The 72,089-nt window shown below is 39.9% G+C and overlaps 2 protein-coding genes across 2 annotated transcripts; both read left to right on the top strand.

Annotated features, from left to right (window-relative positions):
* Positions 1 to 15,948: 15,948 nt before the first annotated feature.
* Positions 15,949 to 21,591, top strand: LOC310830473 (vomeronasal type-2 receptor 26-like; the record flags this gene model as incomplete). The annotated part of the gene is made up of 5 exons (XM_083710251.1): positions 15,949 to 16,190; positions 17,126 to 17,417; positions 17,877 to 18,734; positions 18,869 to 19,096; positions 21,574 to 21,591. 5 exons carry the CDS (start codon positions 15,949 to 15,951, stop codon positions 21,589 to 21,591), a joined length of 1,638 nt encoding a protein of 545 aa, XP_083566377.1.
* A 4,730-nt stretch (positions 21,592 to 26,321) lies between these two features.
* Positions 26,322 to 35,232, top strand: LOC310830472 (vomeronasal type-2 receptor 26-like; the record flags this gene model as incomplete). The annotated part of the gene is made up of 4 exons (XM_083710250.1): positions 26,322 to 26,483; positions 27,164 to 28,030; positions 28,658 to 28,727; positions 34,334 to 35,232. 4 exons carry the CDS (start codon positions 26,322 to 26,324, stop codon positions 35,230 to 35,232), a joined length of 1,998 nt encoding a protein of 665 aa, XP_083566376.1.
* Between the last annotated feature and the right edge of the window lie 36,857 nt (positions 35,233 to 72,089).

The raw sequence follows: 72,089 nt of genomic DNA, 5'->3' as shown, positions 1-72,089 counted from the left end.
CCTGATTACAACAGCCAATATCAAAACATCACTATGAGCACAGAGAGTATCGGCTTTGTCTATTGTATGCCTTTTGTGTGGATTGGGTAATTTGGAACAGGAAATTTCTATGATATTGGTGTAAAGTACTAAAGTGGACAAACTTTAAAGTGGACACAATTTGAACATGCACAAAATGCCAATTTATCACCTCCTGCCTTTATGTAGAAGACTTGAGATGGTCTCTCCCAAGGTGAGAGACACTGAGGGTCACAAAGGGTCTGGTCAGCTATTTAAGCTGGATTGATCCACAAACCACCTTCTCAGCTGCAGTGCTCTGCCTCCCTTTACAGCAAGGAGTTTGCTATTTGAGTTGAGTTGGAATTTTGGAGCTAACTGTATCATACATCATGTACTTAACCCCTGTGACAAACCTATTTCCTACCTCAAAACAAAAAAAATTCCTTCCAGTAGCACCTTAAAGACCAACTAAGTCAGTTCTTGGTATGAGCTTTCGTGTGCATGCACACTTCTTCAGATACACTGAAACAGAAGTTTCCAGACCCTTCTATATAGTGAGAAGGTGGGGAGGGGTATTACTCAGAAGGCTGGTGGGAATGGGTGATTGGCAGATAGCTGTGATGAGCCTGTTGACGACTCTTAACGACTGCAATAGGTCTTACAGGAAGAAGCAAGGGGTGAAAAGGTGAAAAATGGCTTTGTCATGTATAATGAGATAAGAATCCAAGGTCTTTGTTCAGGCCAGGTTTCTCCATGGTTTTAAGTTTGGTGATAAGTTGTAATTCAGCAGCTTCTCTTTCCAGTCTATTTCTGAAATTCCTTTGTAGTAAAACAGCTACTTTGAGATCTTGTATAGAATGTCCTGGGAGATTGAAGTGTTCTCCTACTGGTTTCTCTGTCTTGTGATTCCTGATGTCCGATTTATGTCCGTTTATTCTTTGGCGTAAGGTCTGGCCTGTTTGTCCAATATAGAGAGCTGAAGGACACTGTTGGCATTTGATGGCATACACAATGTTAGACGACGAGCAATTAAATAGTCCCGAGATGGTATGTGTGATGTTGTTGGGGCCAGTAATGGTGTTGTCCGGGTGTATGTGGCAGCAAAGTTGGCATCTGGGTTTATTGCCATCGATGGTTTACAAGCTATAAGGAACACCATTTCAGATAAAATCACAGCGGACTTTGCCACCAAACTCTGCCAATTTGTCCTTACCCACAACAACTTCAAATTCGGTGATGACCTGTTCCTTCAGATCAGCGGCACAGCAATGGGCACCCGCATGGCCCCACAGTATGCCAACATCTTCATGGCAGATTTAGAACGTTTCCTAAACTCCTACCCACTCAAACCTCTCTTGTACCTGCGATACATTGACGATATTTTTATCATCTGGACACATGGTCAACAGACCCTGAACACCTTCCACCAGAAATTCAATGATTTTCACCCCACAATCAACCTAACTATGAATCAATCTATGCAAGAAATACATTTTTGGACACTACTATAAAAATACAGGATGGGCACATAGACACCACCTTATACCGTAAACCAACTGACCGACAAACATATCTACATGCCTCTAGCTACCATCCCAAACATACCAAACAGTCCATTGTATATAGCCAGGCACTACGTTACAGCCGCATCTGTTCCAATTCTACAGACAGAGACTCTCACCTAAGAGATCTACAGCAAACCTTTTTAGAACTAAAATACCCAACAGATGAAGATAGACAACAGATCAACAGAGCCAGACTGATACCCAGAGAGAACTTGCTGCAAGACAGACCCAAAAAAGAAAATAACAGAACACCTCTAGTCATCACATACAGCTCCCAAGTTAAAACAGTACAACGCATCATCAGAGATCTACAACCTCTCCTGGACAATGACAGTTCTCTTTCTCAAGCTCTGGGAGGAAGACCTTTCATTGCCTACAGACAGCCACCCAGTCTTAAACAACTCCTAACCCACAATAATACTACAACCAGACCTAACACGGATACTGGCACCAGAGCCTGCAATAAGCCCAGATGCCAACTTTGCTGCCACATACACCCGGACAACACCATTACTGGCCCCAACAACATCACACATACCATCTCGGGACTATTTAATTGCTCGTCGTCTAGCATTGTGTATGCCATCAAATGCCAACAGTGTCCTTCAGCTCTCTATATTGGACAAACAGGCCAGACCTTACGCCAAAGAATAAACGGACATAAATCGGACATCAGGAATCACAAGACAGAGAAACCAGTAGGAGAACACTTCAATCTCCCAGGACATTCTATACAAGATCTCAAAGTAGCTGTTTTACTACAAAGGAATTTCAGAAATAGACTGGAAAGAGAAGCTGCTGAATTACAACTTATCACCAAACTTAAAACCATGGAGAAACCTGGCCTGAACAAAGACCTTGGATTCTTATCTCATTATACATGACAAAGCCATTTTTCACCTTTTCACCCCTTGCTTCTTCCTGTAAGACCTATTGCAGTCGTTAAGAGTCGTCAACAGGCTCATCACAGCTATCTGCCAATCACCCATTCCCACCAGCCTTCTGAGTAATACCCCTCCCCACCTTCTCACTATATAGAAGGGTCTGGAAACTTCTGTTTCAGTGTATCTGAAGAAGTGTGCATGCACACGAAAGCTCATACCAAGAACTGACTTAGTTGGTCTTTAAGGTGCTACTGGAAGGAATTTTTTTTGTTTTGACTATGGCAGACCAACACGGCTACCTATCTGTAACTGGAACTATTTCCTACCTGTTTGGTTAGAAATCTTTCCCTCTGGACACGGAACACAATCATAACAGCAAAATGGCTTCCCTTCTTTCTCTTTTCTTCTGTGACCGGGGTGGCACTTGTCATTACACACAGAAATAGGAAGAACCTATAGAGAAACATTAGGGATTGAGAAAGTGTGTGTCTCTTTCTCTCTTTCTCTCTGTGTGTGCTTGTTCTAAAGCTAGGTACTATGAGATGGAGCAACTGTTGGCAAGTCATGTATACTCTTCCTTCACAATTTCCTTCATCATTCTTCCATTTCTTACACATGGTCCATGAACATTTCATGTATTCTACATTGTTCATTGTTTTTTTTTCTGGTTTTCAACTCCTATTATGTCACATAACTTTATCTTCTTAAGCCTCTTTGAGATTTTGTTTTTGTATAAAGTGGCTCATAAGTGTTAATAATAATAATAATAATAATAATAATAATAATAATAAATGACAAAATGAGATCTCCAGTAACCTCATTCAAGTTAAAGCAACCCAGAGTACATACTGGAAACCTTGAAAACATTAATCAACTGAAGATTGGGGTACTCCAATGATTGTCTCACCTGGTTATACTTGCCATGCCACACAATGCTTTCATCTTGTATGGTTAACTGTTTTCCTGGAGGAGCCCGAAGATCCAGGTTTCCAATTTTGACTCTACCAAAAGATTTATTTGGAAACATTACCCAGTTGGTCACATCAAATCCTGCAACTAACTCCCCATTTTCATCAAATTGTATTGTCTCTCCAGCACTGTTGTTGAATGAGGTACCCCTTAGAAAGAAATGGAGCTATATTCAAAGCAAGAATAAAGAAAGAGAAAAAGAGCAAGATATTAGATGGCTGACATGGTGTCACCAGATACTTTACAAAGATATGAACTTGGAAATAGACAAAATGGGGGTTGCAGTGGGGGAAAAGGGAATAAATTTAAGAGTTAACCCAAATTCATTGTTGAATTGTACTTTCTGATATAAAAAGAGATAGCAGTGAATTCATCTCCAATTTCTTATTTTTCAAAAAGCTTTCCTGCTATTGTAACCAGTAGTACAGTTGCAATGAGCAACCATACAGACTGCAGAACCTTTGGCTTAGCACTATGATCGGCACTGCAGAGCTATGTCACTTGGTGACTTCTGTAACAAAACTTTAACAATTGATTCATGCAGAAGAAAGAAAAAGCCATGAACATAGCAATATTTTTTTTTGTAGGTGCTACTTTTTACAAACATGTGGAAAGCTCTGTTCTTTTAGTCTATGCAAGAAAATTACACTGGTTTGGGTGAAATTACCTCCCATGGGTGCAGATTCTGAGCCACCAGTTTCCTTCCAACTACTTGTCTTCTGTATTTTGATATGGATTTATACATGGCATGCAGAACATGCAGAACTGTGTGGACAGCATTGTACACAGCGTAGCTGTTGCCAGTCATGTCCATTTCAAAGATAGATAATGGCAGACTCTTTAGTTTCTCCTCCACATTGCAGAATTTTTTAATCTTGTCACCCACACTATTCTTTTTCAATGAGCAGTTAAATGTTTTCTCCCAGAAATCCTGCACCAAGTAGTTTTCTTTTGCCTCTGAAGGATTTAGATTCTGGAGAAATGTCTTGAATCCCAGTGGTTCATTTGAATGGACAGATAAGGATAAGGCACCTTGAAAGGACTGCATATTCCAGGGGCTTTTACTGGTGGTTTTGAAATCCCAATGTGATGTCACAAGCAGCACTTTACCTGAAGGAAGATGTGCTGTATGAAGATACCAGATCAAGATATCCATTACTACAGGAGTTCCATATACAACAATTATATTGGCTTTGCTGGTGGTATCTGATATTGTAGAAAATATTGCAGTATTCCATTTCCCTGACATATCAGCAGCATAACCCCATGGTTGTATATTTGTTATAAAAGCAACACAGATGCCATTTAAAGAAAGCTGTGGCACTAGAGCTTGCAAAAATCTTTCTGCACTGAATAATTTCACAGTTAATAGCCCAACCCATGTCCATCCGAAATGCAGAAGTAAGTGGACCATCCCATTGTACTCATAGTTGTTATTTGGCACCATCCGGTATAAGGAAGGGAAGAGTTTTCTTTCTGTAAACCTTGAGTCAAGCGAGCCAATCGTGAACTAAGAATAAAACATAGGTACAATGATACGGTCACAAAAAACTGCATTAAATCACTCACTAGCATGCAGTACATTTGCTTGCATACACTGGTGTGATTTAAATTAATATTTCATTTGTAATACAAAAATGTGTTCATTCAGGAAATGCACATCAGTATATAGTTAGACAAATCTTTCTCAGTGAGGAACAGTGAGATGAATGCATCTAGGGCTATAATAGTGAAATGATATAAAAATGATTGCATTTGGGATTGCATTCCAAGGATAGACAGGAGAATGCTTTGGATCCAGTAGTTCCAAGAAACATTTTTTTGTAGCACACACCTCTAGGATGGGCAAAGAAATCACACTGTCATACTTTCCCCCCTTGCCTTTCACCTTAGCCAATGTGTTATGTTTTAATGTCACATGTTCTTCTTCCCCATCCCCCTTTTAGGTTCACTCTGCCTGATTGGGTCTAAGCCAGTGGCTACATTTATGACCTTATCCCATGGAGAGTGTGTGTGTGTGTGTGTGTGTGTGTGTGTGTGTTCCCTCTAGCACACACAGTAGCTGCCTTCTAGATTGGTGAACGCACTCTCATCTGTTTAATCCACCGGAACCTGTCTTCACCTGCAGGGGAAGTCCCTAGCTCACTGAGAGTTTGAGATTCACCAGCTATCCTCAGCTGGTTTAGCCAGCCAGTCAAAGCTATTCCTGGGATGTAGCCACGGTCACATGCTGACAGTGTCTAGGAGCCATGGGTGAGAACTACCTCAGAAGGAGCATGATGTGTCCCCCACCAGAGCTACCAACCCTTTCCTAACACCTCTTATGCCTCTATTAAACTATTAAGGCATACAACTGGAGGTTGCAGAGTATGGAGAAACTAAAGGGGAAAGTGCGAGATTGGTTACATTATGCTCAGATCAAAGAAGTTTTTAAGTCAGATAAAAAATTAGGATTCCAGGTGGAAAAATCAAAATTAGAAACAGAACTGTTAGAACCCAGCTCTAAGATACTTTCAAGAATGTATAACTAGCTGCTAAAATGGAATACACAGGATGAAACGGTCAAATCAGCTATGATAAATTGGGCACAGGACATTGGGTACAACATCATGTTTGCTGACTGGGAAAAGTTATGGACCACAGGTTTGAGATTTACGGCATGTAATGCCTTGAAAGAAAATATTATGAAAATGATATATAGGTGGTACATGACTCCAGTCAAGCTTGCAAAGATATACCATTTTTCTGACAATAAATGTTGGAAGTGTAAAGAAGCTGAAGGAACATTCTTTAACCTCTGGTGGACTTGCCCTAGGGTGAAGGCTTTCTGGGAAATGATATATAATGAGATGAAAAAGGTATTCAAGTATACCTTCCCTAAGAAACCAGAGGCCTTTCTCTTGGGCATTGTCGGCCAGAGTGTGCAAAAGACGGATCAAATCTTTTTTATGTATGCTACAACAGCAGCAAGGATACTCATTGCTAAATGCTGGAAAACTCAAGATTTGCCCACACTGGAAGAGTGGCAGATGCAACTGATGGACTATATGGAACTCGCTGAGATGACTGGCAGAATCCGAGACCTGGGAGAAGAACTGGTGGAGGAGGACTGGAAGAAATTTAAGGATTATTTACAAAAACATTGTAAATTGTATGAATGCTAAGAAAGATGTAAGATTTGTAATAACATGGCCCCAATAAATTAGTAATAAGGAATACAAATTTGAATGTAATTGAAAGAAAAGACAAATTTTGGATAAACAATATTTTATAATTAAGTCTTAACTATTAATTTGAGATTTTAATAGTGGAAAATTTTATTATATAAACTAAATTAAGTTAATAATTTGCTGTCAAAATTCATGAGTTTAGAAAGCAGGAACAAGAGATGCGAGGAAGTCCAAGGAAGTGTATGAAATGTGGATATTGGAAAATGTTATGTTATTATGTGTTCTTTACTGTTAAACAAAAACCTAATAAACATTATTTTTTAAAAAAAACTATTAAGGCATAATATTTAAACTTTTGCTTGTTTGACGCTGAACCTCAAACTGACCCATTAAACACAATTTCATTTTGAATAACTTATGATGTAGCACCTTAGTACTATCCCCTGTAATAGATACCTGTGGAATCTTGTATGGATTTACAATGTTGGCCAGGTTGAGGGAGAGCTCAGAGTATTTTGACCCAAGAATGGCTATCAAATTGTTCTGGGTATCACAGTTGTAGTTGGGTAAAAGTCTGCGTTGTGTAGAAACAAGATCCAATGAGGCCTTGTAAGTCCTCTGAACACTGTGGTAGCTTTCATAGATGTGGTACCCCACAGTAACATTAGGTAAGATTGTGGGATTATTTTTAATCTCCTCCATAGCAAATACTAAGGCCAGAATCTCCTGGTAGTTCTTTGGCACAACACTGTAATAAAAAGTACATTCCATATAATAAAATGCCAAGAAATATCAAACGACCACAGAGAATACCATTTCTAATTCTCTTGGTTATCTCCAGTAAAGAATACCATATGTTATTCTTAATTCTTTATAGTAGTATCAGCATTTTGCTTTTCATGAAAATGTTACATCACTGTTCTGCTGCTCTTGGAATACTTCCCACAATACACAATGCATGTTAAGGCTTATGTAGCTGCAAAAATATTTGGAGACATTTGCTGTAAGAATTTTCTCATATGGAATCATCTGAATATTTCATACCCCTCACTTTCCATAGTTGTGACATGTTCCTAAGGTGGTGCTACCTATGCTTGCCTTCCTATGGATTAGACACACTGGTTTGTTTGTTTTTTTGTTATATCTGCTATGTTAAGAAATGTGCAAATGAATAATTAGTAGAGACGCAGAGGCACTTCTAGAGTGCAGCACATCTGCTAACCCAGATCAGATGCCCAGACTGAAACTTTGAATCCTGATGCTGCTGGTGGGCTTCAGTGAACTCACCACATGCCAGCTTCTGAATTGCAATACTGCTGTTTCTGCACACACACATACTTGTTAGTTACAAAACTGGATTGGTGCTCAGCCTCTGAAAGTCAAAAACACTGCTGAATTTCCAACAATTTTCAATTCTTCAGCTCCAACTAAGAAAATATCAACTAGCCATCCTGAGCTATGAAGAGAAAGAGACTGTTAGCCAGCAGTCGGAACACCATATGAATAATGCTTCACATACATTGCGTGTTGAGGTCCCTAAGCCACCCCCCAAATAACTCACAATGCACACTTAATTTTTGTTTAAGGTTTTTGGCATAATTTTGGCCACAACTTTATTTAAATACAAAACCGAGAGTGGTTGTTTAGGCATTGGTTAAGACTATCTGTCCCCCTGCCTGGGGACAGAACTGACTTCCAGGCACCACCGAAAGACAGTGCGGGGGGAAGCAAGTCAGGGAGAAATGGAGCTGAGTCACAGACCCTCAATTCTCATCCGCATGCTCCCCAAAGGCTTGCCGGCCCTAGTCCCATTCCAGGGATTAGACGAAAGGATGGCAAGCCCCAGGATTCCTTTAATGGAATTCCCTTTCCGCAGCAACCATAGGGGGGCAGGCCCAGCCTATCCTAACCCCTCCTCCACCAATTTATAACCAATGCCTAACAGCAACCTTACAAGTTGTGACGATTTGCTACGCAGTAGGCAAAAACCAAATAGCCCAGCCAATCAGCCAGATGGACAAAATTCCTACCAGGCCCCTGCCCCAACGGCAGACGACCCCATGACAGGCATAGCAAGGTCAATGCAACAACCCCTTACTCAAGGGCGGGTGGGTGGGTGACCCGTTGCACGAAGCAAAGAGAAAGCTCCAGGCTGCGTGCAGAGTATTTAAACATTTTACCCCTCCCACCAAAATTGCAACATAACTTTTACCCCAGCAACCCAGTGAACCAATCACTGCCCCAGGCCATCTTTAGAGACCCTGCCTGGTAACAGAGGGGTGGCTCAGCAGACCCCACTGCAACACGTGCTCTCCATGAAGGAGAACACGCTTTGTCAAAAAAAAATCCTTGTTGAGTAGGATAGTATGGTTATCTCCACATGGATAATAGGAGAGGGTAGACGGGAAAACAGTCACTGGACAGAGGGTACATTCACATGTCAGGCAAGAATCTAGCAACTCTCATTTCTAACCACATTTAGAGTGAATTCTTTCCAATAATTACCATCAGGAATATTTAAAATTAATGGGAGAGAAGGCAAAAAGTAGATACTAAAGTACACTTTACAACTATTAAGAACATTGGACTAGATGACCCTCATGGTCTCTTCTAACTCTAGAATTCTATGGCTCACTTTAATGTTTGAAATAAACATGGACAAGATTGATGCCACAAACACATGAGAAATATCAGAGAATAATCTGGCACAGAATTGCAAGCCTCAGGGGATGGAATATCCCAATATAGTACTTGAAAAATACTATTAAAATAAATACATTTTGTTTTATTATTTTCAAAACGGCGATTGGGTTCATGAAATAAAGAAGTGCTGCAGAGAAAATAGGAAGAGTTATGAAGTGCTCAAAATGATCGCCTGTCCTAGCAGATGCAAGGAGAATACCAAATGCACACAATTGGGTTACAAAATGTTATGTCTAAATGACCTTAGAATGAAGTGCTGGAAATCTGGACCAAATTCTCAAATACTAAAAAATGTCTTATCCAGATATCATGGCAAGTACAATGTCAGAAGCACCTACATGTGGATTGCATGCCACGTTTGGTTAGGTAAAGAGCTCCCGTTGCTTCATTGTCTTTTCACAGTTTCTATGAGGTAAACAAATGAATGCTTTAGTTAAAAGAATGAAAATGCCTTACATGATGTCCTTGTTTAACACTGAAGAAGGCTGTTTATTGAAAACATGAGTGAAGTTCACCAAATAGAACCGAGAAGCAATTTGTCCAATGAAAAGGTCTCCTGACTGAGAAAACTCCTGTTAAATAAAGAAGTAGTCATTACCTCTGCATTTAGAGGATCAGAAATTCAAGCTGAAAGAACCAGGATCGGTTTTGTTCCCAACACAAGGGAGAAAACCAAGCAGAAACACATTTTTCAAAGAAAATCTCATTTCTAAACATAGTTTTGTTCAACTGCAGTTAGCATATTCAGATCAGTCTGGTTGTGACCTGCTTTCAATGAGACCTCAATGCCACTTTGACCAGTTGGTTTAAGATAATACCTCCATTACTATCAGTTTGGCTGTATTTTACATTTCTTCACCACGCACACACTTCTATTCACCAATGTTGCATAAAATTCTCCCAGCTAAGGAAAATCCTGTGAAATAAAGGAGTTACTTACTCTGCAGCTATTGGAATGAGTCTTCAAGATAGGAGGAATGCAAATGGTCTTGCTCACAATATGTGGGAGAAGACCAAACAGAAACAAAAATAACATCACCATTTGGGGAACGAATCTTCCCTTCCAGAAACACATGCTTCGGTTTTCTTCAGATCACCCAGGTTATGACTTACTTTCAATGAGATTTACTCCATTACTACATTGATAAGTTGGTATTAGAGGATGTCAGCGTCACTGTCCCACTCTTTCTACTTAATAATTCTTAATAGTCTTTCCCTATGCCAGTTATTTTTGTACCTTTCCTGTACCTATGCATAAAGGTTGTATTATTTTTCCATATAAGCAATATATAGAAATGGAGTCTGCCTTGGGGAAATAGCATGAGTTGCAGATTGCTCAAGCTACTCACAAACCATTTTCACTGGTAATAATCACAGGACATCCAATTGTGTACTCTTACTCTAAAACTATCAGAACACAGAATGACAGAACTATATCCAAACCTGACCCTTTGGGCCAGTTCTGAGCCTTGGAGAAACCTTTTATAATCACTTTCTGATACAACAGTTTAGTTTTCTCAAGGCTTTCAAATGTGCCATGGGGTTTGGTGAGCAGGACAATTATTTGGGTATAATTATATGGGGAGGAAGAAGCAGTTCCACATATGGTGACATTTATGTGGTCTCAAACACAGCAAAACACTAGGAGAAGCAGAAGGTGTTAATTGGTGTGGTAAACTCATTATCTTTTGTCCAGAGTAGGATCACTCTGCTGCAATTAATTTAGTAGGGTTTCTGATCTGTTTTACTATGAGTTAAAATATGAATATATGAATGTTGTACTATGCTGAACAATATGTTAAAATATTAATGTTTTTGCTGTTGGATATTATTATTATTATTATTATTATTATTATTATTATTATTATTATTATTATTTGATTTTAATTTCTACCCCACAGCTCCTGCCAATGGAACTTTATTTTACTCACTCTATTTAAATCTCCTGTCTATTTCCTTTTTCTTTACTTCTCTCTCTCTCCCTATCCCCCCTTCTTTTTCTCCTCTTCTATGTTCTCAGTATATTTATATCAATGTTTTGGGTTTGGACAAAAAAATGATATTAAACTTTGTATTTCTCTTTAAAAATCCTAATAAAATTTATTCAAAAAAAAATGAAAAGATAAACAAATAAAAATCAATAATATCTAAGTTGGAAAAGGACCCTGCCACTTTGATTTTCCTCCACTCTGTTTTATCCTCAGATAATGGACTAATCTCTTTTATCAACACATATACAGTGGTACTTCGGGTTAAGTACTTAATTCGTTCCGGAGGTCCGTTCTTAACCTGAAACTGTTCTTAACCTGAGGTACCACTTTAGCTAATGGGGCCTCCCTCTGCTGCTGCGCTGCCGCCACGTGATTTCTGTTCTCATCCTGAAGCAAAGTTCTTAACCCGAGGTACTATTTCTGGGTTAGCGGAGTCTGTAACCTGAAGCGTATGTAACCCGAGGTACCACTGTACAGGTTACATTGATCAGTTGGTATAAGAGGATGTCAGTATCGTTGCCCCTCTACCTCTATGTATTAATTCATATTTCCTCCCTATTTCATTTCTTTTGCTGCCATGCCAGCTTTTTTACCTTTCATAGACCTATAATAATAATAAACTTTTATTTATATCCCACCCTCCCCAGCCGAAGTCGGGCTCAGGGCAGCTAACATCAGATATATAACAATGGTATAAAATCAAACAATAATTAAATTACCACCTAAAAACAGGTCAAAATCAAATTAAAGTCTAATTAAATGGCTTTCCACAGGGTTAGGGTTGGGAACAGTACGTGCTCATTGGCCCAACTGTTTACGCTGATCTTATATGGGCCTGTGAGAAAGCTGGAAGGCCTCTTTCATATTAGTTCTTATACAAAAAGAAAAGGGTAGTCAGGTTGAGCCCCGACCCAAGGCCTGGCAGAACAACTCCATCTTGCAGGCCCTGCAGAAAGATGTCAAATCCTGCAGGGCCCTGATCACTTGTGGCAGAGCGTTCCACCAGGCCGGGTCCAAGGCCGAAAAGGCCCTGGCCTTCGTAGAGGCCAACCTAATCTCTCTAAGGCCTGGGATCTCCAAGGTGTTATTATTTGCAGACCGTATGCATCAAGATTTTTTTTTTCTAATAAAGAAATAAGAAAGTTGGGGAAATAGATTGAGTGAACTGCAGATTGCTCAAGCTCAAGACCATGACCTTGACCTAGTTGATGAGACAAAAAAATCCCTTCCAGTTATTTCCTTCTGAAACTCTGGACATTTGCCAATCAGCTGGGTTTCATTTCTCAGGGGGGCTGAGGCCTGAGGGAATCCATAGGGATTCATAAGCTTAGAGAGCAGATAAGAAGATAGGAAGCCCACTTTATACTGGGTCAGCATATTTACCCATCTATTACAGTTTTGTCTACACTGAGAGGCAGTAACTGGTAAATTCCCAGCCCTATTTGAAGATGCCAGTGATCAGGGGGCTTTTGCATGGAAAGCAGATGCTCTATCTACTGAGCACTTCCACTCAAGTATGGCTGTACATGAACTGACACCTTTATAATAGCAAGATCCTACTTGGAAAAATAGGGGTGTGGGTGGCGCTGTGGTCTAAACCACTGAGCCTAGGTCTTGATGATCAGAAGGTTGGCAGTTTGAATCCCCATGATGGGGTGAGCTCCCGTTCTTCGGTCCCAGCTCCTGCCCACCTAGCAGTTCAAAAGCACATCAAAGATAAATAGGTACCACTCTGGCAGGAAGGTAAACAGTGTTTCTGTGCACTGCTCTGGTTCACCAGAAGTGGCTTAGTCATGCTGGCCAAATAACCCGGAAGCTGTCTGTGGACAAACGTCGGCTCCCTTGGCCTATAGAGCGAGATGAGTGCTGCAACCCCAAAGTCATCCGCAACTGGACCTAATGGTCAGGGGTACCTTTTCCTTTACTTGGAAATATAACAACCTTTCCTGAATCCTGAATTACACAAATTTCTTGAATCACACGAAATCATCTCATAATGTGTGATGCATAGAATTGATGAGAAGATAGGGTGGTTTTGTTTTGTTTTAAGCATCAAGGGGAAGTTCCAAAAAATTTCCTGTGCATCGCAAAAGGATACAGTTAATCACTAAAATCCCATATTTATTACAGTTACTAATATATTAAAATACCAAGCCAAACATTGCAGCAGCTGCCACTTTTACATGGAAGCATAAAGCAGTCCATGAACAGGAACTGAATTTTGTGTATCTCATGTTGTGACATCTCAGGTTTACCTACCCTTCAAGATATCTACCTGTTGAATCTGGTATGTGCTTGTAAAAGTGAGCTCTGTGTTCTTTTACCCCAAAAATTGTTCTGGGTGTCATACTTGTAGGAAGAAAATTCAGTGATGCATTACAAGTTACCTGAATATTGTAGAAGTTGCCATAATAGTGGAACCCAAAGTGAAATTAAGTAGGGTTGTGGGATTTTTCTTGTTCCCCTCTGCAGCAACTACCAAAGCCAGAAGCTCTTGGAAAATTTCAGCACCACACTGCAATACAAGTTGCACCCTCACATATAAATAGAATTTATATAATGTCACCAATTGCTGAAAAAACATTTCTAATGGAGGGATGCATACGGTGGAACTAAAAATTGTGCCCAATACAATCAGTGGAATCAGATTTCTTAAAAGCCTGGAATTAAAATGATCTTCACCTGGTGCCAAAAAACACTTTGAAATATGATTTTTAATTATACTCGTTGTGAATTGTATGAAGTCTCTTTGGAAGGTAGGTGTGTTGTCACTGAGAAGATAATTCCCCCCCCCCCCAATACCCAACCAATGATTTTCACTTAACTGGAGGCACATGAAGCAGGACCTCTGAGCAGGAAATTAAAATTTGGGAACTCACATATGGAATAAAGTGAAATTTCAGCTAACTTGGTCCCAAACCATTAAGGGCTTCACAGGTTGAAAACATCAATTTAAAACGACTGGGAGTCATCATATCTGAAAGAAGTGAAGAAGTATGGCTGAAATCAAGTGGCATGTCCCACCTGTTCATTTTGCTTACTGTGGCGCACAATTCAAATATTTGTTGACCCAATGAATACTTATTTTTGATTTTATTTTCATAGGTCTATTAAAATATCATTTGCATTGTATAAGAGTTGGTGCACCTGCATTTTTCTATTTTTGTTGTGGTTTCCATGTCTTTTACTGATAGTCGGTAGATTGATGTTAGATAGAACTAACTGTTGTTTCTGAAACAGTTTAAAGGCAGCCCTATGTGCAACATATTATAATAGTTCAAAATGTGACTGAACCACTACATGGGTAACTGTGGCCAAGTCATAGCTTAGGACATGGGTACCTGAGTACCTGAATAACAATCTTTTATTTCATACACAAACATATTGCTGCCGAAGTTTCTTCCCCTGTGATTGTGATGCTTCCATGGCAGCAATTCTTTTCTGGAAGACCTATCAACCCTATATAATAAACAAACAAACAAATATAAATAAAACTTATAAAAAAAATTCAAATTGCCAATATAATTTTAATCAGCGACTCCAAACAATAAGCCAGGAGCAAATAGCCAGTTCATAGCCAATGAGAAGAAAATCCTGGTCTCGAATTTGTTTAAGGAATGAAACTGCATTGAGAGAGAAAAAACCCACTGGAATTGATTTAATTTCATATATTAAAAGGCACTGCTTATTATTTCACAGCACTCCCCCAAACACATATTTTGTATATGCAGTCAATTTGCCGGCTGCCAAGAACAAGAAACAGAGGTATGTATTTGCTGTATTACAACTGCCATTCTCAAAATTACATGCTTCCTTCCTTCCCCTCAATGCATTTCCAGGGAGCTCTGACAAGATTAACAATAACAATTGTTTGGAATATATTATATAAACTCCATATACAGTTCAGAATTGAATCAAGAAATAGGCAGGTCTTTGTCAGCATTTCATATGGGAGTATATTATCTCCAGTTAATTTCACAACCTTCTATAGAGTAAAAATATGTATATTTCAACACCCATGCACTTCAGTTCACCACGGTTTTAAGATTTATTAGTGTGAGGAGTGAAAAGATGTACCTCATAAAGGAGGCAGTGGATTGTGCACAGATTGGGAGGGAGGGAGGGAGGGAGGGAGGGAGGGAGGGAAGAAAGAGAGAGCGGGAAGAAGGGGCTGCTACTGCAAAATCCATCTTAGTTAAATATTTCATGATGAAACTCAGATATGCCAGGCTCTTGCTTCTTTCAACATCATAGGCTTCTTCTTTTTCCAGAGAGAAAGGAAAAGTCAAGAGAGAACTCTGAACACTTTCCCACCCTTTCTTCCTTCTTCCATCCCTCCATGTGGAGGTAAAGGTGTCAATATCTGTAGATGAACACCTGTCTTTAATACCAGATAAGTAAATACCTGATTCACCTTGAAATGAAAGCACTGGAATATGAAGTTATATAGACTGGAAAAAAACATACCAGAAGCTTTATGTTGTTCAGACACGTTGCAACAAAAGTAAACTTTTAAAGTGTGACTAAAACAGGGGCACTGGTGCAGATATATCTTTATCAGGCAAGCTGCATATTAGTATTCCAACAGCACCACAGGCCATTCTCCTAAGGCTAACTCAAAACTGATGACAATTGTGAGGACATAAACAAGAGGATCTGAATCTTGATGACTACCTTCAACATTCGGATACTGGTTGGAACTATGTTGCTGCTCACACTGCTGCCTCAGATTACATGCAGGAAACATTTTGTTAACTGCACTATTTATGATGATCCGCTTCCTTTACCACATCAGTTTTATCAGCCAGGCAACGTGATCATTGGGGCAATTGCCTCTCAGGTTTTTTACTTCCACGACAGCCCCACTTTCATAGAGCAGCCTACACAAGCATTGATTGATGAACCCGTGTAAGGACTTCTTTCTTCTCTACATTCCTAAAATAAGTATTAGAACTGGGAGTCGAAAATTCACAATAGATTTCTCAAGTAACAAGGTTTACTTTTCAGTATGAGATATGAGATGTATATTACTTATACATCTTGTGTATATCAAGTTCAGCACCAGGACACTCCATATATTGATGCAATAATTCTGATTTTCACTCTCAGACTATAAAGGTATTTTCGAAGCACATTCATGGAGTTCTGAGGTCAGCAGATGAAGCCACTTCACACTAGTTTGATGTTTATTTATTTTACTGTAGATTTATTGAACTGTAGGAACATTTTCAGTGATAGGCATCAAGTGTGCATAGTGTCAAACAGCAAAAATAATAAATAGAAACAGAGTCTCATGTTCCCTTGCCTGTCTATTTAGACAGCCATTTGTGACCTTGGGGTCCCAGATGTGGTAAACTTCTACAATCATCATTCCCTGAAACCATGGCTAATGCTCAGGGTTGGTGAGAATTGTAGTCTAATAATATCTTGTCAGCTAACAATGGGGACAGCTGTGTTATATATTAGAATTTTTAAAAGGCAAATGACATATCCGTTTTGCATTGCATAATTCCTGCTCCCATATACAATGACTTTAGTGGGTGCAAAATACAGTTTATTGAGCAGAGCAATGACCACAAATGGTTTGAGCATTTAGAGCATTCTCTGGAGGAGGGTATATCTTAGAAATGTTCAGTTTTTTATCTTAGAAGTATTATCTTTCTCTCTCTATTATTCATATAGTCCAGGAGAACCTGATAGCCCACTATTACTTACATTATTTTCAGTCTATGATCCTGCATGATTTATGTTGAACCTCCACTTTAAATGTATGTAGATGGATGATGACAATGAGCAAAGAGGCACGTTCCCTTGTTTTCTTAAGGTGCCATTTCTCATTGCAGCTCCATGCCAAAGATGTATCAGCACATTCTGGCCTTAGCATTTGCTGTAAAGGAGATCAATAAGAATCCCAAACTCTTGCCAAACATAACTCTAGGCTTCCACATTATCAATGGCTATTACATTGCAAAGTTGACCTATAAGGCCACCCTGAACCTGCTTTGTGCGCAGCAAAGGTTTGTCCCCAACTTCATCTGTGATTCTCAGAAAGAATTAATAGCTGTCATTGGAGGATATGTGACTGAAGCTTCTGCCATTATGGCCAACATTGTTGCCATTTACAAGATTCCACAGGTAGGTCATTGTCATAAATATATGAAAACTCCAAGACACATAATTTTATTTTATTTTTATAAAACAGGTTTATTATTTTCATTTTTAACATCACACATAAAACAGCATAATTCACAACACATATACCATTTCGCTTCCATATTTTAATGCTGACATTTTATAATGCACAGATTATATTGTCTTGTCTTATATTTTGTCTTATCTTTTATCTTATCATCTTATCTTATATATCTTATATCTTATATCTTATGTCTTATATCTTATATCTTATATCTTATATCTTATATCATCTATCTTATATCTTATATCTTATATCTTATCTTATCATCATAATTAAATACACCGCCATTCCTCTCAAGGTGGCAAAAAACAAATGATAAGTGATAAAACTAAACAAAAAATCTCTTAAAGACCATTCCAATACAGAGGCAGATTACATAGTGCTCCATTTTATTTCAGCTCACTTACGGATCATTTTCCCCTGCACATGGTGACAAAACAGCATTCCCATTTTTGTATCAGATGGTCCCCAATGAAGATTATCAATTCAGAGGAGTACTCCAATTACTTCATCATTTTGGGTGGGTGTGGGTTGGGCTCCTGGCTGTGGATGATGAATATGGAGACAGATTTTTGAAGGCCATAATGCCATTGCTTACCCAAAATAGCATCTGTTATGCATTCATAATCAGACTACCAAACCGAAGTTATGTGGATGAGTATTTAGACTTTATGATAGATCAGGTAGATAACTATCGAATTCTCATGGAAAGAAAAGCCAATGCATGTTTTGTATATGGAGAGCCTCCATCCTGGCAGGATCTAAGAATGCTGCTGTTTTATGTACCCTTTTTCTCATTGCCACCTGTGGGTAAAGTGTGGATTTCAACATCAGAATGGGATTTTGAATCACTGTCTGTTCAACAATTGTGGGACATCCAGCATTTCCATGGTGCCTTAACTTTCACAGTTCACTCAAATGAGCCACTTGGATTCCAGAAATTTGTTCACAGCATAAAGCCTTCCTGGACAATCAGAGATGGTTTCATTCAAAATTTCTGGGAGCAAGCATTTCTCTGTTCATTGAAAAATTCTAATGTGAATGCGGGGAACACTAAATTCTGCACTGCTGAGGAGAAGTTGGACAGCCTTCCACATACTTTTTTTGAAATGAAAATGGTTGGCCATAGCTACAATATTTACAATGCTGTATATGCTGTGGGGCATGCATTACATGCCATATACAAATCCAAGTTTGGACACAGAAGATTTCAAGAACGAGGAAGAGTGGGATTTCTTATGACTTGGCTGTGGATGGTAATAATATTTCAACACTGTTTAAAAAATGGGCTAGCAAAAGATGCAAATTTAAAATAAATTCTGCTCCCTGCGTCTGTGGAGGGAGATTTTCACCTTTCTTTCCCCTCTGTTTCATTTACTTTTCACTCTAGTTTCATCACTCACTAAAGAACATCTTGTTCAACAACAGTGCTGGAGACAATGTGAGGTTTGATGAAAATCGAGAATTAGTCGCAGGATTTGATCTTACAAACTGGGTGACTTTCTCAAACAACTCTTTTGTTAGAGTGAAGGTTGGAAGACTGGAACCTCAGGCTCCTCCATGTAAACAACTAACCATTAATGATGATCTAATTGAGTGGCATAGAAGCTTTAACCAGGTGAGACATAGCTTCAGATTTTCAAATATTTGCAATCATTAACTTCGACAAGAGAGACAGTACTGAATTAACTTTTCAGGAATCTGGTGCTTGGGATAAATATTGATCTCTGATTCATATGTTTGCTGATGTAGAGCTGTTATTCAAAATATGAAAGTTGTCCAAATAACCCACAGATCCAATGGAAGGTTAGAGATCCATTTCCTATTCTTACTAGAGAATGGGATTTATAGTCTGGGAAAGCCAATTTGAGAGGAAGGAGCAGGAAGTTCTTGAACCATAACTCCAGCCTTTGTCACCTATCCTAACAATATCCATATGTGCTCCAATAAACTTATAAAGTTTATTATTAATAAGCAATAAAGTTCTGACTAAGGCAGATTCCATTAGAGATTCCATCAGAGAATCCATCGAAAATATGATCAAATGTAGACTGGAATACAAGGATCTGCTCAGAAACAAGAAAGCTGAATACATGCAGACCCAGTGGCAGAAATTGGGAGTAACAGTAATGGAACAGAGAAATACAAATTAAGGAAACTGGTGGACTGGGGTTTAAATGAAATGAGAACATCATGCCTGATCGGGTTAAATATTTATCCTGTATATTTGGTGAGCATTCTGGGCAAGCACATGCACCTGTAGTGTGTAAGGAATTCTCAAACCACATCTGAATGCCAACCAGTCTCCTGTAATAAGATAAAGGCCATTATTTCATGCCTGAAATAAAATGAATTTTCTGGAGAAGATATGCTTCCTCCTACGTCCTATAGGGAATACATGGAAGAGTGGATACTTATCCTGATGGGCTCATTTACCACCATAAACAAAACTGGCAAAATTCCCCTCTGGATAGAAAATGAGTATCATTTTCTCAAGTTATAAGAAAAGGGACAGGAAGAATCCACAACAACCTTTGGCCAGTTAGCTTGTTAGATATCTCCTCAAAGCTATATGCACAGCATCTCCTTCAAAAAATATCAGACTGGTTGCACCCCAAGCCCTTCCCCAAGTAAATAACTTCACACTGACATGTAATTTTGGTTTAAGTTAATGGGCAAAATTTAGGCCACAACTTTATTGATTACAGCAAAGTGAGTGGTATTGGCTTAGGCATTGGCAACAGACTATAACGAGGGACCAAACGAGGGAGCAACCTCGATGAAGATCAACCAAAGCTCACCCCTGGATTCCTGTGGTCTTGGCATGGCCCTAGCCCCTCAAGCGGACTTTGGACCAGATCCAGGACCCCCAGATTCCTTTACCGGTGATGGCTGCACTTCCCTTCCCACACACTTCCTTAAGCCACTGCCTAACCACCAAGCCTTACAAAGTTGTGATGATTGCTAAGGGGGTAGGCAAAAACCAAGTGGCCAGTGCCAATTTGCCAAATGGAAACATTCCAACCCGGCCCCTGATTCAAAACAGGTGACCAACCAATATCCGAAGCAAGGCCAAAGCAGCAACACCTACAAATAGGGATGGGTGGGCAGGTGTTTGGCAGCACAAAGCAAGTGCCTGAACCACATCGAGCTGCCGCTTTTATAGGCCCCCACCAATCACGCTACCTGCACTGATTGGCTCAAACAGGCCTGGTGTGATTGTGGGGCCATACAGACAAGGCCTGGGCCACACCCAGCACATTCAAACTGGTGGGGGTTGTCTCAGGCTCGTGCGCAACCAGGACCCTTGTTAAAGAGGATCCCATTTGCAAAGTGACAACATTATTCATGAAGAAGAAGCAGAGTTCAGAGGAGGGCACAGCCCCATTGAACAATGTTTTTCTATAAACCATGTTAAAACAATCATTGATGAAAATGCTTAGTCTGTTTCAAACGAGGAACACACAATAAGCTCAGTGATCTTATCATACAATGTCAAGAGCTGCTCTCTTGCAAACCATTTTTTAAAAATACTAATCTGCTTTCCGTGTTTGTGATCAGGTGCTGCCCCTTTCGGTGTGCAATGACAATTGCTATCCTGGCTTCAGTCGGAAAAAGAAGGAAGGAGAAAAATATTGTTGTTATGATTGTGTTCCATGTCCAGAAGGAATGATATCTGGCCAGAAGGGTATGATAAGTAAAGGAATATAGGTTGTCCAAGTTTCTATGTTTCACTTAATTGAATGCATATAATTCTCCAGTTTACCTTTATATTCATCCTTCTCCCTCCATTTCCTCAACTTTGAGAAGACCGTACAGTGTTATAGGTTATTATTATTATTAGCAGCAGTAGTAACAGCAGTAGCAGTGTTGGGGGGAGGAGCAGAACAGAGGTTGGAAAGTAATGGAACAATTAAGAAAACCTGGCCTTAACTAATTGCTGTGGGAATGCAGTGAGGTATTCACCAATCCCTATATTGGAGCAGGTGGCAATTCAACAGTACTTGTTTCAGATTATGACAGTATGGGATTCCTTTTTATTAGATGATGTATAAAAATTGTGGAATACTTAAACAGCTCTTTCTTTTATTTCAGACATGGATGCCTGCATGAAATGTCCAGCAGACCAATATCCCAACAAAGGTCAAAACCAATGCATTCCTCGAATTCTAAGCTACCTCTCTTATAAAGAACCTTTAGGAATCTTGCTTACTGTGTTGGCCATTTACTTCTCTGTGATCACAGCTTTAATCCTTGGAGCCTTTTGGCAGCACCAGGACACTCCAATTGTCAAAGCCAACAACCGTACTCTCACCTATATCCTCCTCTGCTCACTTCTACTTTGCTTCCTCTGTGCCTTGCTGTTCATTGGGCAGCCTGCACAGCTGACCTGCCTTCTCAGACAAATGGCTTTTGGTGTTGTCTTCTCAACCTCCCTTTCCTGTGTGTTGGCAAAAACCATCATTGTGGTTCTAGCATTCATGGCTACACAACCAGGATCTGGAATAAGAAAATGGGTAGGGAAAAGACTGGCAGATTCAATTGTCCTTTCTGGTTCATTTATTCAAATAGTCATTTGCATGGTTTGGCTGATTTCTTCTCCTCCATTCCCAGATACAGACATGAGCTCTGTAAATGGGGAAATCATAGTACTATGTAATGAGGGTTCAGCTGCCATGTTTTACTGTGTCTTGGGCTACACAGGCTTTCTGGCAATTGTCAGCTTTAGTGTTGCTTTCTTTGCCAGAAAGTTACCCAACAGTTTCAATGAAGCCAAGTTTATCACTTTCAGCATGCTGATCTTTTGTACTGTTTGGCTGTCTTTTGTTCCAACTTATCTTAGCACTAAAGGAAAATACATGGTAGCTGTGGAGAGTGCTCTGGTGCTGGATTACTGAGTTCTATTTTCTTCCCCAAATGCTACATCATTATTCTGAGACCTGAGCTAAACAACAGGGAGCATTTAATAAAGAGGGGAAAATAAATAATGATTATAGTGATCAATCTATTGCAATTCAACAGATTTAGAAGCTGCGGGTGGCGCGGTGGGTTAAACCACAGAGCCTAGGACTTGCTGATCAGAAGGTTGGCGGTTCAAATCCCCGCGACGGGGTGAGCTCCTGTTGCTCAGTCCCTGATCCTGCCAACCTAGCAGTTCGAAAGCACCTCAAAGTGCAAGTAGATAAATAGGTACCACCCCAGCGGGAAGGTAAACGGTGTTTGCGTGTGCTGCTCTGGTTCGCCAGAAGTGTCTTAGTCATGCTGGCCACATGACCCGGAAGCTGTACACCAGCTCCCTCGGCCAATAAAGCAGGATGAGCGCCGCAACCCCAGAGTCGGTCACAACTGGGCCTAATGGTCAGGGGTCCCTTTACTTTTACCTTTAATATTTAGCAAGTGTCACAGTCTTTGTGAAATTGTGTTTTCATCAATAGCTATGTATTTATGTTTATGTTTATGTGCATGTGTGTATAATGTTACAGGTTGTGAGGGAGGGGGATCAGTCTGCATGATACCAGAAGTCTTTTCAATTACTTGTAACTATGTATCTATGTATGTGTGTGAATATTGTATAATGTTACAGGTTGGGGGGGTGTCAGTCTGCATGATATTATGAGTCTCTTCAATTACTTGGTGTCCTGTACCCAGTTAAGTATAAAGGTTGATGGAGGAATCTATTGCTCACTAGGCAAATATAAAATAATTAGCTTGCCACTTAAGTACCTTCATTAGTGTGACTAAAAATAACTTTAAAGGGTAACTAAAAAAAGGTATTAATTTTGGTCGAATACTAGTGGCAGCAGAAATATATCATTGAACTGACAATAGTTCAGATTTTACCTGCATTCTGATTTATTTTCTTTAGTTACCTTCTGGATAAGCTCATTAAATACTGTTGTTACTGCTGGTATCCAGCTCTCTCTTTTTCATCAAATCATCTGGCTGAAATAAAGACACAGTGTCCAAACTGCCAAACCAAAGTGTGTTGTGGTCACAAAAAAGATGAATTCCATGCTGGGAACTTTAGCGTAGATGTTTAAAATAAACATAATCCCTTTTGTCTATAGTGATACTACAATAGGAATTTTGGAAATGGTTTGGAATATTACCCATATTCCAACATGGTGGAAGAGTGGTGCTGAGAAGAGAAGCCCTAGAAAGAATAATAAAATAAGAAAGTGAGGGGAAGACTCAAAAGCTTGGAGAAACTCTAGATTAGAGGAGTTGTTGCTTTAAGAAACAGTGGAAGTCATGGAGAAGGCGAAACAGCAACTCCCTCAAGGGAGCTGAGACACTATCATATGTTTCAGTCATACAGGGTAATCCTATGCATGTTAACACAGAAAATATCACTGGGTTTACTGAAGCTTGCATGCAAGCCTCATAACTTGGATTCAGTGTATATTAATTTGAGATACACATTCCTATTGAATATCACGCTTACGCTTTTAAATTGTGCAAAATGCAGTCAAGATGAGCACATTCCCCAAGGCCTGCAGGGGAATACATATGTTAACCTGGAAACATACACAGTTCTTGTTGGAATATGAGTACTACGCAGCTGCAAACAAGCAGCTCGATGTTTACATCACATGATGTGGCTAGCCCAGGGAAAGGATGTACCAGGCAGTTCACAGGGCGGTTCACAGGGATTTGTTCTTTGTGTAATATGAGACCTTCCTGTTGCTTTTGTGAAGGAAGTCTCTTGCTGTTGCTCAGAGGAGACTGAACTGAATGGACATGTTTTGTACAGTTGTACAGTCAGAAATAAACTGTAGATGAAACAGACTTTCTGACTTTCTTTTTTCTCCTGCTGGTTTGGAAGGGGGAAGGGGGTGTGCATCTTCCACGCAGGAAGATGTCACCTATCAAGATCTTCCTGGACTGCAGGGATGCCAGCCAGGGTAGATCACTGGCAAACAAGCCCCAGGAGCCGGGGAGAGGGGCAAGCCTCTCCCGAGGGGGCAAGTTTTCCAACAGTTCTATCTTCATAGAAGGATTATGCACACAATCTCCATAAGACTGGTGAATGTGCACAGTTGCTGTTATGCACATTAGCTGCTCAATTTACATTTGCACGCATACGTGCACACACACAGTCTTTCAGCTGATGAGAATGTTACAGTTCCACAGATCTCACAAAGTCACATCCAGTCCACAATTACAAATGGTGTCCAGAAACAAAGCAATGCTATGACAGGGCAGAAGAGAAATTCTGTGGCACAGAAACTTGCTTCAAGCCCTTGCTGATAATGTCTTGGGGAAAATAGGAGAGCTTATAATAGTGGGAATGCATGATCCCCCTAGAATTCCTCATTTTGCACCTCACCATGAACGGAACAATGCCGATGCTATTTCCATGATATCTATGCCACTGTGCATGTACTGGAGGCCCTAATCTCACCAGTGGATTTCTCTCTGTGCAGGTAGAAAGGCTTTTCTTTAACTTTTGCTGGATATAGGACTACAGTGGCACTCAAGTTACAATGAAAGAAAATCATGTATCATTCCTTCCCACTTCTGCTAAATTTGATCTCTTGCACAACATAATGCTCTGAGGAGATGATTTTGAACCTGGTAATTATCTCAAATTACTTGCTTTCCATCAAATATCTTGTCAAATCCCATGTGGATTATCTCAGGATACAAACACAATCAATATCCTAGTCTGAAAATTTACTTAATATAAATCCCAGCCACTCTGACCACTCACGAGGAGCTCTGAACATGCAGGCTTTTGTGAGTCATTTTTTTGGCACTTTCCGTTTATGAAAATATTCCTGAGCTGTTGAAGGAAAAGTCTTGTAAACCAACTCATGTTGGATGATAGAGAGAAAGTAGATATTCAGCATCATAATTGGCCCCTAGATGGCAGATACATTTTTGCTGCTTATCCTGCTCTTCTTGTGGCTGCAACTGTCTCCAACTGATTGCAAGAAACATTCTGTTGTATGCCCCATAAGCGATCCTTTCCAGTTTCCATACCAGTATTATCAGAAAGGAGAACTAATCATTGGAGTGATTGCTTCTCAATTTGGTTGTGTAAATGATGAAATATATTTCTGGGACCACCCTAAAACAAAGTTTGTAGATCAACTTCTGTAAGAAAATCACTGTTGCCCTCTATAGCATACTTATCCACTGCAATAATTTAATTCAAGCAATACCCTGTTCAGGAAACAGTCTGCATATGATATTTTGAGGCTGCATTTAAGCATGTTCGAAGTAATATATTTGCTTCCTTCATCTTTATGATCTTCATATTTTCCTCTCCCTCTTGTGAATTCTTTCTTCTGTCTCCTATGATTCCAAAACATATTTGCCAATGTATTTTATAATTTCCTTCCTATTTCATCTTCAGTCATCCTTATGAGTGCCCTTTCATCCTATATATGTATGTTTTCACACTGCACCAAAGTTTTCTTCTGAGCCTCCATTGTTTATTATGTCAGTCAACATGAGTGATATGGGTTTAGATTTTGCTGAATTGTGGTAATGGGTTTTATTTAAAAGCAGGCAAGTGACAGAAGTTATATGTTTTATTTCCATACTTCTTTCTTTGATTTAATATTGCTGGGCTCATTGGAAGAAAGGTGGGAAGAAAAATAATCAAGACACAAAGTTACCTGTGTGCTCAAAAGCTGGAAAGGAAGAACTGACTCTTTTATCTTGAAAGATTTAATATCACTCAGATGTTTTGCCTCTTCCTTAGTGCAATACCAAAGAACCACCAGCATGTTCTCTCCTTGGTATTTTCTGTGAAGCAGATAAATGAGAACCCCAAGATCCTACCAAATGTCAGTCTGGGATTCCACATCTATGAAAGCTACACAGACGCTAGGATGACTTATCAGAACACCATGAAACTTTTGACAATGGCGGAAAGGATTGTCCCAAACTTCAAATGTGACAATAATGAGAATATGATAGCTGTTATTGGAGGACTAGACTCTGAAATCTCCCTTCGCATGGCTAGTATCTTAGGCCTTTACAAGAATCCACAGGTAGAGTGAGCATATGGGTTATTTAACTCACCTGACTCTGATAGAATTATCTATCTATCTATCTATCTATCTATCTATCTATCTATCTATCTATCTATCTCCATCCTTACTGGATAACCTTTAGAATTTTTTCTCCCTTTTTTTCTGAGAGAAAAAGTGAAGGTAAGTGTCAGCATGGGGAAAATATTGATTACATGAATCTTTATGAAGTGGATAAGCTGCGTGAGCTTTGCCAGGACTTGCAAATCCATGAAAACCTCCAGTGCTGCCTCTTGGAAAATGCTCCAGGACAAGAGTCGGACCTTTCTTTCTTTTCTAACTAAGTCTTGAGCCCTCCTAGAAATAAGACTTTGGGGCTAAATATGCAGACACATTCTAAGCAATTTCTGACATGTGGCTACTTTGCATATTTTTGCTAGTAGTGTTGTTATTAGAGAGCAACAGCATGTGGGTGTGGGGTGTGGGTGTGTGACCTCCATGATCAGAACTAGCGTGATAAACATGAATTAGTCATATGTGTTTCAAATTATTCCTATATAAAAAATCTATTTTTTTCCTTCAAGAATTCTTATGTATTCCAGCTAGTCAGCAGATATTTTAATTAATTACTATTTAGTATTATGTCTACTATTTAGCATTAAATCTGTCTACTATGGTGAAACTGACCTCTTCATTTTTAGGTTGCCTACTGTATATTAGCTCCTGTTTTGAGTAATGAATCTCAGCTCCCTTCCTTCTACCGGATTGTCCCCAATGAAGTCCATCTGTACATTGGTGTTGTCCATCTTCTTCTACATTTCCAGTGGACATGGGTGGGGATTGTTGCATCAGATAATGACAATGGTGAAAATTTCATGCTGACTTTAACACCAATGCTTTTCCAGCATGGAATCTGTACTGCCTTCAATGAAAAAACTCCAGCCATATCTCAAGCTATAGACAATTTTAGTTCACTAGAACTCATCCAGGCGAAATCCTTTTTCCGGACCATCTCAAAAGTTAAAGTATTGGTTGTATGTGCAGAACCTCAGACCATGACAACACTGATATGGATGGCATTTTTATATTCATTCCTAGATGGTACTACAAAGTTTTCTATACATAAAGTATGGATCATGACAGCCCAGTGGGATTTCTCATTAGAAACAATGCAAAGGGAGTTTGATATACAAGCCTTCAATGGTGCCTTATCTTTTGCAATTCACTCAAACAAAGTGCCAGGCTTTACACAATTCTTGCAGGTCCTTCATCCTAGCTATCCCAAAGGAGATGGTTTTCTCAGGATCTTCTGGCAAAAGGCATTCAACTGCCTATTTTCTGATTCCAATGATCAGAAGCAAAGGATGGCTACTTGCACTGGCCAAGAGAAGCTGGATAGTCTCCCCAGTGCTCTTTTTGAAATGAGCATGACTGGCCAAAGCTACAGCCTTTATAATGCAGTCTATGCCATAGCACATTCTTTACACAAAATTTACTTATCTAGGCTAAAGCACAGAGTGATGGCACATGGAAGTAGTTTGGATCCTCCAAATGTGGAACCTTGGCAGGTAAATTTCACACCCAGAATTTTGTCATGCCTAATGTAATATGTTATGATGCTCAGTTCATGGAGAATATCAGTAAAACAGAATAAGGCCACATTCAGCTGTCTATAAAACTTTTATCTCTTCCATACATTGCTTTGCCCCCACACTGAAAGCACCTCAGAAGGCTACAAATGAAGATTTTCACATTCTACTTTCTATGCACTCAGAAATTAATTTGAGTTTCAAACAATCCCTGTAATATGTGTACTTTCATGAGGATTACATGAGGATTATCGGTTGAAAATAGGTTCCTAGTTTTGCTCCACTGAGCTAGTTGTGGTAAACAAAAATGAAGCTGAGTCAGAGCAAATGCAAAACAAATTTGAAATGTTAATTAAATCAAAGTGCAGAAATTATGGAAATATATGAACTCAGCAATAAATATTAGAATAACAGTGATATATTTATGAAATATGAAAAATATTACATTAGGTTGTCAAATAAGCCTAACAAACCAAAGCATGTTTATTACTAAGGTTTAAATTTCATTATCCTTAAACTCTTATCTGTTTTTTCCTCTCTCTCGTGCAAGGGGGGAAATGCACTTTTGTCATTCTGTTAAATCTACCTCTGTCTCTTCAAATCTAGCTTCACTCTGTGCTGAAGAGAATCTCATTTAACAATACTGCTGGTGATACTGTGTCCTTTGATAAAAATGGTGAATTAGCAGCTGGATTTGATATAATAAACTGGGTTACCTTCCCAAACCAATCCTTTGTCAAAGTGAAAGTAGGAAGGGTGGATCCACAGGCATCTCTTGCAGAAGTGTTCACCATGAAGGAGGAGGCCATCACATGGCACAGCACCTTTAATCAGGTGGGAGTGAACCATATACTTATATGAGTGTGCAAAGCATAATTCCCATATAGAGTCAGCCTTCAAGAATGTAAAGAAACTGAATTCCTCTAAATTTGCTGTCACTGAATTAAAAGAGTTTGAGATGTAAAGTCACGATCCTATACATATTTAGGAATAAGCTGCATTGAAACAAAAGGAACTTGTCAGGTTTCAGTTTGAGTTCCTCTTCTGGTGGTTTAATCTTCCTTTCAAATTTTCTGATGAGTCTCTTTGCTTCTTATCTCAATTCCACTAGCTTCAGATTAAGCATTTTTTTTAGGGGACCCAAAATAGATGAGCCTTCATGATAGCTGGTACTCTCCTCCTCTGCAGCTGTGACACAGCTGGAAATTCACTGTCCATCTCTCATTGGTTCGACACAAGAGAAGATGATTTACAATTTATGCAGATTGTGTATTATCAGTAATCACAAAGATATAATCTACTGCTAACTTTGAAAGTCAATAAATATTTCAAACTTTATTGAGAATGTTTCCCTCCTGCAATAGTGTATACACACACACACACACACACACACACACACACACACACTATTCAAAACCTTTTATTTCTTGGTGTTATAATTAAAAAGTAGAGAGCCCAGTTTGCTTTCTCTTTAAGACTCTTTAATAAAGAGTCTTATTAAAGAGAAACTGAACATCCAAGCACATCATTCAATAGCACAGTCCAACCCCACACAGTGTAGCTTTTCAATCTGCTCTCTTCCACAAACAGTTCTATGGAGTCGATTGCTGCTTGCTCTGATTCAGCAGTAAAAAGCAGGGTTTGTAGGGAAATGCTCAGGGGAAAGAAAGAAAAAAGGACACGGAACTGGAAAGCCAGGATCTGTGCCTAGAAATGTAGAGCACACGTAAGTGTGAATGAGCCCCTACTCAACAAACACAAATCAAGTCTGAAAAATGACATACATGATCTATCATTTTTATGAACAGGTGAAGCCCCTTGCTCTGTGCAACAACCATTGCTATCCAGGCTACAGCAGAAAAAAGAAGGAGGGATTGCCATTTTGTTGCTATGATTGCGCTCCATGTCCAGATGGGATGATTTCAAACCAAAAGGGTAGGCGATATCATGTACAGTCTGATAAAATATTACTCAGTTATTTCATTCTGTCCCCTTTAACAGTTCACATCTCCTACACAGAAGAGCAGTTAAGACAACTCATCAAGATACAACTCCTAACACACCACTCAAATGCTAATTCTGAGAGTTAGTGCATAATGTGGCTGCACCCCCTCAATGTGGGGGGCAGGTCAGACCCCTTTATAAGGAGATCTTTGTTCTAGACTTTGTTATTTGCTGCATGTTTTGAAAAGTAAAATCTCTGGTAGAGCTCTCTACCAAAGAGTATTTCCCCAAAACTTGGGTCTTGGTTTCAGGATTCAACACTAAATGGAGAATTCACAAACAACTCCTACTTTCTCTGGAGTCAGGAGACACATGTGAATCAATCCTGTGGCCAATGGGTGATATAGACAACCCATATTGTTGTTGTTGTTTAGTCGTTTAGTCGTGTCCGACTCTTCGTGACCCCATGGACCAGAGAACGCCAGGCACCTCTGTCCTCCACTGCCTCCCGCAGTTTGCTCAAACTCATGCTGGTAACCTCGAAAACACTATCCAACCATCTCGTCCTCTGCCGTCCCCTTCTCCTTGTGCCCTCCATCTTTCCCAACATCAGGGTCTTCTCCAGGGAGTCTTCTCTTCTCATGAGGTGGCCAAAGTACTGGAGCCTCAGCTTCACAATCTGTCCTTCCAGTGAGCACTCAGGGTTGATTTCCTTCAGTATGGAGAGGTTTGATCTTCTTGCAGTCCATGGGACTCTCAAGAGTCTCCTCCAGCACCATAATTCAAAAGCATCAATTCTTCGGCGATCAGCCTTCTTTATGGTCCAGCTCTCACTTCCATACATCACTACTGGGAAAACCATAGCTTTAACTATACGAACCTTTGTTGGCAAGGTGATGTCTCTACTTCTCAAGATGCTGTCTAGGCCTGTCATTGCCCTTCTCCCAAGAAGCAGGCGTCTTTTAATTTCGTGGCTGCTGTCACCATCTGCAGTGATCATTGAGCCCAAGAAAGTAAAATCTCTCACTACCTCCATTTCTTCCCCTTCTATTTGCCAGGAGGTGATGGGACCAGTGGCCATGATCTTCGTTTTTTTGATGTTGAGCTTCAGGCCATATTTTGCGCTCTCCTCTTTCACCCTCATTAAAAGGTTCTTTAATTCCTCCTCACTTTCTGCCATCAAGGTTGTGTCATCTGCATATCTGAGGTTGTTGATATTTCTTCCGGCAATCTTAATTCCGGCTAGGGATTCATCCAGCCCAGCCTTTCGCATGATGAATTCTGCATATAAGTTAAATAAGCAGGGAGACAAAATACAGCCTTGTCGTACTCCTTTCCCAATTTTGAACCAATCAGTTGTTCCATATCCAGTTCTAACTGTAGCTTCTTGTCCCACATAGAGATTTCTCAGGAGACAGATGAGGTGATCTGGCACTCCCATTTCTTTAAGAACTTGCCATAGTTTGCCGTGGTCGACACAGTCAAAAGCTTTTGCATAGTCAATGAAGCAGAAGTAGATGTCTTTCTGGAACTCTCTAGCTTTCTCCATAATCCAGCGCATGTTTGCAATTTGGTCTCTGGTTCCTCTGCCTCTTCTAAATCCAGCTTGCACTTCTGGGAGTTCTCGGTCCACATACTGCTTGAGCCTTCCTTGTAGAATTTTAAGCATAACCTTGCTAGCGTGTGAAATGAGTGCAATTGTGCGGTAGTTGGAGCATTCTTTGGCACTGCCCTTCTTTGGGATTGGGATGTAGACTGATCTTCTCCAATCCTCTGGCCACTGCTGAGTTTTCCAAACTTGCTGGCATATTGAGTGTAGCACCTTAACAGCATCATCTTTTAAAATTTTAAATAGTTCAGCTGGAATGCCATCACTTCCACTGGCCTTGTTATTTGCAGTGCTTTCTAAGGCCCATTTGACTTCACTTTCCAGGATGTCTGGCTCAAGGTCAGCAACCACACTACCTGGGGTATACGAGACATCCATTTCTTTCTGGTATAATTCCTCTGTGTATTCTTGCCACCTCTTCTTGATGTCTTCTGCTTCTGTTAGGTCCTTTCCACTTTTGTCCTTTATTGTGGAAATCTTTGTACCAAATGTTCCTTTCATATCTCCAATTTTCTTGAACAGATCTCTGGTTCTTCCCATTCTATTGCTTTCCTCTATTTCTTTGCATTGCTCGTTTAAGAAGGTCTTCTTGTCTCTCCTTGCTATTCTTTGGAAATCTGCATTCAATTTCCTGTATCTTTCACCATCTCCCTCGCATTTTGCTTGCCTTCTCTCCCCCGCTATTTGTAAGGCCTCATTGGACAGCCACTTTGCTTTCTTGCATTTCCTTTTCATTGGGATGGTTTTCGTTGCTGCCTCCTGTATAATGTTACGAGCCTCCATCCATAGTTCTTCAGGCATTCTGTCCACCAAATCTAAATCCTTAAACCTGTTCCTCACTTCCACTGTGTATTCATAAGGGATTTGTCTTAGATTGTATCTTACCGGCCCAGTGGTTTTTCCTACTTTCTTCGGTTTAAGCTTGAATTTTGCTATAAGAAGCTGATGATCTGAGCCACAGTCAGCTCCAGGTCTTGTTTTTGCTGACTGTATAGAGCTTCTCCATCTTTGGCTGCAGAGAATATAATCAATCTGATTTCGATGCTGCCCATCTGGTGATGTCCATGTGTAGAGTCGTCTCTTGTGTTGCTGGAAAAGCGTGTTTGTGATGACCAGCTTGTTCTCTTGACAGAACTCTATTAGCCTTTGCCCTGCTTCGTTTTGATCTCCAAGGCCAAACTTGCCAGTTGTTCCTTTTATCTCTTGACTCCCTACTTTAGCATTCCAATCCCCTATAATGAGAAGAACATCCTTATTTGGTGTCACTTCTATAAGGTCTTGTAAGTCTTCATAGAATTGGTCAATTTCAGTTTCTTCAGCACAAGTAGTTGGTGCATAAACTTGGATTACTGTGATGTTAAAAGGTCTGCCTTGGATTCGTATCGAGATCATTCTATCATTTTTGAGATTGCATCCCAGTACAGCTTTCACCACTCTTTTGTTGACTATGAGGGCCACTCCATTTCTTTTATGGGTTTCTTGCCCACAGTAGTAGATATGATGGTCATCCGAACTGAATTCACCCATTCCCGTCCATTTTAGTTCACTGATGCCCAGGATGTCAATATTTATTCTTGCCATCTCATTTTTGACCCCCTTCATGGATCACTGCCTTGCCGTGGCGAAGGGGCTTGAAGAACTCAGAGAAGCTATGAACTATGCCGAGCAGGGCACCCAAGATGAACAGGTCATAGTGGAGAGTTTTGACCAAACGTGATCCACCTGGAGGAGGAACCGGCAAGCCACTCCAGTATCCCTGCCAAGAAAACTCCATGGACAAAGACAACCCATATTAGCCTTCAGTATTTTCATACCATTTGCCTGTTGCAATGGTGGGTTGCTTGATTAATTCCCACTACATGGTTTATTTTATTAATGCCCATGGTATTTCATAGGTTTTCACTTTTTATGCAGGCAGTGACAATTTTAGGTGCATCCAGCTGATGTGTGATAACTGACACATGGGTCCTTTTGGACCCAGAAAATGGCAGACAGAGTGATGCGTGCTTATGAGCTCTGCATCAACGTGCGCAGGTGACAGGAATGTAACCACCGCACAAAATGGTCACTGCTTCTATCATTTTTATTACACATCATTCAGCAGCTCAAATATTTGTTTCCACAAAGGCAGTATTTCAAAGAAGAATAGTTTAAAAGGATATAGAAATTTGAGCTAGCCTGTGCATCATCCCTAATCTGATGAAGCGCCACAGTGCCAGGTGTCAAGGTGAGTTAAGCAGTTCCACAGGTCTGGCAGAACAGCAAAGAGGCCAGGGCACCCCACTCTGCCCGGTGAAATCCCTAACACTCAATAAAGTTTCTTAGGCAAGCAAAGAAAATACAATTATGCAAACAGAAACCTAGGAGAGTTGTGGGAGCTTTCCCGTGTTTTGCAGTCTCTGCCATATGTATGATGATTTCCCCTCCCCTTTGGACTGAAGTCACACTAAAGTGCAATGAGCTCCATGCTCTTTGGGAACAAGTTTGTTCCCTTGATGTCAAGGTGGTGAACCTGGAAAAGGTAGGAGAGGCAGAGAATGTGGTGGCTGAGGACTTCAGGGATGTTGTAGCCATTGCCCCAATCCAGTAGGCTCTACTAATGTAATTAGTGTGTTTACACACAATGCCATACAATGGAGATAGATGCATCTACTTCATTTTCAAGAGTGAACAAGGTCACAATAACTGATAGCAAAAAATCAAGAATGCATATATCTTTTTTTCCTCAGACACTGATGAATGTTTCAGGTGCCTAGAAGATCAATTTCCAAACAAGAACCAAGATCAATGTATTTCAAAGTTTCTAAATTTCCTCACTTTCTCAGAACCATTGGGGATCACTTTTGTTTTCTTGGCACTCACTTTCTCTCTGATCACGGCTTTGGTGCTAGGAATTTTCATCAAGCACAGGGACACACCCATTGTCAAAGCCAACAATCGTGACCTCACCTATGTTCTGCTCATCTCCCTGTTTCTTTGCTTCCTCTGCTCCTTGCTATTCCTTGGAAAACCTCATGCAGTGACATGTTCTTTACGACAAACTGCTTTCGGCATAATATACTCAGTGGCTGTTTCATGCATATTATCAAAAACCATAACTGTGGTCCTGGCTTTCATGGCTACTAAACCAGGATCCAGTATGAGGAAATGGGTGGGGAAAAGGCTGGCCAACTGTATTCTACTTAGTTGCTTCTTTATTCAAACTGGCATCTGTGTTCTATGGCTCTGTACTGCTCCTCCATTCCCAGATTTCAACATGAAATCTGTGGTGAAAGAAATCATAGTAGAATGCAATGAAGGATCAGTCACAATGTTTTATTGTGTTCTGGGTTACCTGTGGTTCCTGGCCATAGTTAGCTTCATTGTGGCTTTCCAGGCCAGGAAGCTGCCAGACAGTTTCAATGAAGCCAAGTTTATCACATTCAGCATGCTAGTCTTTTGCAGTATTTGGTTGTCCTTTGTGCCTTCTTACCTGAGCACCAAGGGGAAATACATGGTGGCTGTGGAGATCTTCTCCATCTTGGCCTCCGGTGCTGGGTTACTTGGCTGTATCTTTTCCCCAAAATGCTACATCATTATCCTTAGGCCAGAGTTAAACAGCAAGGATCTGTTAACTAGGAGACATTAGCAAGGTTATATTTGATGTTTCATATTTGCTTAGTTAAAAGTCCTTTACACAAAGTCATTTATGATAATAACAGCAATACAGTGGTACCTCAGGTTAAGTATTTAATTCATTCCGGAGGTCTGATCTTAACCTGAAACTGTTCTTAACCTGCACCACTTTAGCTAATGGGGCCTCCTGCTGCTGCTGCGCCGCCGGAACCCAATTTCTGTTCTCATCCTGAAGCAAAGTTCTTAACCTGAAGCACTATTTCTGGGTTAGCGGAGTGTGTAACCTGAAGCGTATGTAACCTGAAGCATATGTAACCTGAGGTACCACTGTACTTTGGAACACTGTTCCCCTTTGAAATCAGCCAGGAAACAACAAATCTGATATTATACTGTCAGCTCAAAATGTTTATTTAATCTAGCAATTTTAGGTGATTAATTTGATCAATATTTTGTATTTTCTTAATTTATGATGGCTTAATAGTTTTATTGTACACCACCATGATATTTTTCAATGAGCTGATGGATTAGAAATGCTAATATAAATAATTACGTACTTAAACTTATTTCCAAGGAAACATCTGGAAAGGTGCAGCTCCTTTTGGTATGCAAATACCACTGCCATCAAGGCTACACCAGACATGTACATTAAGCTGGTGTAAAGAGACATCACATCCAAGCCCTGTCTTCATTTGGGTTGCTGCCGCTGCTCTGCTTAAACAAGATAGAGGGAACACAATCCTTTAACTTAAATGATCTTAGGATCCGGCCTAATTCCCTCTTTTTGGTTCCACACTCCCTATGTTCCAAGAACAGCCTTATTGGGACTTGAACTGACTTAGGCTGAACTGACTGAGCTGGATTGAACAAGTCATGTATTTTCAGCTGAACCAGGGTTGGGGACTTCATACTGGCTGAGCCCAGCTGATCTGGGAATCAGCTAGCTGAGACAGATATGTTCTGCATATTGCTCATCCCTGCATATCTTGTCATAGCATTTTCCCCTGTTAGGGGCTGATGCAGACCTATCCCACACCACCTCTCTTGGTAGAACGAATGTGCACACACTAATATATAGCAGTAGTATGATGTGTTTTATTCTTGCTTTGAGTTCTGTATCTTAATGTTTTAATTCCCCTCCCCTTTATAATCCACAATGGGGAGAAGTTTCAGAATAGTGGTAAATAAGCATAACCCCCACAACACTAAAACAGTACTGAAATGTCACTGAGTACAATGAAGGATTTTCCCCTTTCTTTTAATTTACAAAGCAATATATTTGTGCACAGCTGACGAATACCAAATATTCAGAAACATCTACCTTGTTTTATTTCCAAACTCATAAGTATAATACAAATTTCTGAAATAACGAACAATTGGTTGGAATGGACTAGAAACATAATCTATTCCAAGCCTGCCACTGCAGAAAACCCTCTCCAATAAAATTAATGATCAGTGGACCATTCAGTCTATTTTATTTTATTATTTTATTTATTTTATTTAATATTTTTTATTTAGCTTTTAAAAAGTGCTACTGAGTTAAATGAGATCTCCTAAAGATTTTTCCTTTCTGGCATCTGGAGAGATGATTTGTAAACAGTAATTATCCCAGAATATTATGTTTAATTCCATCCAGTCATATTCCACAGGGATTTACACTAGATACAAGCACAATAAAGAGAAACTTAAATAAAATCAATCTGCACATAATCAGAACTAGAAAGAAGGATTTTCGACAGGAGGAGCTACCCTAATTTGATTTTGGCAGTTTCTCCTTGTCAAAGTATTCTGGAGCCATGGACATAATCTAGTTGATGGTGGATGGCAGACTAAGAACAGAACTCTAGGTCAAAAACTGCTGCAGATATAGCAGGAATGTTTTTGCGGTTGCTGTTCATCCTTCTGTGGCTTCAGGTGCTTCCAACATATGGAAGGAAAGACACTCTTTTGTGTGACATGACTGATCTGTTCCCGCTCCCTTATGAGTATTATCAGGAAGGTGACCTGATCGTAGGAGAGATGACATCTCAGCTTGGCATTGAATTTGATGCATTAACTTTCCAGGAAAACCCTAACACCAAGTTTGTATATGGTCTTCTGTAAGCATTTTCCCTCTCCATAATTTGCACAGGTCATATTCAAAACAGATGCAAGTAAGAGAGATGTTTTCCATTGGCAAAACAGGATACGTTTGTCAGACAGGACCCATATTTTAGTTACCAGTGGTGATTATGTACCTGAACTTTGGCATCACCAAAATGAGGGTGGGGTGGGATAGATTAAAAGTACAGATATAGATACAGATATATTTGATTAGCAATAAATATTGCAGGAAGAAGTGCCATGAATTGTCTGAGCTTGAGGTCATGCTTATGCATTTTATTTTAAAATTGGCAGAAGACCCTATTGGACTCTGTTTTGCATATTGCTTATTTTCTGGTGTGTGCTGAAAATCTATGAAGAAAAGTAGCACAATCATGAAACATATCCGTGTGCTCAAAACAAAAAATATATATTTTCCTATAGGTTGAGGTTAAGCAATCATAAACATCCATGGTTATAGGGCAGTAAGATGTTCACTAGTATAGGAACTGCTGAACTCTATGTGCACTCAGCTCAGACACAGATGGCAAAGCACAGCTCATAAAGTAACAAAATAGCAGACACAATATTCATGGGAACATCACCAAAGACCACCAGTCTGGAGCCATGGCAATGCTGATGGCCACATAACACATGGACTTTGAGCAAACAAATAAACCCAATCCACCCAACCACCAACAAATATCTTCCTGCATCAGAATATATACCATGACACCATAATACACCATGATGGGATCTCTAGAAGTACAGGCATCAACAAATCTGCTCATTCCCTCAAGCTAGAAATTTGGAAATGCTTATGAATTTCTTTCAACGCTCTGTGTTGAAATATAGCATACAAAAGGAAGGAAGAAGAAACCAAACAGCACAGAAGGTATATCATAGAATCATAGAGTTGGAAGAGACTACAAAGGCCATCGAGTCCAACCCCCTGCCAAGCAGGAAACACCATCAGAGCACTCCTGACATATGGTTGTCAAGCCTCTGCTTAAAGACCTCCAAAGAAGGAGACTCCACCACACTCCTTGGCAGCAAATTCCACTGTCGAACAGCTCTTACTGTCAGGAAGTTCTTCCTAATGTTTAGGTGGAATCTTCTTTCTTGTAGTTTGGATCCATTGCTCCGTGTCCGCTTTTCTGGAGCAGCAGAAAACAACCTTGCTCCCTCCTCTATGTGACATCCTTTTATATATTTGAACATGGCTATCATATCACCCCTTAACCTCCTCTTCTCCAGGCTAAACATGCCCAGCTCACTTAGCCGTTCCTCATAGGGCATCGTTTCCAGGCCTTTGACCATTTTGGTTGCCCTCCTCTGGACACGTTCCAGTTTGTCAGTGTCCTTCTTGAACTGTGGTGCCCAGAACTGGACACAGTACTCCAGGTGAGGTCTGACCAGAGCAGAATACAGTGGCACTATTACTTCCCTTGATCTAGATGCTATACTCCTATTGATGCAGCCCAGAATTGCATTGGCTTTTTTAGCTGCCGCGTCACACTGTTGGCTCATGTCAAGTTTGTGGTCAACCGAGACTCCTAGATCCTTTTCACATGTACTGCTCTCAAGCCAGGTGTCATCCATCTTGTATTTGTGCCTCTCATTTTTTTTGCCCAAGTGCAGTACTTTGCATTTCTCCCTGTTAAAATTCATCTTGTTTGTTTTGGCCCAGTTCTCTAATCTGTCAAGGTCATTTTGAAGTGTGATCCTGTCCTCTGGGGTGTTAGCCACCCCTCCCAGTTTGGTGTCATCTGCAAATTTGATCAGGATGCCCTTGAGTCCATCATCAAAGTCGTTGATAAAGACGTTGAATAAGACCAGGCCCAAGACAGAACCCTGTGGCACCCCACTAGTCACTCTTCTCCAGGATGAAGAGGAACCATTGATGAGCACCCTTTGGGTTCAGTCAGCCAGCCAGTTACAAATCCACTGAGTAGTAGCATAGTCAAGACCACATTTTACCAGCTTCTTTACAAGAATATCATGGGGCACCTTGTCAAATGCCTTGTTGAAATCAAGGTAGGCTACATCCACTGCGTTCCCTTCATCTACCAGGCTTGTAATTCTGTCAAAAAACAAGATCAGGTTAGTCTGACATGACTTATTTTTCAGAAATCCATGCTGACTATTGGTGATCACAGCATTCCTTTCTAGGTGCTCACAGACTGTTTGCTTAATGATCTGCTCCAGAATCTTCCCTGGTATAGATGTCAGACTGACTGGGCGGTAATTATTTGGGTCCTCTCTTTTCCCCTTTTTGAAAATAGGGACAACATTTGCCCTCCTCCAGTCTGCCGGGACTTCACCTGTTCTCCAGGAATTCTCAAAGATGACTGCCAGTGGTTCTGAGATCACATCTGCCAGTTCTTTTAATACTCTTGGATGCAGTTCATCTGGCTCTGGAGACTTGAATACATCTAGACTAGCCAAGTATTCTTGTACTATCTCCTTAGTTATTCTGGGCTGTGTTTCCTCTGCTGAATCATTTGCTCCAAATTCTTCAGGTTGGGCATTGTTTTCTTTATCGGAGAGGACTGAGGCAAGGAAGGCATTGAGGAGTTCAGCCCTTTCTCTGTCCCCTGTTTGCATTTCACCATCTTCTCCTCTGAGTGACCCCACTGTTTCTTTGTTCTTCCTTTTGCTAGGAACATACCCATAAAAGCCTTTTTTGTTGCTTTTAACCTCTCTAGCAAGCCTGAGTTCATTCTGTGCTTTAGCTTTTCTGACTTTGTGGCTATTTGTTTGAATTCCTCTGGTGGTTTCCCCCCTTTTCCATTTTTTGTACACATCCTTTTTAAATCTTAACTCAGTTAAAAGTTCTTTAGATAGCCACCCTGGCTTCTTTAGGCACCTTCCATGTTTCCGTCTCATTGGTATTGCCTGAAGTTGTGCTTTTACTATCTCCCTCTTAACAAACTCCCAGCCATCATGAACTCCCTTTCCTTTTAGTATTACTGTATCATTCTCTTAGTAAGTGACCTGCAGAGAGGACACACAGACATCTTCAGGGTAAGGGTTCAAAACTTGTCAAGTGATGGGCAGGCTCTCTTGCCAAGCCGTATAAGATAGGGGCCAAGGCATACAACAATAAGAGCTACAGTCACACCATGAAAACAGCTGCCACCAGTGACTCGGTGCACGGCGCTTGAGGTTAGGTAGCCACAGGAGCATACAGGAAACAGTAACCATGGGGCATTTGTTGTTCCCCAGTATAAAGACCTAGTCACCATAGCTGTAAGGAGTCCAAGGGCTGAAGGAGAAGGTCTAACGAAGTGGGACACATGGAGGAGTTCTCAGACTTGACTCCATGGTATACTCTCACAACATAAAAGGTATGAAGGTGTTCACATACTCACTCTGAAAATCACTCACACTCTAATTGTGTGAATCAACAGTCCAGCTCATCTATGATCTAGTTACCATTTGTAGCCCAATGCAAGATGGGTTTTCCTTCCAGCAAACACCTTTAGAAGTATGGTTCCAGAGAGAGAGAGAGAGAGAGAGAGAGAGAGAGAGAGAGAGAGAGAGACTGAACAGATCATTTTTGAAAAGTTTGTTTCCATCTTGAGAAATTCAATGGCTGGTGTAAAAGTATGTTGTTGATGGAAGTATTGTCTGGTGGATCATAGGGGTCCATTCCATCCCATTTTGGTCTCTGTACCAGCACTTTCACTGGTGCAGCATGTGTGCTGGTGGCATGTTACTGATGCAAAAGACATATCTATTGCATCAGTAGTGTATCTGGTGTTGCTACACCATAGTCCTTACACAAAGGATTTTTATTGTCTGCCATGTTTTTCATTAATTTGAAAATATAAATAATTCAAAACTATGTGCAGGCATGGTAATACAAAAAACGATCTGAAGGGGTTTTTTTTGTTTTTGTTTTCTCAAATCTGAAAAATGATGTGCCTCTTCTTTAGTGCAATGCCGAAGAACTACCAACAAGTTTTGTCCTTCGTATTTGCAGTGAAGGAAATCAATGAGAACCCTAAGACCCTACCAAATATGAGCCTTGGGTTCCACATCTATGATAGCTTCTTAAATGCAAGGATGACTTATCAGAACACTCTGAAACTTCTCTCCATCACCAAAAGACTTGTCCCCAACTTTAAATGCAACAAAAAAAGGAAACTGATAGCTGTTGTTGGAGGAATTGATTCTGACATCTCGGTTAACATGGCTACTCTCTTAGGCACCTACAAGATTCCACAGGTAGAGTGAATGTATGAGCCATGAATCTTTTTCCAGCTCTAATACAGTAATTACTGTTCTGCTAAATAATGAGGATTTTTATTCTCTTTTGCTCTGTTTTCTACATAAAAAAAAGAAAGTGAGCATGAGAGACATAAAGTATAACTGACTCCAAAGAATTGGGCCTTGCTTTTTTTTAACAAAACGTATATGGTGGGGGAAACAGTTTTAATTCTTCAGAAATACATCCTAAAACAGCTCCACCTTCCCCCCCAAACATTTGTTCTTTTTAATTCTGTACAAGAATTATGCTGGAGAGATGTTTTTCATCACGATGTTTCAATTTTATCTTAAGTAGGACTTAATTATTTGCAGATAAAATAGCAGTTTTTATTTTATTTTATTTTCATTTAATTGCATAAATATCAGAAGAAGCAAATGACAAAAACTGGAAGCAGAATAAATATAAGCTAAAGATAAACAAAAACATCTCTGAAATTCACTGTCCAAATGCTGTAGGAATCTGATCCTGCCACATTGAATAAAATGTATCAATTACATTATAAATGTAGCCTTTCATTTTTGTCCTTTTATGAGTGATTTTTGCCACTGTAACCAATTCCCAGACCTTCTCATACCATTATATTATAGAAAGTATACTGACTTGCATCCATTTTTTGCATATGCTATCTTAGATGCTGTTACCATATAGGATGCTAACTCTCTGAGCTTATGAGATGTTTTAGATAATAAAATAAAAGCCTGGGTGCAATGTGGCATTTTATCATAAAATATCATTTATGTGCTTTCTTATTTTCCTGAAAAACCCCCCACACATTTTAAAAATTGCCTCATATATATAAATATAAGAGGTATGTTTTTATAGCATTTCTGAAAAACTGATAAGCAACTTCCCCTTTTGGAAATATTTAAAGAAAATCTGTGTCCTGTCTTCCACAAATATTCTCATATATTCACCATGATATTTTCACCTAAGTTCAGTGTCCCTTTTACCATATAATGATTTTTATGCTTAGATTATGTGTCATATTTCACCATAAATGAAATATATTGGCTGTAAAAATAATAACTGATTTTTTTAAAAAATGAACCTTTCAGTGAAAATTCTATCTGGTTTCTCTTCCCTCGGTTAACAAATGCACTGAAAAGTCTAAGGACCGGTTCTTACACTATTTTAGTGATGCAGTTCCTTTTCTTTCTTTCTTCCCATGGTGATTGGTGATATAGACAAATGTAGCAAGCCATACAAGGAAGTCATTTAAAATTACTTTATTATTTTGTAACTTTCGCAAGTTATTAGTAAATGGAAAAAATTGTGTCTGAAAAATATAAAGAAATACCCATTTTACCTTTACCAAAATACAACATCCATGATATTACTTGGGGCTGGCAAGGACACTTCTTCTTAGAGTATGAATCCCAATGAGATTTTGAAAGGAGAGCCGTAGCAGGTCTCCTGTGAGGGTAGTCATTACATTTCTAGAGTGTGTGCGAAAACTGAATCACTTAATCTGCCCTAGTCCTTTAGGGGTCAAGTGATTTGAATATTTCATCTTTGAGAAAGGTGCTACTGGATAATATACAGTGCTACCTCTGGTTATGTACTTAATTCATTCCAGAGGTCCGTTCTTATCTGAAACTGTTCTTAACCTGAAGCACCACTTTAGCTAATGGGGCCTCCTGCTGCCACCATGCCGCTGCCGCACGATTTCTATTCTCATCCTGAAGCAAAGTTCTTAACCTGAGGTAATATTTCTGGGTTAGTGGGTCTGTTGTTTCTGATGAAGTTAGTTATTTTTGCAGATTATTTTTGCCTAATGTATACTTTAAAAAAACTTCAATGCATTTGTGTAAGTTATTTCAACTAATGTGTGTATTTATGCACTAGTATCTCCTAATATTCACATTGTAAATGCATTCTTTGGTTTGAGAACTTCACTGCAGAATTTTAAGAAGCACAAATTTCAAAGGATAGCTGTCTTTCAGTTCATGTATGATTTTGGGAAATGTGACTCAGGTAGTTTTGCATAAAAATGCAAGCCAAACCAACTTAATTCTGCATCTCTAACTTTGCCAGAGTCTGGGGGGGGGCACATGTAGCACACATGTTGCAGATTGTACACTTCTGCATAAGGATAACTCTGTGACTGATAAGACAACAAAGAAGTTGGATTCAATGAAAAGAAACAAAGAGAGCAAAAATGAATGGGGGAATTCAAAATGAGAATAGTCCTAAAATAGGTATATTTACTCTAGAAAATTCCATTGTTGGCATTTATTTGGGACAAATCATTTCAGCGTGGCATAACTTCTGCCCAACATGATATTCTCCCCCCTCAGATTGCCAGTTGCATATTAGCTCCAAAAATGAATTTTGAATCCCAGCTCACTCCATTCTATCGGATGGTTCCCAATGAACAACATCAGTATGTAGGAATTGTCCATCTCCTGCTGCATTTCCAGTGGAAGTGGGTGGGGATGGTTGCAACAGATGATGACAATGGAGAGAAATTCATGCAGACCTTACTGCCAATGTTTTCGCAACATGGAATCTGCACAGCCATCAATGAAAAAACACCAGCCATATCTCAAACTGTAGACAATTTTAGTTCATCATTACTTAACTGGGTCAAAAGCTTTTCTCCGACCATCTCAAAAGTTAATGTATTGGTTGTATGTGCAGAACCTCAAACCATTACAGCTTTGATATGGATTGATATGGTATTTTCATACATTGAAGGTAACATACAGTTTTTTACTGGGAAAGTATGGATTATGACAGCTCAATGGGATTTCACATTAGAAACATTACAGAGAAATTTTAATATACAAAACTTTGATGGTGCCTTGTCATTTGCAATTCAGTCAACTGAAATGATAGGCTTCACGAAATTCCTGCAGCTCTTGCATCCTAACTTTGCCAAAGGAGATGGTTTCCTCAGGATATTCTGGCAAAAGGCATTCAACTGCTTATTTTCTGATTCTAGCGAGAATGAGGAAAGGATTGATATTTGTACCGGTGAAGAGAAATTGGAGGACCTTCCTGGTGGCCTTTTTGAAATGAGCATGACTGGCCAAAGTTATAGCTCCTATAATACAATCCAGGCCATTGCACATGCTTTACATAGGATGTACTCATCCAGGCCTAAATACACATCAGTGGCAGGCACAAGAAGATGGGATAATACAAATCTGCAACCTTGGCAGGTAGGATTTTATGTCCATATTAACCTTCCTGTCTTAGCTAATCAAAGATGTGATAGCACTCAGTTCATGGAGTTCATGGAGTATATATAACTAGCACCATTAAATCATCAAACAAACAAATCTCTATTTCATGCTCAAATGCCTTCCCCTTACCATCTACAGAAGCCTACAAATAAATATTTCATCCTTGTTTCATCCTCCTATGCACCAGTTGATGGAGTCGTTAAGGAAGTAATTGTAGTCAGTATTCTTCTGCAGGAACATAGTATGTTCAAAAACAAACAGGGGGGAGGGCTCATGGTACAGTTACTTCACATACCAGTGCCACCTCTCTGGGCGGTTGGATGGTGCTTTGTGGAAAGGGCTGTACCATGGACTTGTTATAATAACTTGGGATTCAAATATTACTGGTGTGGTGGTGAGGGAAGATGTGATACTTATCCAAACTGTCCCTGAGATAATTTCTTGTGATTAAACTGTGTTAAAATTCCTGGGGGGGGGGAACTGTTGGTTGATTTGATGGGAGCAAAATGAAGCCCTCTTGAAAAATCATTGGGGGAGATGAGTTCTTTGAAATTTTCAGAACTGGTTGTTACTTATCTGCTGAACCTGACTATGTGGCTAAGAATTATCCCATTTCCCCCATGTATGCACAGGTTGGCAACCCTGGAATTAAAGTATTAAATAGTACTTTTATTTACTATTTTGTATAAAGTGATCACTTTCAGGGTTGCTTTCTGTAAATAAGTATGTTTAATGGTTTTAAATTTATTAATGTGTTCTGGTCTGGGGTATTCTAGACAGACATATTCCACCCCAAGAGTTGGCTTTTGCTGACATAATCTAACCTATAGAAAGTAACTCTGTAACTCAGTAGTTGTTTATTGCAGTCTATTTTGGCAAGGAAAGTCTGGACTCAGTGGCGCGCCTGAGCAACCAACCATCTGATTTCCAGGGGTCATGCGGGTGACTCCTAAGGATAATGGACTGCTGGTCATTAATTTGATCATGTAAGACAGTTCTTATGCTTTTGGTTTCTGTGCAAGTGAGGAGAGTATGTTTATTTTCAACTGTGATTGCATGACAATTTTCTGTATGCCCTGGTAGCAGTGGCAATGTTTAGTTATGGGAAATAAATATGTGTTCAAAATATTTTATTCTGCATATTACTATTTTTGTAGCTTATCTCTATCTTACTTATCCCTCCTAATTAAAGCAAAACATTTTTTTCTTTGGTCTTTTTTTCATTTTGCACATTCTATGCAGCTTCACTCTTTTCTGCAGAGCATAACATTTAATAATAGTGCTGGGGACTTTGTGTCTTTTGATAAGAATGGTGAATTAGAAGCTGGATTTAATATTATAAACTGGGTTACTTTCCCCAATCAATCCTTACTAAGAGTGAAAGTTGGAAGGATGAATCCAAGAGCTTTACAAAATCAAAAGTTCAGCATTAAGAAGGATGTCATCACATGGCACAATTCATTTAATCAGGTGAGACTGAACTATAAATTGTAAGAAAATTGGCCTATGTAAAAACTAGGTCATCTATGTCTGAAAATGTGAAGTTGTAATCTCACATTTCTCTAACATCATAATTCTTCTCACAAAAGTTGCCCTGTACACTTCATAAATTTTATTTTCCTACACACAGTCCCATCTTAAGTAGCTGAGAGGATAATATATATGAACTGAAATATATACTGTACAATACTTTCTGTATAATATGGATAGGATGTATCTTTTATTTTCAGTGATGGTTGAAATTACCATGATGGTTGCAGCAAAAAATAAAGTTGCAATACTGTACAGTAGGGGTACCCAAAATAGGAGCCTGTTGGTGTTGTTGGACTCCAATTTCTGCCAGCATCACTGGCTCTGGGGGTCTGGGTGCTGTTGAGCACAGGGTTCCAATGAGCTCCTTGTCCCCTCCCTTTCCTCTTCAAATCACATGCATTCTCCACCCTTGGCTGCACCCCATTCATTTTCCTCTCTTCTTATTTACATTCTCAAATATTTGTATCACTTCTTCTTTCCCTTTCCCTTCTACTATTTCCAATACCAACTGCTGGTATTGCTTTTTGGCTCCCTCTCAGGTTTCCTTTTTAATTTTCTCAATTGTTTTCTACCTTGTGTCACCTTCTTTGCCACTTTTATTCACCTTTGTATGACTATTGTTCCTTCTTTTGCCAACTTGCCTGAAATCAAAACGAAAAGTTTCTTACCCTCCCCTCTAAACATACACACACAAGACTATGCCCTTCTTAGAGTAGAACCATTGAAATTAATGAACCTAAGTTAGTAAGGCCCACTGCTATTTTCCAAGATAAAGAGTTGACCAAAGTCACAGTGAATGCCTCCCTTGTTCTCTTAGAATGGCAATGGTGCTCACCTGAGAGGTGCCAGAACTGAACTCCAACAAGTTGTAGCTGAAGAAAGCCTTGGTAAGGCCCATTAACTTTAATGGGTCTTCTCTGACCCAGAGTACTCTGGTGTTGCCCTGTGAATCACTTATCCAGTCAACATGCTCCAAGAACATTGTCCAAGTGCTGAGTATCTAATTCAGTTATAACCCCCCATGGCAAGCTACATTGTTGTTCTTTTATTTTTATAAACAGGTGCTGCCTCTTGCTGTGTGTAATGATAAGTGCTATCCAGGCTTCAGCAAAAAAAAGATGGAGGGGAAGTCATTTTGCTGCTATGATTGTACTCCATGTCCATATGAGATGATTTCAAATCAAACGGGTAGGTGATATCTTGTACATTGATCACGATCATGATAAATTATTTCTTCTTCCTTTTCTTCTCAGCATAAATATCATCACCTATATTTATATCTCAATTAATGAGCAAACAATTGTGGAAGAAACAGGGGAGATAAAAAGAGAAAGAGAACTGTTTCTGAAAGTAATGCATTCTAAAATTTCAGCAGTGTTAACTAACGGAGTGCTTTGACAGTTGTTGTTTTTTAAGAATAAAGTAAAAATAATTATACAGGACAGAAAACCTCATCCCTATTGCAGCTGGTCCACAACTGAAGAGATCAGATAGGATTCCCTCCCCCCATAGTCACTCCTATTGGTAGGCTGTGAGAGGATTGTTGGAGAAGTTCTCTTACACAATAGAGACACCTCATAGTGTTCATTGGAATAGCTGCTGCTCAATTCACAAAACAGCTGCTGCCTCCTAAAGCTATTGTTACAAATTCGCCAAATTACCATGACCACCACCCTATTCCCCTACAACATGAAGAAGAAGAAGAAAATCTAATAGGTGGTAGTGGTGGTGGGGAATCTAATTGATTGCTCCAATGCTGTAAATAAAAATGCAGGGGATCAAGTATGCTGCTGCTCTGGAACAACCCTGAGGAAGGAAAGGGCAGAGTAGCCTTTTAAGTCTGCAAGCATCACTCCTGTGATTGGATGATGCAATCTGCTTCCCATGGATGCCTTAGAATCTTGGCCATCAACCAAATAATAGGATAAGTGCCATTCTTAGAGAGTAACACACATTTCATATTGATATATTCACTTCATTGGACAGACATGACGGAACAGTTGACACAACTTCTCTGTCTTATATTACAGATATGGATAATTGTTTCAAATGCTCAGAAGATAAATTTCCAAACAAGGAACATGATCAATGTCTTTCAAAGTTTCTAAGTTTTCTCACTTTCTCAGAACCACTGGGGATTATTTTAGCTTCTTTGACTCTCTGTTTTTCTCTGATCACAGCTTTGATCCTTGGAGTCTTCACTAAGCATTCCAACACCCCCATTGTCAAAGCCAACAATCAGGAACTCACCTACACTCTTCTTATCTCCCTATTACTCTGCTTCCTCTGTTCGTTGCTGTTCATTGGCTACCCTAACACAGTGACCTGCTATTTACGGCAAACTGCTTTTGGTATCATATTCTCAGTTGCTGTTTCTTGCATATTGGCCAAAACTATCACTGTAATTTTGGCTTTCATGGCCACCAAACCAGGATCCAGAATGAGGAAATGGGTAGGAAAAAAGAGATCTAATGCTATTATTATTGGTTGCTCCTTTATACAAGCCTGCATTTGTGCTATATGGCTACTTAGTTATCCTCCACATCCTGATTTTGATATGCACTCTCAGGCTGAAAAAATCATAGTGGAGTGCAATGAAGGTTCTGTATCTATGTTTTATTGTGTCTTGGGTTACCTGGGATTCTTGGCCATTGTCAGCTTCAGTGTGGCTTTCCAGGCCAGAAAGCTGCCAGACAGTTTCAATGAAGCAAAGTTCATCACTTTCAGCATGTTGGTGTTTTGCAGTGTTTGGTTATCCTTTGTTCCAACTTACTTGAGCACCAAAGGAAAATACATGGTGGCTGTGGAGATCTTCTCCATCTTGTCCTCCAGTGCTGGGTTACTGGGATGTATATTTTCCCCCAAATGCTACATAATTATCCTGAGGCCTGACTTAAACAGCAAAGACCAATTAGTTAGGAGAAATTAGGAAGAATCTACTCATTTTTATTTTGCTTTATTTCTAATAATATTTTAATTTTATTAATCAATTTTTTTTCTTCTTTGAAGAAACACAGATAAACATATCAGGAGGTATGTTATTGTTCTATTCATAATTTTCTTCCTTCCCTGTACATATTTTTGAAAGTTTTGAATTGTGTGCTGTATTATTCACCCCCTTTACCCTTATCCAGTGTTGAGTGAAAAAAAGTCACACTAATTGTTTTTGGACTATATTTTATAGGTAAAGGTAAAGGTACCCCTGCCCGTACGGGCCAGTCTTGCCAGACTCTGGGGTTGTGCGCCCATCTCACTCAAGAGGCCAGGGGCCAGCGCTGTCCGGAGACACTTCCGGGTCACGTGGCCAGCGTGACATCGCTGCTCTGGCGAGCCAGAGCCGCACACGGAAACGCCGTTTACCTTCCCGCTAGAAAGCGGTCCCTATTTATCTACTTGCACCCGGAGGTGCTTTCGAACTGCTAGGTTGGCAGGCGCTGGGACCGAGCAGCGGGAGCGCACCCCGCCGCAGGGATTCGAACCGTCGACCTTTCGATCGGCAAGTCCTAGGCGCTGAGGCTTTAACCCACAGCGCCACCTGCGTCCCAATTAAATTTCCTCTATTTAGTGAGATAGAACTTTTAAACTAGATAACATATGGGTCTGTTGTTTCTGATGAAGTATACAGTGGTACCTCGAGTTAAGAACTTAATTCATTCTGGAGGTCCATTCTTAACCTGACACTCTACATCCTTCACTCTATGTTTAGGCCTGTTAAGTCTTTCTCCAGAGTTACCTAAAGGAGACACCTTCAAAGCTGTAGAGATGTGCACTTCGAGTCTAGCAATATTTTTGTACCCATAGCATATAGGCACCAATGACAGCAACATCAATCACATTGAAGAAAAGCACAATTGGCCTTCTGTTAACTTTATGCTTGCACATACAGTCTAATAGAAAAATAGAATTTTAGACTTGGAAGGGACCATGAGGATTCAACTAGTCCAACCCTCTGCAGTGCAGAAATCTTTCATCCAAAGTGGGGCTTTAACCCACAACCCTGAGATTAAGAGTCTCATGTCCTACCAACTGAACTATCCCACAAAGGTAGTCCAGAATACCCACCCAGATTTTTGTTGTGTTGTAATGTTTGATGCTTTTCTGATTTATGCTGTTCAGCAAACACTATTGAGTGATGATGCATGGTTGACAGTAGAAGCATTGATTTCCACTTTTCAGGTACTTAAAATATAATTGTACAGTCATACCTTGGGTTGAAGTAGCTTTGGGTTGAGCGTTTTCGGGTTACGCTCCGTGGCAACCCAGAAGTAACAGAACGCATTACTTCCAGGTTTCCCCACTTGCGCATATGCAGACGCTCAAAATGATGTCACACGCATGTGCAGAAGTGGCGAATCATGACCCACACATGCACAGACGTGCGAACGCAGGTTGCGTTTGCTTCAGGTTGTGAACAGGGCTCCAGAACGTATCCTGTTTGCATCCAGAGGTACCACTGTATATTCACCATCAAAATGAAATATAGAAGAGTGAACTTGCCTTTGGAGATTTGGCATCTGTTCTATTGGTGTGTAGTGTTTGTTCTGCCTAATAGTGCTGAAAAATGACTAGCCAATCCAATGCTGTTGAAGAAGTTGCCCCAAACTACATTCCTACCACTGTTACACCACAGTTCTACCAGCTTGGTTTCCCATGTCTCTCCAGGCTGCTCACCAATATTTCACCCTTGGCTAATGATGTTTGGACCCCACCCCGCCATGCCTTGATTCTTTATTTAGCTGGCTTGCTTGGCATTTATTCTTTGAAGAGACTTAGACCCCTCAATATGACCACCTATTATTACACCTCTAGTGTAAAACAAGGCTGGTGAACAGAATCCACATATCATGGAAGGCAGCTGGTTTATCAGATGCTTTGCTTGCCTCTCTGGTTGCTCTGTTTTCAAATCACATGCACCACATTAGTGCATTAAATCTGACAAGACTCATTGTTGACCTGAAGAAGAGGCACCCACATTTCTTCCAAGGACTCTTGTTGTGCATGAACCAGTAGTTCAATCTATGTCTTCAACTTGGTAGTGTCAAGGGCCTTCCATGTCTCCTGCTCATCACAGAACTGGTTTCTGGCTGTTCTTCTTGGAGAACAGCTTCTCAATGAGTTCTTGCTGTCCTCCCTCCTCCCATTTCCCACCTCCTCTGCTGAGCCAGAAACCAGCAGGAGTGTCCACAGCAGGGGATGTGGACAATGAGTATAAAAATCTCACCTTCCCACAGAAGGGAGTGTATATCACCTTAGAAATATACAAGGGAACTCAAATGTCATCTGATCCTCTGCCAATAGAGTAACCCTAATGCTACAACATTCCAGATCAGCGGCCATCCAACCTCTGCTTGAAATAATAAATATAATAAAAAATTATCCCACTAACTTCCAGAGAGATCTACAAAGCATAATATATTTTGCCCCAGTGGATTTCTTGCACAGGGCAATACTCTAGAGAGATAATGCTGAACCGTGTAATCATCACATATTACTGTGATTCATCTTCTACCTTGTGAAACTCCTCATGGATTTGTCTGAGTTTAGAAAGACAATGACATAACAGTGTGAAGACCGACACAATATATATACCTATATGTGATTAGAGCTGAGGTGAGGTATTTCAGACAGCAACATTTGCCTCAGATTGCCTATAGTGGTTTCTCCTCATTAAAAGTATCTGGAGCCATTAAAAGTATCTGAGGGAAATTTTTTATAAGTTAGGTGAAACTGGATTTATGACAGAGAAGAGAGAATTCTAGGCCAATATTTGTCCTTCAGGGAAGCAATGTTCTTGAGACAGCTCTTCCTCTTTCTGTTGCTGCAAATGCCTTCAGCTGAAGGAAAGGAAAACATTGCTGCATGTGCCATAATTGATCCTTTCCAGGCTCCATATGAGTATGTTCAGAGAGGAGACCTAATCATTGGAGGGATGATGTCTCAGCTTGCATGTTTAACTGATGAATTACATTTTAGTGAACAACCCAAGATAAAATTTGTAGATCAGCTTATGTAAGTATACCCCCTGGTATATATACTTGGATAGAGCATATTTATTTGAAAAAGTCATGCAAGTTCTGTTTCGTTCAAAGAGTTTGCATATGCTTTTTTAATATGTTTGTTAGCAATGCATAAATAACTTCTATAATGCAGTTCCTTTTGCATAATGTTCTGTAGACAAAACAGAAAACAGATTTTTTTTCTTTTGATCTTTCTCTAGTGTCCTGCTGTTGCAAGAATGGAGGGAGGGACATTGCCATTTCTCCCAAAGAGCAGGCACACTCTTTTCTCAGAAATTCTCAACAACCCAGGACCCACCCATTAGGCAGGATTCATATTTTAAGTACCAACAGAGAATGCAAACCTAGACCTGCCCCCCCGCACAAAAAAGGCAATCTCTTTTCTGCTTAGCTGCTCTGAATCTTGAAAAGTACATAAAGTTGAAAAGAAGTGGGAAAGACTGTTGCTTTTCCAAGTACCCAATTCAGTTCTATGCACTTTCTGGGCATGTTGTAGTTATTCTCTCCAACACCTAATGAAAGTAAAAGTTTACAGGGAAGGGCAGAGTCTTTTTGCACATCATGGGAGGACTTCAAGAGCAGTCCTATATTGGCGACCCAGGTAAAATAGGGCATAACTATGTGCTTCTCCCCACTGCTGTCCCATTCCTGCAAAAGGTCTCACAATGTTGTGGCTACTCCTTCAGCTGGCAAAACTGATGCACCACCAGAACCTGCTCTTCAACACATACATGTACAGTATTAGATTTCTGTATTTTGTCCCCCTTGTTTTCTGTGGGTTTAAAGATGTGTAATATCCAATCATAAAATTTATTTGCAACTATATTGATATACGTGGAAGATTTCTCACAGAAAGATGTTTCATAATGGATTGCAAATCTGTTTACTAATGATGTCAATTTTCCTTTAGAACAAAATCCAAGAAATACCAGAATGTCCTCTCCTTGGTATTTGCTGTGAAGGTGATAAATGACAACCCCCAGATCCTACCAAATATCAGCCTGGGATTTCACATCTATGACAGCTATGAAAATGCAAGGATAACTCACCAGAACACCTTGAATCTTCTCTCTGCCACAGAAAAAATCATTTCCAACTTCAGATGTGACAGTCAGAAGAATCTGATAGCTGTTATTGGAGGATTAAAGCCTGACACCTCCCTTTACATGGCTAGTATCTTAGGCCTCTACAAGATGCCACAGGTACAGTGAATTCATGGGCCATAAGGCTTTTTTTTTTTTTTTAGCTCTGATACCATATTACCCTCCTTCCATATAATCAGTCTTTCTTTCTCCTTTGCTATCTCCATTTTGTTTTCATTATGCTGCCCAGCTGATTTTTTTTCAGGTGAGTTGAGACCTACTGCATATTAGCCCAGTAAAAAAAGCTGCCACAGCCTGATGTGATTTGCTTGCTATGCATTCCAGCAATCAAATAATGTGAGTCTACTGGGATTTGCCTGCTGCCGTAGGGGCAGATAGACCAGAAGATTTGTCTAGGGTATTGTCTGGCCCAGTCTTGTTCAGTGAGTTTCAGCCTAACAGTTTGAAGAAGGTGGCAAGGTGCTTGGACTGGTACAGCTAACCATTTTTGCTCTTGTCTATATTCTTTTATTTCCCCTTCATGGATCACTGCCTTGTCATGGGAAAGAGGCTTGAATAACTCCAAGAAGCTATTAGCTATGCCATGGGTAGGCACACTAAGGCCCGGGGGCCAGATCTGGCCCAATCGCCTTCTAAATCAAGCCCACAGACAGTCCGGGAATCAGTGTGTTTTTACATGAGTAGAAAGTGTCCTTTTATTTAAAATGCATCTCTGGGTTATTTGTGAGGCATAGGAATTCATTCATATAGTCTGGCCCCACAAGGTTTGAGGGACAGTGGACCGGACCCCAGCTGAAAAAGTTTGCTGATCCCAGAGCTATGTTGTGCAGGGCCACTCAAGATGGACAGGTCATAGCCAAGAGTTTAGACTAAATATGATCCACCTGGAGAAGGAACTGGCAATCCACTCCAGTATTTTGCCAAGAAAACTCCATGGACATAAAAAAGGAGAAGCTTTGAGAAAAAAGTGAGAGTTTCCAAAGCATGCTCTGGCTCATGGGGGTCACGGAGAGTCGAACATGACTAAGACAACTAAACAACAATAAATGATATTTTATTAAATCTGGCAGGGAGAGAAAATGAATGGGACAGGGAGGTGATTAATGTTTTGTTGCGAGAGGAAGTAGTGCAAGAAAACAGCAGGAAGACAACAAAAAACAGAAAAGGTCCCTTGTTGCTGACTTAACAACAAGGCAGTTTCAATTGTACCCTTCCTGGGGAATGTTATTGAGCAAGTTCTTGCAGACCAAATCCAGACACACTTGGATAAATCCTACGTACATTTTAAAAACTCTGACACCAAGAAAATGTGGGTGATTTTTTTTCACCCACTAAGTCTTATTCAAAGTAGACCCTCTGAAATTGATGGACCAAAGTTAGTTGTGTTCATTAATTTCAGTGGGTCTACTGTAAGCAAGATAGTCATAGAACACACACACACACACACACACACACACACACACACACACTATAATGAACAATATTATCTGAAGGCAGCCCTGTTCAGGGAAGTTTTTAATATGTGATTATTGTTGTTGTTATTATTATTATTATTATTGTTGTTGTTATTGTTATTGTTATTGTTATTGTTATTATTACTTGTAATTATTTGGAACCCTACTAAGAAGCTGACAAACGAATTCACTAAGCCTTACCCAAAAGCTAACAAACTTCAATGAGCACAGAACTTCATGCTGTAGGTTCTCAGGTTCCTCCTATATACTTGAGAATTTATTTAGGAAATGGGTTCAATGGAATAAATAATTATAGTAATGTATAATTTCTGCTCATCATGGTTCAACTGTCACCTGCCCTTTTCCAGATTTCCAGCTGTTTATTAGCACCAGCAATGAACATTCAGTTACAGTTTCCTTCCTTCTACCGGATGGTTCCCAATGAAGTACATCAGTATAAAGGAATTGTGCATCTCCTTCAGTATTTCCAGTGGATATGGGTGGGGATTGTTGCCTCAGATAATGACAATGGAGAGAAGTTCATGCAGACCTTAACACCAATGCTCTCCAAGCATGGAATCTGTACAGCCTTCAAGGAAAAGACACCATCCGTATCTAATGCATTAGAGAATTTCAGTTCATTAGAACTTATCCGGGCCAAGTCCTCTGTGATAGTAACACATGTAAAAGTACTGGTGGCATGTGCAGATACTCAGACTATGACAAGTTTGTTATGGATGACATATTACTTTTCATTATTAGAAGATGTCGCACAAATGTCTATGGGCAAAGTGTGGATTTTGACAGCTGAATGGGATTTCTCATTTGAAACAAGGCTTAGGGGTATGGACATGCAACTGTTTAATGGTGCCTTGTCTTTTGCAATTCACTCAAATGAAGTAATGGGCTTTACAAAATTCCTGCAGAACCTACATCCTAACTCTGCCAAAGGAGATGGTTTTATCAGGAACTTCTGGCAACAGGCTTTCAACTGCTTATTTTCTGATTCAAATGAGCAAATGGACAATACTGATTCCTGCACTGGACAAGAGAATCTCGAGAGCCTCCCTGGTGCTTTTTTTGAAATGAGCATGACTAGCCACAGTTACAGCATCTATAATGCAGTCCAGACCATAGCACACAGTTTACATAGTATATTCAGGCCAAAAAACGGAGTAGAAAGAAATAGGTTTAATCATCAAAATCTGCAGCCCTGGCAGGTAAGATCCCGCAGTCTCAACAAATTTGCTTTCATGTCTAATGTTAAATGAGATTCAAATTTATGTTTTTTGCCATAATCCAGATTTCTAAATATTTAATTTGGTTTGTTATCTTATTTTGTAGCTCTATTTTTTCTTGTTCATTCATATTTTCCTAAACTCTCCCAAATGGTGAAAAGGCATGAAACTGCTTATAATGGAAAACACAAGGCTTTCTGTTCATTTATAATTGCTTTAAAACAGGCATCCCCAAATTCGGCCCTCCAGATGTTTTGGGACTACAACTCCCATCATCCCAAGCTAACAGGAATTATAGTCTCAAAACATCTGGAGGGCCGAGTTTGGAGAGAGAGAGAGGAGGTGAGAGGAAACACATAATGGAATCCCATAAAGATTAAGTCAGAAAGTTGCTCTGTTGTTTTGTTCTTTTTCATCATGTTGTAAAATCTGTGCTTGCCTCTTTCAATTTAGCTTCACCCTTTCCTGAAGAATATCTCATTTAACAACAGTGCAGGGGACTTTGTATCTTTTGATGAGAATGGTGAATTAGCAGGTGGATTTGATATTATAAACTGGGTTACTTTTCCAAACCACTCCTTTTTACGTGTGACAGTAGGGAGAATTAATCCACAAGCAGTGCAAGGCCAAGAGTTCACCATGAATAAGGAGGGAATCACATGGCACAACATATTTAATCAGGTGGGATGAAATTACCGGTATATGTTTAATACAATGGAATATACAATTGGAGTAATACACTGTTGTGCTTCTTTATAGAAAAACACCAAAAACAAACAAACCACCCCACAATTTTTCAGTTGATTTGTCTAAAATCCAAGACAAAGCACTGCCCAGTTCTGCTGAGATGTCAATTCTGTCTTTGAAATCCAGACATATGGCCCTAAACCTAACATATATGGATTCTAATATATAAAGAGATATAATAGAAGTGGGGAACCTCCAGCCCATGGGTCAGTATTGTCCTGCCAAAGAGTACAATTTGGCTTTTAAGACCATTTTCCCTTCTCCGTGTCCATCTGCCCAACAGCTGCTATCACTGGTTATGTCAGCTGTTGGACAGGAGGACAGTGTTTAATCCTTCGTTGACTGTGCAATCCTGTTCCCAGCATTGGTGCCCTTGAAGCACCGAGTAGAGCACTCAGCTAGAGGAGATGGCTACACAGGCCACCAGAAACATTCCACATAAAAGTCCTCCAAAGTTTGTGCTGATCTGACCAGCCACTGATGTCTCCCGATGCTGCTGCTTACATAGTTTACATTTTGTAGTTTTCTTCTCATGTTTTCTACTGTTTCTCCAGATGTTTCCTAATTTCTGATTTCTTTCCTTCAGCTATAATGCACACATGCCATCCCTATTCACGAGAAGCAATGTTGGTGCTGGCTGCCTTGTTTACATTGTAAAAGACAAGTGCACTTTCTCTTTTTTATGGATAGGTGTTGCCACTTGCAGTGTGCAATGAGCACTGCCATCCAGGCTACAGCAGAAAAAAGAAGGAGGGATTGCCGTTTTGTTGCTATGATTGTGCTTTATGTCCAGATGGGATGATTTCAAATCAAAATGGTAGGAAATATCATGTAAGCTACTATATTTAAAAAAAACCTAACTCATTTAAACTGTTGCTTCCTTTGAGCAATCTAATTCTCCTAAACACAGGAGCAAGTATGGCAACCTAGCTATGACACACATACAAATCCACTTGCTATGGTCTCTATCTGGCCCAAGAAATTTCTGTGTCTCCCCAGGTTCCTAGTAGCACTAGGACATGCCACTGCAACTCCCAAACTTCAGCTGAGCCAGAGATATGGGACCCACTGGATCTTCTGCCACCATAGGCCCTGAAAGGGGGCAGTCCAACAACAGGACCAGAGGGGAGGACTTAGGCTGCATCCTAAACACATTCAGCTTTGTCATATCACCAGGGAACCTAGTGTAACCTACAACAGGAAAAATGGTGGTATAACTCAAGTTCTATTTTATAGGATGGCTTCCCCTCTGCCTGGTTTAGATGGCTTAGACAGATGCAGACACACTCCTGAACATAGTTTGGATTTGGTGTAGCTTACTCCAGCTTCCTTTACACTAGCTTCTTGTGTATAACATTGTTCCCTCACTGGTAATTGCTAATAAATATAATAAAACTAAGATTTTCTAGAGCTGTGGGAGATATATTGCTTCCTGGCACTATCTTTTCAGTTGTCTACATTCATTTCGTATTACAAAATATGATACAGGTCAGGAGAACAGGTTTATAGGAACTGATGTCTCATGAAAAATGTTGGCTTGTTTGTTGGAACTGATATATCATTGATTTGATTTTCAGACATGAATTATTGCTTCAAATGTCAAGAAACTCAATTCCCAAATAAGAACAGAGACCAATGCATTCCCAAGATTCTCCATTTCCTTTCTTTCTCAGAACCCCTGGGGATCTGTTTAGCTGTCTTGGCTCTCTCTTTTTCTTCGATCACAGCTCTGGTTCTTGGAGTCTTCACAAAACATTGGGACACTCCCATTGTCAAAGCCAACAATCGGGACCTAACGTGCTCTCTGCTCATCTGCCTTTTTCTCTGCTTTCTCTGCTCCTTGCTATTCATCGCCAAGCCTCACACTGTGACCTGCTGCTTACGACAAACTACTTTTGGCATTCTCTTCTCATTTGCTGTGTCTTGTGTGTTGGCAAAAACCATCACAGTGGTTCTGGCTTTCATGGCCACGAAACCAGGATCCAGGATGAGGAAATGGGTGGGGAAAACATTCACAAACTCTATTCTGCTTGCCTGCTCCTTTACACAAACTTGCATTTGTACTGTATGGCTCAGTACTGCTCCGCCATTTCTTGAGTTTGACATGTACTCAATGACTGAAGAAATTGTAGTAAAATGCAATGAAGGTTCAATCTCCATGTTTTATTGTGTCTTTGGTTACTTGGGATTTCTGGCTAGTGTTAGCTTTGCCGTGGCTTTCCAGGCCAGAAAGTTGCCAGACAGTTTCAATGAAGCGAAGTTCATCACTTTCAGCATGTTGGTGTTTTGCAGTGTTTGGTTGTCCTTTGTTCCCTCTTACCTGAGCACCAAGGGGAGATACATGGTGGCTGTGGAGATCTTCTCAATCTTGGCCTCCAGTGCTGGGTTATTGGGATGCATCTTTTTCCCAAAATGCTACATAATCATCATGAGGCCTGACTTGAACAGCAAAAACCAGATAATTTGCAGAAATCAATAAGAATCTATCCATTTTGGGTTTTCTGGGTGTTTTTCTTTTCTTTTTGACAATTGTGATATGTATTGCTTATTACAAAAGAAATAAATACTTTGTCCTTCCCAGGTTTTCTCTTCAAACCCACTGCATCCACGTGTCTCCATTTTATTTGGGTGTGTTAAATACTTTGTGATATGTTCCAGTCCTCTTTAAAATGGTAGTAGGTAAAGGTTGCCTATGAAGCATTCATTTACAGGTTGTTGTTTTTGTGTGTGGTTGTTGTTTCTGTGTGTTTGTTATACAGCTCACTTTTTGTGGGAAGGATTCTGTATGCATGGTGAAGGCAACCCATGGGTGTTATACTGGCTCATGTAGAGCTTTTGATCATGTACAGTTTTTGACCTTGGTGCCCTCTTGGACTGGCTCCATGGAATGGGAATTGGGGATACAGTGTTACCTGCAGGACCAAGTCCAGAGAGTGCTTTTTGGCCCCTGGTGTCACAGGGCACTGTTGTCACAACCTATTTGAAATCCATACGATTAGGAGCATTTGGGCAAGGTACGATTAGTATGATGATGATACTCAACTGTTTGGAATATGGACAAGGACATGACACTGGGGACAGGAAGAGCATGAACTATTGCCCCATTCTCAACCTCAATTAAATACCCACATAGTGCTGCAACTCTGTAACAATTTATAATACAGTTACATTAATCAATATTTGAGCATATATTAGTTGGTATGTCTAAATACTTAATGAGGAACAATCTTTGCAGTCCAGCCCAGCAGTGGTGGTGTTAGCAGCCAGTTTCCCACACCAGCCACATGGTGGAGAAGCACTTGGCCTGCTTTGCTGCCACATAGGATGGTGGGACAAAAGCAGGAACTTATCAATAGCCATGCTGGCTCCCTAAAGGGTAGTTCTTAAGAGTGAAAGTGGGTTGGTGGATTATTGAATACATGCTAAATGCCTATGCCAAGCCTGTTCTTCTGCAATCAATAAAGTTGTTAACTAATTTAATCCAACATTAGACTCCTTGTCTTTATTTGCCACCTGATTCCTCCTCTCCAAGACTTCACTGTCCCTGCGTCTGAAATCAAGACCAGCTTCATGATAATCACAGTAAGTGTGTTGAGCTTTCTGCCATAAGAAAGGAGAAATGGTAGGACAGTAATATTAGTAGCACTTCTATCCAGTGTAATTATGGATTATGGAGAAAGCTAGAGAGTTCCAGAAAAAAGTCTACTACTTCTTCATTGACTATTCAAAAGCCTTTGACTGTGTTGACCACAGTAAACTATGGCAAGTGCTTAAAGAAATGGGAGTGCCTGATCACTTCATCTGTCTCCTGAGAAATCTCTGTGTGGGAGAAGAACCTACAGTTACAACTGGATATGGAACAACTCATTGGTTCAAAATTGGGAAAGGAGTACGGCAAGGCTGTATATTGTCTCCCTGCTTATTTAACTTTCGAATTCATCGTGTGAAAGGCTGGAATTGATGAATCCCAGACTGGAATTAAGTTTGCCAGAAGAAATATCAACAACCTCAGATATGCAGATGACACAACTTTGATGGCAGAAAGTGAGGAGGAATTAAAGAACCTCTTAATGAGGGTGAAAGAGGAGAGCACAAAATATGGTCTGAAGCTCAACATCATAAACACTAAGATCATGGCTACTGGTCCCATCATCTCCTGGCAAATAGAAGAAGGGGAAATGGAAGCAGTGAGAGATTTTACTTTCTCGGGCTCCATGATCACTGCGGATGGTGACAGCAGTCACGAAACTAAAAGACGCTTGATTCTTGGGAGAAAAGCAATGATAAACCTAGACAGCATCTTAAAAAGCAGAGACACCTTTCGACAAAGGTCCATATAGTTAAAGCTATGGTTTTCTCAGTAGTCATGTATGGAAGTGAGAGGTGGACCATAAAGAAGGCTGATTGCCAAAGAATTGATGCTTTTGAATTATGGTGCAGGAGGAGACTCTTGAGAATCCCATGGACTGCAAGAAGATCAACCCTGTCCATTCTGAAGGAAATCAGCCCTGAGTGCTCACTGGAAGGACAGATCCTGAAGCTGAGGCTTCAATACTTTGGCCACCTCATGAGAAGAGAAGACTCCCTGGAAAAGACCCTGATGTTGGGAAAGATTGAGGGCACAAGGAGAAGGGGACGACAGAAGATGAGGTGGTTGAACAGTGTTCTCAAAGCTACCAGCATGAGTTTGATCAAACTGCGGGAGGCAATGGGAGACAGGAGTGCCTGGTGTGCTCTGGTCCATAGGGTCATGAAGCGTGATATGATAAAACAACTAAACAACAACAATCCAATGTATGTCACCTTCATCTCTTCCTCAGTTTTAGGGACTATGTCATCAACTGCCAGTTCTCTCCATAGGCCCTATTTATTTTACACATCACATTTCTCCAACTAGATTGCACATGTTTAAAGTAATATCTTGCACAGGAGAGTATTTTGACTTATTTGGAACCATGTAATTATATCAGATACCTATGATTTATCTTCAACTTTCTTAAGTCCCATATGGATTTGTTAGGATGAGAAATACAATAGCAAACAGAGTCTGGATGTTTATATAAAATATATCTAAGCTTGCTAAAAACTAGGATAAGGGGCTTTGGGACTGAAGAGCTATCCCAATCTAATATTTAATGAAAGGTTGAGGAAAGTAGCTGAAGGTGGTAGATAGATAGAAAAGAGAAGTATAGATCCCATTTTGCCCTGAGATTTCAGGGATGTGTTTGTGGTGGTTATTCCTCTTTCTGTGGCTTCATCTTCCTCCAACAGAGACAGAGGAAGACAGTAATATGTGCATTATGATTGAACCATTCCGATTCCCCTATGAGTATGATCAAAAAGGGGACCTAATCATAGGACAGATAACTTCTCAGTATGGCTTTCTATCTGATGAATTTTCTTTCCACGAACACCCTAAAACCAGCACCATGTACGAACTACTGTAAGTGTGCTTTGCCCTTCATAACTTGCAATAGGTCAGGTTTGTACGTAAATGCACAGTGAGGGAATGTGACCCTTTGTACCAGTCCCTGCTGACAAGAAAACAACTCATGCAGCAAATTTAAAACCCTTATTGGGTAGAATTAGAGGGAGAGGAGAGAAATTGAAGGGAAAATAGAACTATCTGGAGTTCCCAAACACTCACCCCAACTAGGTTTCTGGGTCTTCCTCAAACTAGGCAGAAAAGTGTTAGCAATATGCCTAAGTTCCCAAAGCATATTATCAAGACAAGCTGTCTATACAATATGTCCCATTTTTTGTAGTGCATATTTTTACCATCATGAGTCCCTGTTTGTGAATTTTAAGTGAGCACAAGTGATGCTGTGTGTGTTTTCTTAGCTGCAAATTATTGATGTGGAATGTATACATGCTTGTAATTATGTGCAGTGCTTGGCTGTTACTTTCACCATATTATAAATGATTGCAGCTTGTGGCAGCTTGTGCTGGGTAGAAAGTGTTACTTTAGTTGTATATTTTAAATTTATGTTTTGCTCTTGTTGGGTTCCTTGCAGTATTCTGAGTAAGTACAATACATGGCATGACTTAATTTTTAAATATGCAAACTTCCATCCTAATAATATCACCAAATTTTCAAAGAAAAATGCTTCATGAAGGAATAGATATCTCTCTTATGTAAAATATCACATTTTTATTAGTGCAACACCAAAAAATTATCAGCACATTGTCTCTTTGGTATTCGCTGTGAAAGAGATAAATGAGAACCAAAAGATCCTACCAAATGTAAGCCTGGGATTCCACATTTATGATGGCTACACAAACGCAGGGATGACTCATCAAAACACCATGAAACTTCTGTCCACCTCGGAAAGGATTGTTCCCAACTTCAAATGTGACAAGAAAAAGAAAATCATAGCTGTCATTGGAGGACTTTACTCTGATATTTCCCTTCACATGGCAACTGTCTTAGGCATCTACAAAATTCCCCAGGTAGAGTGTATCCTCTGGAACTTGTCTCTTGTCCTTTTTCATTAGTGGAAAATGAATAATGGACACAAAAGTATCTGGCTTTATTAATCTTTTATTTCATTAAAAAAAATTTTAGAAGAAATATACGTGCCTGTTCATTATATAGATGGGAAATATGGACTTATGCACAATTTCATCTTGAGGTCAGCATACATCCTAAGGCGGTGCTTTATATGTTTTGCAAATATGATGCACAAGAGATTCTTAGATTATTTTCACTGACTAATTTGCTGTTTGGGTGTTTCTAATGAGAATACCTCAAACTAGTATTGTGTTGAACCATTCATTGGAAGTAAATTAAAAAAAGGTCCAGTAGCACCTTAGAGACCAACTAAGTATGTTCTGGGTATAAGCTTTCTTATGCACATTCATTGGAAGGTTTCAGAAGGAAAGGCTGGGCTGGGGTAACAAATTTGAATAACTTGCAATTTGAATAATTAGAAATTTTCAGATATCCCACAAATATGTTCAATAATACAATAAAGATGCTGGCATCTAGGAACAATTGAATAGTACTTTTAATACTCTCAGATCTTGTAGCCCAAGAACACTTATCTTGATAACTCAACAATTTTCTTTCTTTCTACTTTCTCTCTCTCTCTCTCTCTCTCTCTCTCTCTCTCTCTCTCTCCACATGGATTCCATGTCAGCAGTAATCCAGGTTGAATCCTTACTGTTTTGTTTAATTTTTGTGCATACTGGTGAAACTAACATTTCCTCTCCCCTTTTCAGATTGCCAACTGTGTATTAGCTCCAGTGATGAAACTTGAGCCTGAGATATTATCTTTTTACCGGATGGTACCAAATGAAGTATATCAATACAAAGGAATTGTACATCTCCTTCTGTATTTCCAGTGGACATGGGTGGGGATAATTGCATCAGATCATGAGAATGGAGAAAAGTTCATACAGACTATGCTGTCACTGTTCACTCAGCATGGAATCTGTGCAGCCTTCACTGAAAAAACACCTTCCATGTCTCAAACGGCAAAGAACTTAGGTTCACTAGGACTCTTTCGGGCCAAGTCCTTTTCAATGACTATCTCCAAAGTCAAAGTACTGGTTGCATGTGCAGAACCTCAGACTATGACAGCAGTAATATGGTTGATATATTTCTTTTCAATATTGGAAGGTAACACAGAGATAGCTATGGGTAAAGTGTGGATTATGACAGCTCAATGGGACTTCTCATTAGAAACGATGCATAAGGATTCTGATATCCAAGTTTTTGATGGTGCCTTGTCTGTTGCAATTAACTCAAATGAAGTGGTAGGATTTAAGGAATTCCTGAAGATTCGAAATCCGAATGTCATCAAAGAAGATGGTTTTATCAGGATCTTTTGGCAGCATGCATTCAACTGCATATTTTCTGATCCCAGTGAGCACAGAGAATTGACTGATTCATGTACTGGCCAAGAGAATCTGCAGAGCCTTCCTCACACTATTTTTGAAATGAGCATGACTGGCCAAAGTTACAGTATCTATAATGCCGTTCAGATAATAGCACATGCTATACATAAGATATACTCAATGAATCTGAAATGGAGAACAGTAGTGGAAAGATGTAGACTGGGTCTTCAAATTCTGCAACCATGGCAAGTAAGATTCCATATCCTGAACAAACAAACAAACAAATCATAGTTAATCTGAGATGTGAGGAAAGTCAATTCATGGAGCAGATCAACAGAACAAAATATATAAACACTATTGACTTTCCCTTAAATACTGCCCCTTCTCATTAACTTATCCTTAATTACTTGTGCACCCTAAGTATACAAGTATCACACTACTGGAAATGTGATTTTGATAAACTTATTATTGGAGTTATGACACTGCCTTGTAAAATCTATTTCACAGGCACCACTCTGCTGAACAAAATGCTTAATTTGATCAGTTTTCTGCAAAAAATAAAGTGAGCTACATAGGGAGGTGAGGAATTATAATCTTACCATGTAAGAAAAGGAGAGAGGCTTAAGGTGTCTGGAAGGTAGCACTGGAAAATGAAGCAAATTCAGGAAACTTGAGATGTAAATGAAATGGGTTTGGGCAATGTGAGCTTATAAATGACAGTAATCTCTTGGAAATGAGAAAGCAAGTGACAATGAATACATTGACACAAACATAGTTACCTCTTACAAGATGGAGCTGATATATTGGAAGAAATTGGAGTCTAGGATTAGGGCTGTACACCTTGAGCCTAGGAGTAGCTAGGTATGAATTTAGAACAAAAAATATAGTCTCCTGAATCAGACCAACACATAGTGATGATGATGATGATGTCCCGTGTTTTGTAGAAACAGTGGCTAAAGAGATGACTACAATCAGGACACTAGGGAAAATGCACTGTACAACACATGCACAAAGCAACTGATATTCAGACTAGCTAAAGACAGCCTAATGCTCTATGAAATTATCAAAAAATGTAAAGCTTGCCTACTTTCCTTTGTTTCTGCCTCTCTCCTTCCACTACTACATTGGGTAGTGCTTAGAGGAATTTCAGACAAAGATTAAATATCCATTGTGGAATAGCAGGAGGATGTGTTTCACCTTTCAACAATTTGTAAAGCATGTGTTTGATTCATTCAATATAGCTTCACTCTTTCCTGAGGAGCATCTCATTTAACAACAGTGCTGGTGACACAGTGTGTTTTGACAAGAATGGTGAATTAGCAGCTGGATTTGATATTATAAACTGGATTAGTTTTCCAAATCAATCGTTCTTGCGAGTGAAAGTTGGAAGGATGGATTCACAGACTTTGCCACATGAAGAAATCACTCTTAACAAGGAGTCAATCAGGTGGCACAGCATGTTTAATCAGGTGGGATTTGATCATATACTGTGCAGACATGATTACTTATGAGAAGCCTAACCATTTACCTCATGTGGGACATGCAAAGCAGCAGCTGGGAGAAATGAGGATTTGCTGACATTGTCAATCACCAGTCCTAGGGAAACACTCAGCATGGGACTTTGCAAGTAATGATGATCCATCAGTTGATCATCAGCTGTGCATTTGCCAGTCGATTTTCCTTAGATACTCAAGGTATATTACAGTCGCTCAGATAAGATTCCATTTTCTCAAAGTCCTCTTTTTCACAGTGGTATAGTGAAGTATAAAAAAAATTCAAATGCTTTCCTTATTTCTTTTGCGCTACAATATTATTTATCCACTAATTCTTTCTTCTTTAGTTGCTATGCTAGCAGTTTACCAGGTTGTTTATATTTATTTATTTTAAAATTTCTATACTGCTTTATATTTTTAATAAAAATCTCAAAGCAGCTTACATCATATTAAATCAATAAATCAGTAAAATAATAGCCAGGCAATGTTCCTCCGGCCTCATGAGGAGCCTCTTCAGTGGGGCTGGTGAGTCTGGGCCTCGTCCCCTTGGCCAGGTGAAAAGGGTCTTGCAGGGAGCGGCCTTCACGCCCCATAACCTGGCAATGTTCCTCTGGCTTCATGAGGAGCCTCTTCAGTAGGTTTATTAGCAAATTCAAAAATGTTCTCTTTCATTAATTTAATTTTTTGCTTGATCTCTTGGTTAACTAACATCGAAAATTGTGCTTGCAGGAGTTTAATTGTTTGAGAAATATCTGTGTCCTTTGGTTTTACAATTAACTCCTCATTTTCCAATAAAACATCTAATATCTCCTGTTTCTTTTTCTCCCTTTCCCTTTTTTGAAAGGCACTTTGCTGAATTAAAAACCTCTCATTACTGCCTTGCTGTTTAGGTCGAGATCAAAAAATTCTCGAAGGGAGTGTTGCCCCCTAACAACAACAACAACAACAACAACCACAAACCTTTATTGTCACTACGCCACCTGTGTGCAGTGAAATTAAATGAGCCCCCCTCCCCCCTCCATACACTCACTTTGTTCGCACTCTGTGTGCTTGTCGGAAGTCAATTGCACCACTATTTTTTTTACCATTCAGCAACCCAACAGGACACAGATAAAAACTGATCTTTAACCTCTTGGTGCGACTGACTATTATGATTATGATTATGATTAAAAATCAGGTTTCTGTTCATTGGGGGCATAGATACGCACTACAGAAATTGCTTCCCCATCTAGACTCACGTCAAGTGCCATCATTTGCACAATTTTCTTCAAACTGCATGCTTTGCTTGCAAGGGCTTTTATGTCTGTTGATAATTCACTTACCACTTTAGTGTGGCTTTGAAGATCTTTCCGCACTTCCATCATTACCTATACAAGGCAAATTTTTGGTTCTCCCTCATGGAGAGAGCCCTTCCTTGCTTGGCCAGGTGTCTGTGTCAGATTCTTCTTTTGTGAGGCCATTTTTATTTTAATTGCCCAACCAAAGGAAAAAAACAAAACAAAGAGGTACAAAGGCTAACAGTAACATTTTGAGTTTTGCTATACATTTATATATATATACTGTACTACAGCCTCACACACTTTGCCTCATTCGCTACACCCACCCACTCTCCCAATTTTAGTGCAACTTATACATAATAAAGATGTTCAGAAAAGCTCTTAATTTGCCCCACCTTTTTAGTCACATTCCCTCCATTAATTGCATGGGAAAAGAAAGCTACATGTCCTTCTCCTTGTATGTACAGGTGCTGCCCCTTGCCAGGTGTAACAACCACTGCCATCCAGGCTACAGCAGAAAAAAGAAGGAGGGGGAGCCATTTTGTTGCTATGATTGTGTTCCATGTCCTGATGGGATGGCTTCAAGCAAAATAGGTATTGCACATAATTTAGTATAGCTCCCCATACTCGACTTAGCAGCAGTTTATTTCTCTAAAACAGGCGAATAATAATCACCATCACCACCATCTCCTCATGGCAAATTACAGCAAATAAGAGCACAGCTTAATAAAGCAACAACCCAACCCATAACAAAAAAATTCAGTTACCTATTCAACCCTTTAATTGGAATGTTGAGATCAGTTTAACTGATGCGATTGATCATAAGATTTGACAAACTGAATATATTCAATACACAACCCACTTCTTTATCATTATTGTCATAACTTCTGTGTAAAAGAAAAATAGTATATCAGTACTGTAACTGATTTCCAATTTAAGTATGCCAGCATTTTAAACAGTTCCCTAGGTATGAAACATTTAGCATATATTGATATGTGTGCCAAATTATCTGAGAGAGGAGAAGTTCTGGGCTGCAGCACAGAAGTGTCTTTTGCTCCAATAAGATCATTGGAGGGTTATGGCATTTCCTAATTTTCTCAGGGTAGTCATAACCCCAAAATGCTGTATAGTTAAGTCCACTTTCATCAAAATTTCACAAGCTATCACTGTTTCCAATGTAATGCTGACAGAACACCAGCAATTAGAGAGAAACGATCACTTCCTTTTTCTACAGGATATTTCTCAGTACTCCATGAATTTATATTATATGTATTTAATATTCCAGACATGGACAAGTGTTTCAAATGCCCCCTAAACCAATATCCAAGTAAGGACCGAGATCAATGCATTCCCAAGACCCTGAATTTCCTCTCTTTCTCAGAGCCCTTGGGGTTCACTTTAGCTTTCTTGTCTCTGTTTTTTTCTCTGATCACAGCTTTGGTGTTTGCAATATTCACTAAGCACTGGAACACACCGATTGTCTAAGCCAACAATCGGGATGTCACCTTCTCTCTGATCATCTCTCTATTCCTCTGCTTCCTCTGCTCCTTGCTGTTCATTGGGCAGCCTCACACAGTGACCTGCTATTTACGACAAACTGCTTTTGGTATCATCTTTTCTGTGGCTGTTTCATGCGTATTGGCCAAAACCATCACTGTGGTTCTGGCTTTCAAGGCCACCAAGCCAGGATCCCGGATGAAGAAATGGGTGGGGAAAAGATTGTCCAGTTCCATTCTTCTTGGTTGTTCCTTTACCCAAGCCAGTATTTGTACCATGTGGCTATGTACTGCTCCTCCATTCCCAGATTTTGACATGTACTCTCTGACTGAAGTAATTGTAATGGAATGCAATGAAGGCTCTGTTAGTATGTTTTATTGTGTCCTGGGTTACCTGGGATTCTTGGCCATTGTCAGCTTCAGTGTGGCTTTCCAGGCCAGAAAGCTGCCAGACAGTTTCAATGAGGCCAAGTTCATCACTTTCAGCATGTTGGTGTTTTGCAGTGTTTGGTTATCCTTTGTGCCCTCCTACTTGAGCACAAAGGGGAAGCACATGGTGGCCGTGGAGATCTTCTCCATCTTGTCCTCTAGTGCTGGGTTACTGGCTTGTATCTTCTTCCCCAAATGCTACATAATTATCCTGAAACCTGAATTAAACAGGAAAGAACAGCTTATTAGGAGAAACTACTAAGCATCTACAGATTTGTTGAATGTGTAATTTTAAGTAATGAAGTTTATGAGAAGAAAGCAAAACATATAGAAATACCCATTTATATTTCCCTGGTACTGTATTCTTTTTCTCACAATAAATGTATCCCACATTCTATTGTACATTTGAGTTTGTTGAAATACTATCTGTCATTGAGTATTGCACTTAAAACTGGAAGTAGGAAAAAGGTTACATAAGAAACAGTATTGGGGTGTGGTGATGCACATGCTTGGGATATTTGTGGATAAATTATTTTACACTTCATAAATCATAGGACAAATAAGAATAGCCAAGAAAAAGGTGACGAAATGGGCAGAATGGCTGACGCGGCTGTATCTTACACAGCAAACCACACCCCCATCAAGCTGCCCGGTTGGGTGCTTACCTGTGGGTGTGGTGCGCCAGCCAGGTGAGTGGGGCAGGGGGCATAACGCCCCCTGCATGACTCAGAAATCATGTCCCGCCCACAACACCTCCCCTCTGGGAGGAGGAGAGGCCTTGTGTAGCAATATATTTTCTTTCCAATAGAGATTGTGCAGCAAGATAATGTCTTCCATCATAGCCAAGGGAAGCAACTGACATACAATTTTTCTGGCACAGCAATGGTACTCCAAGGCACAGAGGAAATCCATTCAGTACAATGGCAGAACACCTGCTTGCCTGAGTGCAAAGACAAAATACAAATGTACCCATCATCTGCCTGCAAAGGTTTTTCCTTATTGGCAAAGCCAGTATGAGTCCAGCAACTAACATTGGTATCCAAGAAGATATGAACCTTTCCTCAGTAGTTAAGAATTTTAATTTTCAAGTTAGAGCATAATGGAAATTAATAGAAAATCAGTATTGTCCCACATAATATTCATAACATTCTACACTTAGTCCAGACAATCCTCAGTATTCTAAGGCAAGACCCAGAAGGAACCAAACCACACAGTATTTTCACTGGATGCCTCCCTGGTGCCCCTTTACCCCATTGCACAAACAAAATGCACTCCACACAGGGAACTTCCTAATGTCACAGACATTCCAGCAACCATGGCTTGTATGTATGGACTAAATGACCTCTGCACACAAGTTGGAAATGCCAGATGCCCAGAGACAAGCAGCATGTATAACATGCAGGATGGTGTTTGGGTTCATTATTGTGTGTGTCTCCCTATACACACTTTGGTAGTTACAAATGTGTGAGCACACACCTATTACATTATGTCTGCTTTTTGCCCTTTGCTTGCCCTCATGTATCAGTAGTTATGTCGGACCAGGTTAGCACGACAACCCACACACATCAAAATATGGACGCTATGTGTCTGTATCAGGGCTAGTGTTGTAAAGAATATGGATATGTCATCTCTGACTCCATCATATACCTTGACTCTTTTTCTTACTAGTGTACATATCACATTTCCCCCAGTAACTTACAGTAAGCTCTAATTTACAGGTTTTATTTTGCTGGAAGTGGTAACATTCCTAGGACAACACTCTGGAGACATTGATTTAAACCATGTGATTATCTCAGATTATTATGATTCATCTTCAGTCTTGCCAAAAGCTAACGTAGTTTGGAACCTTGTATAAAATAGACCATGTTTGCTGAGAACTGGAATAGGGAGGTTTCAAGAGGAAGAACTATACCAATCTAAGCTTTGGCAATTTCAACTTATGAAAAGAATATGGATGCAATGAAGGAAGCATTATTTAAAGGAGATGCTGGTAGGCAGAAAACTGAATTCTAGGTCAAGATTTGCCCAGTGGTGACAGCAATGTCTTTGTGGTTCCTCTTCCTCTTTCTGTGGTTACAACTACCTTCGGCTGAGGGAAAGAAAGAAACTGTTTGTGCTGTGACTGATCCTTTCCAGTTTCCATTTCAGTATAATCAGAAAGGTGACCAAATCATCGGAGAGATAACATCTCAGCTTGGCTTTGTATTTGATGAGTTGTCTTTCAGTGAGCACCCTGAAACCAAGTCGGTTTATGAACTTCTGTAAGTATTTCCTCCCCTCCATTATATGGTCTAGGTCAAATAATATCTCATAAAATGGCACATTCAGAAATCAGTATGTACCTTTAAAAACATATTTTTGCAATTGTTTCAACGTGATATTCTTAATTGTCATCATTTTACCCTTTGTCCAGTGGGTGTATGCTGATGCACACAGGCTTCATGCAGGAGGTGGCTACGTTCCTCATGCAGTAGCACACAATGGAAAATGTTATGTGCTTCCCTCTTGAGCAACCCATGACCCATATTTTGGGCACCATGAGGACTGAGCACCGGGATTGTTCCACAATCAACAAAGGGAAAATAGATAGATATTGATGCAGACAGTGCTGCATGGAGTAACAACCTGGCTCATGAATGAAACAACCAGATCCTTGGGCTCATGCCACCTTCTGGCAATTCATGTGACCACACTCTTTTTT

The sequence above is a fragment of the Podarcis gaigeae genome, assembly GCF_964106915.1.
Source record: "Podarcis gaigeae genome assembly, chromosome: 13".
Taxonomy (NCBI): domain Eukaryota; kingdom Metazoa; phylum Chordata; class Lepidosauria; order Squamata; family Lacertidae; genus Podarcis; species Podarcis gaigeae.
This window is presented reverse-complemented; position numbering and strand designations above follow the sequence as displayed.